This window comes from Thalassophryne amazonica, chromosome 7, assembly GCF_902500255.1.
Source record: "Thalassophryne amazonica chromosome 7, fThaAma1.1, whole genome shotgun sequence".
In the NCBI taxonomy this organism is placed as follows: Eukaryota; Metazoa; Chordata; class Actinopteri; order Batrachoidiformes; family Batrachoididae; genus Thalassophryne; species Thalassophryne amazonica.
This window is the reverse complement of record NC_047109.1, coordinates 38,252,986-38,325,074: the sequence shown is the minus strand read 5'-3', so window position 1 is coordinate 38,325,074 and position 72,089 is coordinate 38,252,986. Positions and strand designations below refer to the sequence as shown.

General features: G+C 41.0%; 2 long non-coding RNA genes across 2 annotated transcripts; one reads left to right on the top strand and one right to left on the bottom strand.

Annotated features, from left to right (window-relative positions):
• The first annotated feature begins 40,564 nt into the window (after window positions 1–40,564).
• On the top strand, window positions 40,565–61,711 carry LOC117513804. The gene is made up of 4 exons (XR_004561721.1): window positions 40,565–40,575; window positions 46,270–46,274; window positions 61,222–61,232; window positions 61,570–61,711. It is a non-coding gene; the product is annotated as an uncharacterized LOC117513804 (long non-coding RNA).
• A 5,668-nt stretch (window positions 61,712–67,379) lies between these two features.
• On the bottom strand, window positions 67,380–70,016 carry LOC117513803. The gene is made up of 4 exons (XR_004561720.1): window positions 70,007–70,016; window positions 69,577–69,585; window positions 68,344–68,346; window positions 67,380–67,442 (listed from the first exon to the last, which is right to left on the bottom strand). It is a non-coding gene; the product is annotated as an uncharacterized LOC117513803 (long non-coding RNA).
• Window positions 70,017–72,089: the final 2,073 nt, after the last annotated feature.

Here is a 72,089-nt window from a genome sequence, read left to right as displayed (position 1 = left end):
TCCCTGATCTGAATTGGGAGCTGGTTCCACAGGAGAGGAGCCTGAAAGCTGAAGGCTCTGCCTCCCATTCTACTCTTACAAACCCTAGGAACTACAAGTAAGCCTGCAGTCCGAGAGCGAAGCGCTCTATTGGGGTGATATGGTACTATGAGGTCCCTAAGATAAGATGGGACCTGATTATTCAAAACCTTATAAGTAAGAAGAAGAATTTTAAATTCTATTCTAGAATTAACAGGAAGCCAATGAAGAGAGGCCAATATGGGTGAGATATGCTCTCTCCTTCTAGTCCCCGTCAGTACTCTAGCTGCAGCATTTTGAATTAACTGAAGGCTTTTTAGGGAACTTTTAGGACAACCTGATAATAATGAATTACAATAGTCCAGCCTAGAGGAAATAAATGCATGAATTAGTTTTTCAGCATCACTCTGAGACAAGACCTTTCTGATTTTAGAGATATTGCGTAAATGCAAAAAAGCAGTCCTACATATTTGTTTAATATGCGCTTTGAATGACATATCCTGATCAAAAATGACTCCAAGATTTCTCACAGTATTACTAGAGCTCAGGGTAATGCCATCCAGAGTAAGGATGTGGTTAGACACCATGTTTCTAAGATTTGTGGGGCCAAGTACAATAACCTCAGTTTTATCTGAGTTTAAAAGCAGGAAATTAGAGGTCATCCATGTCTTTATGTCTGTAAGACAATCCTGCAGTTTAGCTAATTGGTGTGTGTCCTCTGGCTTCATGGATAGATAAAGCTGGGTATCATCTGCGTAACAATGAAAATTTAAGCAATACCGTCTAATAATACTGCCTAAGGGAAGCATGTATAAAGTGAATAAAATTGGTCCTAGCACAGAACCTTGTGGAACGCCATAATTAACTTTAGCCTGTGAAGAAGATTCCCCATTTACATGAACAAATTGTAATCTATTAGACAAATATGATTCAAACCACCGCAGCGCAGTGCCTTTAATACCTATGGCATGCTCTAATCTCTGTAATAAAATTTTATGGTCAACAGTATCAAAAGCAGCACTGAGGTCTAACAGAACAAGCACAGAGATGAGTCCACTGTCCGAGGCCATAAGAAGATCATTTGTAACCTTCACTAATGCTGTTTCTGTACTATGATGAATTCTAAAACCTGACTGAAACTCTTCAAATAGACCATTCCTCTGCAGATGATCAGTTAGCTGTTTTACAACTACCCTTTCAAGAATTTTTGAGAGAAAAGGAAGGTTGGAGATTGGCCTATAATTAGCTAAGATAGCTGGGTCAAGTGATGGCTTTTTAAGTAATGGTTTAATTACTGCCACCTTAAAAGCCTGTGGTACATAGCCAACTAACAAAGATAGATTGATCATATTTAAGATCGAAGCATTAAATAATGGTAGGGCTTCCTTGAGCAGCCTGGTAGGAATGGGGTCTAATAAACATGTTGATGGTTTGGATAAAGTAACTAATGAAAATAACTCAGACAGAACAATCGGAGAGAAAGAGTCTAACCAAATACCGGCATCACTGAAAGCAGCCAAAGAGAACGATACGTCTTTGGGATGGTTATGAGTAATTTTTTCTCTAATAGTTAAAATTTTGTTAGCAAAGAAAGTCATGAAGTCATTACTAGTTAAAGTTAATGGAATACTCAGCTCAATAGAGCTCTGACTCTTTGTCAGCCTGGCTACAGTGCTGAAAAGAAACCTGGGGTTGTTCTTATTTTCTTCAATTAGTGATGAGTAGAAAGATGTCCTAGCTTTACGGAGGGCTTTTTTATAGAGCAACAGACTCTTGTGAGTTATACCACGGAGTCAGGCACTTCTGATTTAAAGCTCTCTTTTTCAGAGGAGCTACAGCATCCAAAGTTGTCTTCAATGAGGATGTAAAACTATTGACGAGATACTCTATCTCACTTACAGAGTTTAGGTAGCTACTCTGCACTGTGTTGGTATATGGCATTAGAGAACATAAAGAAGGAATCATATCCTTAAACCTAGTTACAGCGCTTTCTGAAAGACTTCTAGTGTAATGAAACTTATTCCCCACTGCTGGGTAGTCCATCAGAGTAAATGTAAATGTTATTAAGAAATGATCAGACAGAAGGGAGTTTTCAGGGAATACTGTTAAGTCTTCTATTTCCATACCATAAGTCAGAACAAGATCTAAGATATGATTAAAGTGGTGGGTGGACTCATTTACTTTTTGAGCAAAGCCAATAGAGTCTAATAATAGATTAAATGCAGTGTTGAGGCTGTCATTCTCAGCATCTGTGTGGATGTTAAAATCGCCCACTATAATTATCTTATCTGAGCTAAGCACTAAGTCAGACAAAAGGTCTGAAAATTCACAGAGAAACTCACAGTAATGACCAGGTGGACGATAGATAATAACAAATAAAACTGGTTTTTGGGACTTCCAATTTGGATGGACAAGACTAAGAGTCAAGCTTTCAAATGAATTAAAGCTCTGTCTGGGTTTTTGATTAATTAATAAGCTGGAATGGAAGATTGCTGCTAATCCTCCGCCCCGGCCCGTGCTACGAGCATTCTGACAGTTAGTGTGACTCGGGGGTGTTGACTCATTTAAACTAACATATTCATCCTGCTGTAACCAGGTTTCTGTAAGGCAGAATAAATCAATATGTTGATCAATTATTATATCATTTACCAACAGGGACTTAGAAGACAAGGATTTTAAAAAAGTATAGTTTGGACTATCTGTGACTGAATGTTATGGAGTTATGGGGTAAAAACAGCATGAATGGTGACAAAGGTCAGTTTCATTTTGTACAGGGGTCAAAAGTTAAAGTTACTCTAATTTTGGTAAAAAGTGATGCAACCTATTGGTTGAGTTAATAGGGTTTTAAAAAGGAATAGTTTGCACCATTGGCCATGCTTAGTTATCACGTTACGAGTTAAGATATGTCACATGTCATAGAATCCAATGGTGGTCGACATTGTTTGACCTTTACTTTGCAGACCAAACATGCAGCACAGTCAAAACTATTCCATTTATTAATCCTTTTTGCTCAACCAATAATTTGCACCATGTTTTACCACAATTGGAGAAACTTTATCTTTTGACTCCTGTACAAGCTGAAATTGACCTTTGTTACCATTTTTGCTGTTTTTAACCTCACAACTACGAGGTCTGTGAGAAAAGTAATGTAACTTTTTATTTTTTTCAAAAACTATATGGATTTGAATCACATGCAATTACATGAGCCAACCTTGAACCCTCGTGCGCATGCGTGAGTTTTTTCACGCCTGTCGGTTACGTCATTCGCCTGTTGGCAGGGTTTGAGTGAGGAGTGGTCCACCCCTCCTGTCGGAATTCCTTTGTCTGACTTCTTCCTGAGAGACTGGCGCTTTGCTTGATCAAAATTTTTTCAGAACCTGTGAGGCACATCGAAGTGGACACCATTCGAGAAATTCAGCTGGTTTTCGGTGAAAATTTTAACGGCTGATGAGAGATTATGGAGTGTTACTGTCGCTTTAAGGACTTCCCACAGAACGGGACGTTGCGCTGCGCTCGGAGGATTGGCGCGTCAGCAGGCAGCCGGCTGATGAGCTTTCAGTTGAGTGAGTATCTGAGAAACTGTTTAACAGCTGGACATGTTCCAACTTGTCCTTAAGGCTTCCAACGGAGGTGTTTCTCCTCTGGCGGCGCGCCGCGCCGGCTGCCTGCCGACGCGCCAATCCGTCCGCACGTCTTTCATTACAAAATCTCCTTTAACAGTGGAATGTCCGGATAATCTGCTGATCCCGACCTCTTCTGAAAGTTCTCTGTTCTCTCACGACGTCCTGGGTCAACAGAGGCTTAAATTTGGAGGTTTTCAGCTTGAAACGGGCTGACGACGGCGCCTCCGAGTGCAGCGCGACGTCCCGCTCCGTGGGAAGTCCTTAAAGCGACAGTAACACTCCATAATCTCTCATCAGCCATTAAAATTTTCACCGAAAACCAGCTGAATTTCTCGAATGGTGTCCACTTCGATGTGCCTCACAGGTTCTGAAAAAATTTTGATAAAGCAAAGCGCCAGTCTCTCAGCAAGTTGTCAGACAAAGGGATTCTGACGGGAGGGGTGGACCACTCCTCACTCAAAGCCTGCCCACAGGCGAATGACGTAACCGACAGGCGTGAGAAAACTCTCGCATGCCCACGAGGGTTCAAGCTTGTCTGATGTAATCGCACGTGTTTCAAATCCATATAGTTTTTGAAAAAAATAAAAAGGTCTGTTACTTTTCTCACAGACCTTGTACATAACATTCAGCCACAGATAGTCCAAAGTATATCTTTTTGGAATCTCTATGCTTAGACAAATAATGTGGTGCAGCTTTCAATATGATTGGAGCATCTTTTAATTTTGACACCTGTGTAATTCTTCAATTGACCCCTACCTGGCTGTCTATTGAAAATTCAAATGGCCAATCTGTTTTTTCAAAAGAGTAATGTCTAAGGAGTATTTGTCCCAAATTTGTTGCTTCTGTCAGCATTTGCAGGATTGTTTCAGTTATCTGCTGCACTAGTTGTGGTGTATGTATATACGAGGTCTGTTAGAAAAGTATCGGACCTTTTTATTTTTTGCATAAACCTGATGGATTTGAATCACGTGTGGTTGCATGAGCAAACTTTGAACCTTCGTGCGCATGCGTGAACTTTTTCATGCCTGTCGATTGCATCATTTTCTGGTAAGCAGCCTTTGTGTGAGGACATGTGCAGCGCGCTCAGCGGATTTTCATTTCAAGGAAAAAGACGGAATGACTGGAGCAGTGCCATGTCAAATTTTGCCAGAAACTATGCGACAGCCAGGTGGAAACCATTCTGATGATTCAGACGGCTTTCGGTGAATTTTCAGTCGTGTGACTATCCGAGAAATTGTGGAAGAGGTGGGCATGTCACAGCATGTCCTGTGAGACTTCAACACGGAGGCGCTTTTGCTCCTCCGTTAGCAGCAGCATGAATTTCACAGCCACTCTTTTCATGGCCAAATCTTCTGTCTTCTACAGTGGAAATCTTCTACAGTGGAATGTACTGAAAAAGTGCTGATGTCCACCTCTTCCGCAATTTGTCGGACAGTCACACAACGGTCCCGCATCACCACAGCGTTCACTTTGGAAATGATCTGGTCATTTCAGCATGTTGATGGCCGACCGGAGCGTGGCTCGCTCTCCACCGTTGTGCGGACGTCTGTACCGCTCCTTAATCTGTGTGATGCCCACAGGATCATCACCGAAAGCCGTCTGAATCATCCAAATGGTTTCCACCTGGCTGTCGCCCAGTTTCTGGCAGAATTTGATGCAGTCACGCTGCTCCAGTCGTTCCGTCTTTTTCCTTTAAATGAAAATCCACCGAGCGCACTGCACACATCCCACACGAAGGCTGCTTACCAGGAAATGATGCAATCGACAGGTGTGAAAAAGTTCACGCATGCGCACAAAGGTTCAAGGTTTGCTCATGCAAGCACATGTGATTCAAATCCATCAGGTTTTTGAAAAAAATTAAAAAGGTCCAATACTTTTCTAACAGACCTCGTATGGGGATGTATTTGAAGTGTAAGTGGTGGAAAAATTAATATGGTACTTTAAAACATGAAAAGGTAAAAAAATGCTTACAAAATATATGAAAATGGGTGTAGAAAGTGTGTGCTTATTCGTAGCTTTGGAGGCCAGGCTGGGCGAATTGGAGACTCGGCTCTACACCTTGGAAAATCTTACAGCTAGCCAGGCCCCTGTAGTCGGTGCGGACCAAGGTAGCTTAGCCGCCGTTAGTTCCCCTCCAGCAGATCCCGAGCAGCCAGGAAAGCAGGCCGACTGGGTGACTGTGAGGAGGAAGCGTAGTCCTAAACAGAAACCCTGTGTACACCGCCAACCCGTTCACATCTCTAACCGATTTTCCCCACTCGGTGACACACCTGCCGAGGAACAAACTCTGGTTATTGGCGACTCTGTTTTGAGAAATGTGAAGTTAGCGACACCAGCAACCATAGTCAATTGTCTTCCAGGGGCCAGAGCAGGCGACATTGAAGGAAATTTGAAACTGCTGGCTAAGGCTAAGCGTAAATTTGGTAAGATTGTAATTCACGTCGGCAGTAATGACACCCGGTTACGCCAATCGGAGGTCACTAAAATTAACATTGAATCGGTGTGTAACTTTGCAAAAACAATGTCGGACTCTGTAGTTTTCTCTGGGCCCCTCCCCAATGGGACCGGGAGTGACATGTTTAGCCGCATGTTCTCCTTGAATTGCTGGCTGTCTGAGTGGTGTCCAAAAAATGAGGTGGGCTTCATAGATAATTGGCAAAGCTTCTGGGGAAAACCTGGTCTTGTTAGGAGAGACGGCATCCATCCCACTTTGGATGGAGCAGCTCTCATCTCTAGAAATCTGGCTAATTTTCTTAAATCCTCCAAACCGTGACTACCCAGGGTTGGGACCAGGAAGCAGAGTTGTAGTCTTACACACCTCTCTGCAGCTTCTCTTCCCCTGCCATCCCCTCATTACCCCATCCCCGTAGAGACGGTGCCTGCTCCCAGACCACCAATAACCAGCAAAAATCTATTTAAGCATAAAAATTCAAAAAGAAAAAATAATATAGCACCTTCAACTGCACAACAGACTAAAACAGTTAAATGTGGTCTATTAAACATTAGATCGCTCTCTTCTAAGTCCCTGTTAGTAAATGATATAATAATTGATCAACATATTGATTTATTCTGCCTTACAGAAACCTGGTTATAGCAGGATGAATATGTTAGTTTAAATGAGTCAACACCCCCAAGTCACACTAACTGCCAGAACGCTCGTAGCACGGGCCGAGGCGGAGGATTAGCAGCAATCTTCCACTCCAGCTTATTAATTAATCAAAAACCCAGACAGAGCTTTAATTCATTTGAAGGCTTGACTCTTAGTCTTGTCCTTTCAAATTGGAAGTCCCAAAAACCAGTTTTATTTGTTGTTATCTATCATCCACCTGGTCGTTACTGTGAGTTTCTCTGTGAATTTCCGGACCTTTTATCTGACTTAGTGCTTAGCTCAGATAAGATAATTATAGTGGGCGATTTTAACATCCACACAGATGCTGAAAATGACAGCCTCAACACTGCATTTAATCTATTGTTAGACTCGATTGGCTTTGCTCAAAATGTAAATGAGTCCACCCACCACTTTAATCATACCTTAGATCTTGTTCTGACTTATGGTATGGAAATTGAAGACTTAACAGTATTCCCTGAAAACCCCCTTCTGTCTGATCTTTTTTTAAAATAACATTTACATTTACTCTGATGGACTACCCAGCAGTGGGGAATAAGTTTCATTACACTAGAAGTCTTTCAGAAAGCGCTGTAACTAGGTTTAAGGATATGATTCCTTCTTTATGTTCTCCAATGCCATATACCAACACAGGGCAGAGTAGCTACCTAAACTCTGTGAGTGAGATAGATTATCTCGTCAATAGTTTTATATCCTCATTGAGGACAACTTTGGATGCTGTAGCTCCTCTGAAAAAGAGAGCCTTAAATCACAAGTGCCTGACTCTGTGTTATAACTCACAAACTCGCAGCTTAAAGCAGACAACCCGTAAGTTGGAGAGGAAATGGTGTCTCACTAATTTAGAAGATCATTTAGCCTGGAAAAAGAGTCTGTTGCTCTATAAAAAAGCCCTCCGTAAAGCTAGGACATCTTACTACTTATCACTAACTGAAGAAAATAAGAACAACCCCAGGTTTCTTTTCAGCACTGTAGCCAGGCTGACAAAGAGTCAGAGCTCTATTGAGCTGAGTATTCCTTTAACTTTAGCTAGTAATGACTTCATGACGTTCTTTGCTAATAAAATTTTAACTATTAGAGAAAAAATTACTCATAACCATCCCAAAGACATATCGTTCTCTTTGGCTGCTTTCAGTGATGCCAGTATTTGGTTAGACTCTTTCTCTCCGATTGTTCTGTCTGAGTTATTTTCATTAGTTACTTCCTCCAAACCATCAACATGTCTATTAGACCCCATTCCTACCAGGCTGCTCAAGGAAGCCCTACCATTAATAAATGCTTCGATCTTAAATATGATCAATCTATCTTTATTAGTTGGCTATGTACCACAGGCTTTTAAGGTGGCAGTAATTAAACCATTACTTAAAAAGCCATCACTTGACCCAGCTATCTTAGCTAATTATAGGCCAATCTCCAACCTTCCTTTTCTCTCAAAAATTCTTGAAAGGGTAGTTGTAAAACAGCTAACTGATCACCTGCAGAGGAATGGTCTATTTGAAGAGTTTCAGTCAGGGTTTAGAATTCATCATAGTACAGAAACAGCATTAGTGAAGGTTACAAATGATCTTCTTATGGCCTCAGACAGTGGACTCATCTCTGTACTTGTTCTGTTAGACCTCAGTGTTGCTTTTGATACTGTTGACCATAAAATTTTATTACAGAGATTAGAGCATGCCATAGGTATTAAAGGCACTGCGCTGCGGTGGTTTGAATCATATTTATCTAATAGATTACAATTTGTTCATGTAAATGGGGAATATTCTTCACAGACTAAGGTTAATTATGGAGTTCCACAAGGTTCTGTGCTAGGACGGCATTGCTTAAATTTTCATTGTTACGCAGATGAGACCCAGCTTTATCTATCCATGACGCCAGAGGACACACACCAATTAGCTAAACTGCAGGATTGTCTTACAGACATAAAGACATGGATGACCTCTAATTTCCTGCTTTTAAACTCAGATAAAACTGAAGTTATTGTACTTGGCCCCACAAATCTTAGAAACATGGTGTCTAACCAGATCCTTACTCTGGATGGCATTACCCTGACCTCTAGTAATACTGTGAGAAATCTTGGAGTCATTTTTGATCAGGATATGTCATTCAATGCGCATATTAAACAAATATGTAGGACTGCTTTTTTGCATTTGCGCAATATCTCTAAAATTATAAAGGTCTTGTCTCAGAGTGATGCTGAAAAACTAATTCATGCATTTATTTCCTCTAGGCTGGACTATTGTAATTCATTATTATCAGGTTGTCCTAAAAGTTCCCTGAAAAGCCTTCAGTTAATTCAAAATGCTCCAGCTAGAGTACTGACAGGGACTAGAAGGAGAGAGCATATCTCACCCATATTGGCCTCTCTTCATTGGCTTCCTGTTAATTCTAGAATAGAATTTAAAATTCTTCTTCTTACTTATAAGGTTTTGAATAATCAGGTCCCATCTTACCTTAGGGACCTCATAGTACCATATTACCCCAATAGAGCGCTTCGCTCTCAGACTGCAGGCTTACTTGTAGTTCCTAGGGTTTGTAAGAGTAGAATGGGAGGCAGAGCCTTCAGCTTTCAGGCTCCTCTCCTGTGGAACCAGCTCCCAATTCAGATCAGGGAGACAGACACCCTCTCTACTTTTAAGATTAGGCTTAAAACTTTCCTTTTTGCTAAATCTTATAGTTAGGGCTGGATCAGGTGACCCTGAACCATCCCTTAGTTATGCTGCTATAGACTTAGACTGCTGGGGGGTTCCCATGATGCACTGAGTGTTTCTTTCTCTTTTTCCTCTGTATGCACCACTCTGCATTTAATCATTGGTGATTGATCTCTGCTCCCCTCCACAGCATGTCTTTTTCCTGGTTCTCTCCCTCAGCCCCAACCAGTCCCAGCAGAAGACTGCCCCTCCCTGAGCCTGGTTCTGCTGGAGGTTTCTTCCTGTTAAAAGGGAGTTTTTCCTTCCCACTGTCGCCAAGTGCTTGCTCACAGAGGGTCGTTTTGACCGTTGGGTTTTTCCGTAATTATTGTATGGCTTTGCCTTACAATATAAAGCGCCTTGGGGCAACTGTTTGTTGTGATTTGGCGCAATATAAATAAAATTGATTTGATTTGATTTGATTTTGGTGAAGGATAGGTGTAAAAATTCATATTAAGAGATGAGATAACCTGATGGTGTATATTTTTGTCCAGCTGGGGGCTGACTGTAAAATATTTCTAATTATGCATACATGGGTTGTGTGGACCTAAAACATGTGACTGCTGTATGCTGTGGAGTGTTTAAAAAGTTACAATTGGTTAATTATTTTTTTTAAATGTGAAAGCATTGATGAATGGCTTTAAAATAGTTAAAGTAAAAAAAAAAACTATTGCATTGTAGTCCAGTATTTCACAGGTACTGTATGACTGGTTGTCATTGTTATTGAAAGCATTCTTCTGCACATCCTGTGTATAGACAGGACTAAATTACTGAACAAACTGAATGAATTGTGCTTGAAAGTCCTTTTCTTTGTGATGTCATTCTGTTATGTTACTATCATTATGTCATAATGATGCTATGCCATAATTTTGTCAGTATGGGGCATTGTTCACTTTGAGAACACAACCGATGATGTCTGTGGCCACTGTTCACTCTGTAGAAGTTATGTGACTGCATCGGCCATTATTTGGACCATTACTAATAATGTGTTTAGACCATGTGGGACAAAAATCACTGATATCTCGGCAAATACTGGTAGAATTCACTTGCTTTTTTGACATGGTTTGTCCATGTATCCAGATAATTAAGCATGCCAAAGGTCAAAAGACAGCTCTCCCTGGTTTTCACGTGATTTCATTAAGGTATTGTACTATATATAGTTTGTAGTACTTGAAATAATTGAGATAACTGCTGGAATTTAAGAAGTCATCATCATTTTACCATATTTTTAAGCAAAATCTTCTGAGAATTGTTAACTTTCTCAGGTTATCAAATAAAGCATTTAGTAAAGAGCTCCAGAGTTTTGTGATTCTCTTTCCTTGGCGTCTCCTTGTCTGTGATCACAGCTCTGGATGCCATAGTTACTGACATTTGTGGTCACTAAAATGTGTCTTTTACCCCCTGCACACTCACTATTGCACATCATAGACTTAATGAAAGACCCCCTGCTGTGATTGCTTTGGCTTCAGCATGGAGTCTGTTATATCTCACAGCAAGAATTCGAAGCACCGTGTTCACTTTATCCTTCTTTACCATCAACTCAAGATATACAGTAAATATTCTCTTATCACAGCATACGCGTTCAACTTATCATTAAAATGACAGTTTATTCAACGGTAATGGAGTCAGACATGAACGCCCACGTTTAGGGGATTATGATTCATCAAGTCTGGGAGTATGCTTTGGTTACACACTTTGCTACATCCACAACACCATGGAACCATATTGGGTCCTGGATACAGTCACCCAGGCAGACAACTGGTCCATTCCACCTCCTGAAATTAACCATTTATTTGCTGCAGTCACATGAAACATGGGCATCCCCTTGGCCTCCTCCAGCTACTGTGGTCCTTAATACTCAGACACCTATGTGTTGGATCATGCACAGAAAAAATGTGCCACATGGCCAAAATGTCAGTGGAGGAGTTTAAGTATCTCGGGGTCTTGTTCACGAGAGAGGGACGGATGGAGCAGCATCTGTAGTGATGCGGTCGCTGGTTCAGACCATCGTGGTGAAGACAGCTGAGCAGGTGGGGCAAAGCTCTCAATTTTGCCGATTGATCTATGTTCTGATCCTCACCTATGGTCATGAGATTTGGCTCATGACCGAAAGAACAAGATCGCGAGTACAAATGGCCGAGATGAGTTTCCTCCGCAGGGTGGCTGGGCGCTCCCTTAGAGATAGGGTGAGGAGCTCAGTCACTCGGGAGGAGCTCGGAGGCGAGCCGCTGCTCCTCCATGTCGAAAGGAGTCAGCTAAGGTGGCTCGGGCATCTTTTATGGATGCCCTCTGGACGCCTTGCTGGAGAGGTAATCCAGGCATGTCCCATCGGGATGAGGCCCCAGGGAAGACCCAGGACACGCTGGAGGGACTACGTCTCACAGCTGGCTTGGGAATGCCTCGGGGTTCCCCCAGAGGAGCTGGGGGAGGTGTTTATGGATCGTGAGGTCTGGACGGCTTTGCTTGAGCTGCTGCCCCGCGACCTGACCTCGGATGAAGCAGAAGAAAATGGATGGATGGTCTTAGTACTAGTATTTATTATTTTTTGCTGACCAATAACATTAACAGACACAATGCTAAGGGCCCCTTCACACATAGCTTGACTGAAGCTGACTAGTGCACAAAGGAGGAATTACATACCATTCATGAAAAATCTGAGCCACCTCTAATGCCTCATACACCTGTCGTCACAACCATTCGTGCACAGAAGTGACTGAAAGCCCTGTGAGTGCCCGTTTGATCCCTCTCTCGGCAGGTGACGGCCAAATTTCAGGTGTCACACACAAACACCCAGTACCACTTGTGGAGCACTTAGGAAATGTGTGGCTATTCACACTGTCAGGATGAAAACAGAGTGCAGGCAACCACTTTGAGCTGGCTGTGAAATTTGTCTAAGTGCCCCCATGACTGTGGCATTGCCAAGCAACACATGTGGCGTGCGTGTGTATCCTGTGTGTGTTACACTTCCCCGCCCTCCCCTGCAGTCCATGTGGGGGGCGGGGAGCACACTAGCATAAAATGCTGATATGTATGTACAGATGAGGACCAGCCAGCCAGAGCGCACACAGCATGGCAAACCGCCTCCCAGTTGATTGCCGGCCAAAGATTCACTGACAGCTGGAAATGTACACGACGTGTCACATTAAAAACACAGAGACCACCGCCAGGACAAGTATAGAAATAAGTGCTACAATAATTACATACACAATTACATACCAAAATAAGTAAAAAAAAAAAGATCACATAATACAGAAACAGAGAGTGACACCTTGGTGTTTGCGCTGAACAGACAGGGGGCGTGTCTGCCGACAGCAGCAGCTGTTGAGCTCTCTGGACCTGAACGTCACAGCTGTAAAACACGTACGTGTTTTGAAGGACAGGACCTTACAATTGTCCACCATGACGTGTGTGCTTGCTGTCGTCATGTGGAAATACATAAAAACATATATTGCTTTCATAACTGGTTGGAGCGTGTGCACAGCCTGCACATTGACAGGTTGTCCCAGGTGAAACAAACCGTCAGATCATGTGGACATGCAGTAGGCGATCTGAATATCAGTCAGAGGCTGAACAATTGTGCCTCACTCCATCACCAAATTGCATGTACACTAACACATTTTTTTTCCCCTGCCTTTGCCTTTAGAAAATGAGGCAAAGTAGAATAGCCCCTGCTCTCCCTTAAATGCTTGAGGCGATGGAAGATTTATTTGTAAGACACAGTGCCAAAATCCCTCGAGCTTTCATCATATTAAAATCCTATAAAATCTTTTGTTTTATTCGTGCGCACACCCGCTGTTTTTGTGTTTCCGGCCCAGTTCAGTCTGTTATTCTGAAAATGCAAACCCAATGTCTGCTTTTTTGTTACTGCCCGCTTTTTCTTCTCTCTAGCTTTTCCCCTTCCGCCCCCCCTCTCTCCTCTCTTTTTTTGGCGCCATTCCTCGGGAGTCGTATCTAAATAGTCCGGCGGGGATTCTGCTTTTTCATTAAAGTCATTACGCACTCGCTCCCTGCGTCCTCCTCTCCTCCCCCTTTTCCTCCTTCCTCTCTGCCATCTCTCTTGCTCGCCACTGCCTTCACATGCTGTTGGGAAAAATACGACAGATCTGGTTTTGCGCCTGTCTTTCTCACACTTCTCGTTGGCTTTGTCTTTCCATCACTTTCATCCGTGTCACCCGCCTCTCTCCCTTCCCCTTTTTCTGTTTCGCATTGTGTTTCCATGGTGCTTCAGTCTTTCTTCTGTTTCCCTCCATTTCAGATCCTCATCCCTCCATCTTTCAGTATCTACCTTTCCCTTCCTGGCGCGCGGCTCATCTTCATAACATGGGATGTACATATCACTCTATTATTCAGCCTAGATTAAGCCACAGTGCAGAAACTCTACCCGTCTTTTCTCTGCTCCTTTGATCTCACTATGAATTACCTCTCTTCTCTCTCTCTCTCTGGCTGGCTTTCTTCCCATTTTCACCCCATCGTATGTGCTCTTTTGTTTTTTTGTGGTGAGGCGTTTGTGTTTCCATGTCTCTCATCTGTGCTTCCTCTTCTTTTCCTCTCCAAAAAAGGTAAAAGAATAAAAGAAAACTTTGCATCTCACCTGCTTTTAATCCTTCTCGCCTCTTAATTCTCCTCTCCTCCTCTTTTCATCTGTCATATTCTTTCAGCTTCAGACTTTCTCTCCACTTTGCCTTCATCTTCCTGCAAACGTAAAATCTATAAAAAGCTCTCTGAGTGTTTTAGGACTCTGCAGTCCCCCCCAAAGAAATCTTTCACTATGTCTTTCTCTCCAACCTCATCCCTTCATTATCATGTTGTCAAGAACCAAAGGTACAGTAATAATTATTTGGCCAGGAACACAGTTTTCTGTCATTTTGTCTCTGTGCATCACCACCATGGAGCTGGAACAAAATCATCAAGATGAGCCTGTAGTGTCGACTTTGAGCCTTAATTCAAGAGGTTTAACAGAAATATCACAATACCCCTTTAGGAATGACAGACATTTTTATACATAGTCACTCCATTTTTACAGGGCATGAGTAATTGGACAATCTATATGCATACAAAGACTAGTAAGATTGGATTTGTTTTTTAATGCAAATCACTGCTCTTCCAGCCAGTTTTCTTTCAAAAAATTTCAATTCACTGAATGTGCCTTGGAATTCATTTACATTGATTATGAAGGAAAACAAAAAGTCTGCTACCGTCTGGTAAATCTACCTGGAGTAGGCAGTTAACAAAAATTGAATGCAAGAAGAAGATGAGTGAGGGAAGCCACCAAGACAACCAGACAACTCCGATGGATTTATAGGCTTCTGAGTTTGTGAATTGAAAAATGGTACATTGTGCGTCATTTGTGAATCATTTCATAAATTATACAGCTTCATGCTGGCATGGCACAGAGAAGGGTTTTCTTAAAAAATGAGACACAAGTGTAGATTTGATCCATTTCTTGCATTAGAAAGCTGCTCTGTCACGCTTCATCATGGCGCTGTGATTGATGGAACAACAGACAAACTTCACTTGGGGTATTGGTGGTTTCCCTCATGAGGCAACTTCTTGCACAATCAATCACCGCCTCTTCTAGACAGATTTGCCATAGTGTACCATAGTGTGTGTTTTTCTATTAAAATGAAGTCCAAAACAGATTCAGGAACTTTAAAATGATCATGATCAAACGATCATTATGTTTCTATAATAAAATAACCATATTTATAGCTTAGCCTACTAGCTCTAATTTAATTTTACTACTAGTCTACATACTATACTACAATCTTCTCCTGTATGAATATTTAGGTTTTAGAAGCTAACTCCTATAATATTATGTATTATTTCTTGTATATGTTGTTTACTGCCCTTATTGTATAAATGTCACTTATATACACGCTGTCCATTTTCTTGAGCCACTCGGGTGGGTAGGGAGAGTTCCCATTGGATAAAAAAGCTTTTCAACCTACCATCCCTGGTTCTCAAGACCAGGCAAGTAAGTGGCTCTACTCTACTCTATTCTACTCTTCTATTCTACTCTGTACAATTATAGACTTTTGATTTCGGTGTACCCGTGATTATGCGGACCTGGTCAAACCCCGTCCTGACCAGGTCCGCATAATCACAGGTACACCTAAATCAAAAGTCTATAATTGCTTTATTATACGGTAAACAAGAAAATTGGAAGTTTTTGTTTGTCAAACATACTAAAACTAAAAAAAAATGAATCTCAAGTTTCAGCTGTTTATTATTACTGTTATACTGCACCAACTGACATCCCATCGATCGACTGGAGATGCCTTTTAAGTTCGTGACGAAGAGTCATCAGGCTTGTTTTCTTATAAAGTTTGCCATTCACCTGTCTAGCTTCCATGTTAAATCAACCAAGTACTCCGTCAAGCATCCATCTGTCATAAGTTTCAAAGTTGGGCACATGTCCCTTTTCAGTGACATACTTGCGAAACAGGTTGGCTGCTGACTGTGTATTTCTGTGGGTGTTCTTCGCATCTTTTTCGTGTTAAATTCATTTTAAGTCAGACGCAAACAGATGCAAACCTGTCTTCTGCCATCTTGTCAACAAACTGACAGCTGAAGTAGGCGTTGTATCACGTTATCTGATTGGTTATCGATAGAAGGCGTCGCTCAATTAGCTAGCACTACGCTGCACATGATATGTACTCGTTTTGCACGCGCGGTCTACTGGCTCCACCAGTGGTCAACTCGGCATCTGGTACAGCTCAGAAAGCGACGAATGGACCAATCAGAAGTTGGCAAAATCCCATACCATAGAATTCTTTTTTTTAGATATTCAAATATACCTCAATATACACTAGTAGAGTTCTAGAGTTCTACCTTAGAATTGGAATGTATTATACAAGACATACCTTAAAGAATTTTCATGAATCCATTCTCTGACCTATCTGAGGAAAATAAATTGAAATGATAAAAGCAATAATTTGTAATATAAAGTAATTCTTATGTTTTAATTGGGTGGCAATTTGGCTTAGTGGTTAGCACTGTTGCCTCGCAGCTAGAAGGCCGTGGTTTCGCTTCCCCCTCTTGTTCCTGTGTTCACAAAGGTTTCCTCAAGGTGCTCCGGCTTCCTCCCACTTCCAAAGATTATACGAATTGATGACTCTAAATTGTCCGTAGGTGCGCGTGCATGTGTGAGTGTGTTTGTTTGTCTATATGTGGCCCTGCAATAGACCGCTGTCCTGTCCAGGGTGTACCCCGTCTCATACCCTATGACCTCTGAGATAGGCTCCAGCCCCCCTGTGACCCTTAGTTGAAATAAGCAGGTATAGAAAATGAACAGATGTTTGAATTGTCCGATAACTTAAGGACCCTGAAAATGTAGAGACAAGCTGTAATGGATACAGCTTGTGGATGCCAGGTGGATAAGACTTAGAATTAAAGCTGAACTGTTTACACTGCACACACATTTTTACTGTTTCATTTCAACCTCGCTGTGGTGGTGTACATAGGGGGAGAAACAAAAGGCTGATGTCCAAATACTTATGGACTTGATTGCAAGTCTTCCATACACAGGCTCTGAACCCATCGGGCCAGTGTTTATCTGGCAAATCTCATTCAGATTATATCTCCATCTAAAGCCAGTTTCCACTGGACTAGGACAGGAAAGATGAAGTATCGTGTCCAAGAACAAGACAGGTCTTGTGCCCAGAACTCGAACTCAGGTCTACATATTGGAAGCCCACCTCCTTTTCCCACTGAGCTACCCTGCTCCTCATGCTTCCAAACAGCTTGATGAATTCAGGGGCCCAACAGAAATATATCAAACTCTGCCTTGTTCCTGTTTACTTAATGACAGCGCTAATTCAAACGGCTCCATTGATTAAAAATTCATTATATTTGTTAGATGCTCTCCTTTTATTCCCGCCTGCACAAACAGCCTGAGCTCGTGTCGGCATGGCTGTTTGTGGAGATGTGGCACTTTGTGTTTCCTGCCGCTATCTCCTTTGATCAAGTTACGTGCGTTGCGATGAGTTAGTATGTGTGTCCGTATGTGTTTGCGTGGCCTAATTTTCCCCATTGTTTAGATTTGTCTCTCTTTCCTCCCGAGGCCTTGCTATCACAGCAGAACATCTTCTTTATCACACACACACACACACACACACACACACAGAGGGAACACAGAGAGCATCGCATTCTATTACACCCGCACCTCCTTGATGCCGTTTTTCCTCGCCGCCTCGTTTATTTGAGCGATTGCCGCTTTTCCATCTTCTGTTCCTGGAATACAGGATTGTGAATTCCTTACACCTTGCGTCTTCGGTCAACGGTGGACTGTAGAATCGGCAGCGCATGTGGGTTTATTCGTCTCTTGGACCTTTTCAGGTTTTGCATGCTGGAGCAGTGCATGTGCATGCACATGCGTATGTGTGCGTCTGGATGGATCCCAGATGACAGCTGGTCACAAGCCTTCCGCATTGGCACGTGTATCCCTATAAGTCTTTTTCATCGCTCCCTCTCTGTGCATCCCTCCTCTCTGATCCTCCCCCTGCTGTCATTTCTCTGTCCGCTTCTTCTCCTTCCACATGTTGGGACAAAATCCATCGTTCATTAGGCCTCTAATCTAGTCACAAGGCCCTGGGAAGCGAGGCAAAGGAAAGGATCTTGTGAAAAATGGGAAATGCTGCCTTTATTTCTGGAGTTCATTTCTTCTTCTGCGCTGTATTTTTTTCTTCGTTTTGCCAGGAGGCCGATTTTGTCTCACATATCTGAGGGGGATAACGCAGCGGAGGAATGAGGGGGAACGTTTGAGAACAGAGGCGGAGGGAGGGAAAGTCAAAAAGTGATTTTTCTGAAGGGTTGTCAGGCCGTGTCTAGTTGGAGAAAAGAAGGGACAAGAGAGGAAGAATGCAGAGGTGTCAAATCTGTTTATCTCCTTAAAGGAAGTGACAGTCATTTACCAGCTAACAATCCAGACTCCGACTCCCCAGTCTCTGCCTCTTATTCTGTCTCTCACTCCTCCTTTGCGCAGACCGTCCTTTCAGAAGGGACCTTGCCAATTTGCTCTAACGCTCTGTCATCTTTTCCGCTGTTCCTTTTTCTTCCTCTCTTACATTTCCTTTCGCAATCAAATATCCACGCGGGTCTCTCGCTCTGTCTGTCTGTCTCTCTCTTTCTTTGTCACTTTCAAACACTCTCACATGTTTTCTTCCACCACATTTCATCTTGACATTTCAAAAATGAAGCAAGAAAAATGTCTCCATTGTGCGCCGTGCTGGCTGTATACTCGCGTCTCTAATTCATGTCTGCGTCGCTCAGCTTATACTCGAGTACGTGCGCAGGCCTTTCCATTTCATGAACTATTTTCTTGCCCCGAGGCGCCGTGCGAAATCACAGCCTTCTTATTTTCTGCACGTGGTTGTCAGAATCTGCGGCACCTTTGTGTGTGCGTACACACGAACCTTGTGAGTGTGTGTGTGTATTTGTGGATGTTTCAGGATAAATAATTGATTATGCTGGAAGTATCGCCGCCGTGGTGGATGCTCCACTGGGTTGGGTTGCGGCCGTGGGGGCGTGAGGGTGCATGTGTGCGTGTTGGCCTCTTAAAGAGTAATTATCACTGGAAGGTTGCTGCCATATTGGCAAATGCCAAATGTTTTGTTCTGCTCTGCTTCAGGTTAATTGGCTGATTGAAGTACAAGGCTCCTGCTAATGCTTTATTGTGCTGTAACATTTGAGTGCACTGCTTTGTGCCTTCTGCTCCACACGCACAATGTAAGAAAAGGCTGCGATTTGGTGGTAAATCCAAGAAAAGCAGTGCTAGCTGCGATGATGAAGCTAAATCCTCTATTACATGTCTGCAGACACACTGAATTTGCTTCAGAACATGATTGAAGATCTCCTGAAAATATTGGCTGACAGCTGCCGAGCTCCACAATGGGCTCTGCACACATCCTGTTACAGAGCGTCCTAGCATCGCAAACACTGTGTGCTAAGTGTGCAGCAGTGCAGTTAGCTGCTGTGATGGCTTGATCTTTAAATGGTAAATGGACTGCCTTTCTGTCATGCTTTTACATCTGTATAAGAAGCTCAAAGCACTTTAGAATAATGTTTGACATTCACCTGGTCGCACACGATGACAGCATGCTGCCATAGAACTGCAAACCACAACTTGGGGATTAAAGACCTGGGCTTAGTGATTTTGCTGTCTGATAGGGATTTGAACCAAGGTTTCTGTGATCTTTAACTTCTAAACTGTTACCTCCCCAATCTGTATCTGCGATATAGTCACCAAACTCACTATGAAAACTGACAGCTAGTTTTACTTGAACAGCAGGGTTGATTCCGGCAGGAGGTGCACAAACGTGATGCTTTCCTTACCCACTAACCCCAGGAGTGGTTGGAAATCCATTGTGTATTGCTGAGATGATGTGTCACACTTTGCACATCAGAGGGAGGTGGATGTTAAAGTATTGGGGTCGAGACCAGACGATGCTTGCTTCAATTACTCATCAGGCAGGGAAATCACTAAGGTCCTTGGTGCAAGGTGCTTAATCTCCAAGTTGCTCACAGTGTGCAGTTGAGTAGCACAATGAAATCAGTGTGTGTGAGGTGGGTTTGTGTGGGTGTGTGTGTGTGTGAGCCTTTGTTGTAATGAGCTTTATTTCAAAAGCAGTAAAGAAATGCCCTCCACTTATCCTATAGTGTGTACGTTTTAATTTCTCATTATGCTGCATTTACACATAACGACATCAAGTCACGAATGCCACGAAGTATACATTCTTGGCCACTGATCACGAATGTGATGATTTGGGGCAGAGGCATCAGGTGTCCTCAGGAACTGCTGCAACCTGTTACCACGCGTTACGATTAATGGCACGGGTTGCTGGAGAATTATCAAGAGCCATTACGCACAGTGAAGAATAATGATCCGCATTGTTGCGCGCTGTTGTGCTCTATCGCACGTAACAGCGCATCGTTAAGTTCTGTCATGTTGTGAATGAGGCAAATTGTCTCCACACACACATACCCACATTCATCCAACCGTCAGTTGCTGAACAATTCAGATTGCTCCAGTTTGCTCCTCAAAATCCACAGCAGAAGAACTTTGTGACTGCATGTTTAGGAGGAGGAGACTGAGAGAGCCAGATGTGTGGCTCCACACGGCTCTTGTCTCACTTGTTTTTCCAAACATCAGGCACAGCAGCAGGTGGAACACCTGCAGGAGTGTGTTGCGGAGCACTGGAACGAGGCTTTTAGCCAACTTGGCGTCACTGTCCTTCTTCAGCATACTGCAGCAATGAAACTGAATGCGGTGCAGCATGGTTTAATTTTACGCTCTGTTAAGGATCACCACTAATCAGCTCAGTTGCAACCTCCACAACATGAGGCGAAATGAGGGTGGTGCATGACATTTGTGGAAGATTTTTTGACAGCCAAAAACATGCTCCATGAAAATCACGAATACCACGCACTATTAAGAAACCTATTCAGATGTGTTGTCACGTTAAGAATGTCAGGAATGTGCCAAGAATGACGCAAATATGGCATTTGCGATGCCATATTTGTCTTGCCTATGTGTAATCACACCATTAACAAGAACTAAAATCTGGGGACATGGAAAGGGTTTGCTTTGCAAAGCTCTAGTTTCGGCTGCTACATTGATTAGCTCCTTACACCGGTTATGAACATGCTCCATGCTCCATATTTTTTCTTTGTTTTTTGTGGAAGTGTTACAGCACTACATAAAAGCCTGTCCCATGTACTACAGCGTGTTGAGGCAGTTTGAGCATTTTTGTGTGGTCAAAGATATTTCTTGAAATGTTACTGTGTTTATGTAACACTTTTTGAAAACAACAAAGAAAAAGATCATAAGAGGAAAAATTCCATTTCTGTGTGGACAAAGCCCATGTTGGTACATATAATTACTCAGTAATTTAGTAGTCCAGCTATGTACCAGGAATAATGGGAAATCGACCATGGCCAATTGCAACTGTGAGGCGAAAAAAAAAAAAAAAAAAAAAAAATGATACAAATGTAAAAATATGTTTTCATGGGGTCAGATTTTCTATATCCACTTGTGGTAGCGCCAAGCGGCAATTTACAGTGCTCAAAAAAGGAAGCCAATGCCAAAGTGCCAAAACATACAGTTCATCGAAATGCCATTTTGTAAACAAGCACACTAACTGCTTAGCCACCATCCTGCCTGTCATCTTAATATTTTTGGTGACTGAAATCTTAGTGGTTGTTGTTTGTTTGTTTTTTTAATAGAAACAACTACCCTTGAAGATATTTTCTTAATATGCATTTTCTGTATAAAAGTCTATGTTCTTTTTTCTCTTTTTTCTGTCAACCTCCATCTTCATATGATCCGCTTACAGGTTTTTTTCTTTATTGATGTCTTTGCCTTGGCCTTGAGGGGTCAAAACCTTGACCTGACCTTCAGGAAGGCCAAAGCTTTAAAGTTTTGGCTGTTGGCCTTGAGAGATCAAAGCCTTGACCGAGGCTTTGAGCATCAAATAATTGGCCTTGGCCTTGACGTTTTGTCCCTTGGCCTTCAGGCTTCAATTACTTGACTTGGGAGTCAAACCCTTGTCCTTGGCCCTGACATTTGGCCTTGACGGATAAAAGCCTTTATCTCACCCTTGATTATCAAATCCAAGGATCAAAGCCTTGGCCCTGATGTTTTGGGCCTTCACGTGAGGCTTCAGAGCCTTGACCGGGGAATTATAAGGGTCAAAACCTTGGCCTCGCCACTGAGGGTTTGAGCCTTGGCCTTGTCTAGTTGTTGAGGATCAAAGCGTTGGCTGTGGTCTTAAGGTTTTGGGCCTTGACTACAACACTGATGGCAGGACTGGCACTCGACTCATGGTCAAGCCAGTTTGAAACCACATGCGGGTCTAGACTGGTTTGGTGGCAACGTGTTGTCCTGTTTGGCATGCGCCATCACACAGCTGGAAGTGCCTCATTCTGATGTGGTCTGTACATCAAAAAATTATATCTAATTAAACCTCTTCAGACCAGTGTGTGGCGATGTGTGTGTAGGACTACTGGAGTGGGGAGTGCAGATAAAGTGTGCCCTTTCAAGGGTATAAATGTGTGCATAAGCCTGTGGATCAGCGCGCTGGTTAAATGAGAGTAATGCTGTAGCTTTGTCAGAGCGACGAGGGGCCTAACTCAGCATTAGTCTGACTGATCTCCATTTGTTCCGCCCGTGTACAGAGACTCAAGAAAGAGGAGGAGTGGGGGTGATGAATTACATACACATTTGAGAGTTGGGATGGGGCAGAAAGGTTGGAAAGGAAAATGCGGAAAGAGGAAAATAGTGAAAGTTTAAAAGAAAGGAATAAATTAGTAGAGAAAAGAACTCTGGCGCTCTGGTGCTTGGGTATCATCTCCCCTCTGTCCCCATTTTTCTCCATCACCCTATCATCACAGTGCTTTGATTTGAGCTCATGCCAAATTTAGAGATGTGGCTTATTCCAAACCTTTCGTCATCTTTCCTCTCTCACTTGTACACAGCCTCACAAAGAGCACAAATCCATGCATTCACATGGCTTCACGTTGGTATAATTTGGGTTCAGCATCAGCGGCGGCAGTCAGAGGATTTCATGAAAGAGCTGCCACCCAGTCCTCAGGGTGACGCCACCTCACACACCCAAAATCCTGCATTTCTGTCCCTAAACATTACACTTCAACCAAAGGAGCGGAATGTTTTTTTCCCCGGTATAATTATCATCAAATGGAAATTGCACTCATATACGTGCTCAAAATGGATTCCTTGAAAAAAAATTACTCATTTATCTTAAAGACTGTCATCTGTTTCCTGGCATCAAAGGATGTTATGTATATTCAGAAATCAACTGTGCGAAAGGTAGTACGTAAGAAATGTCAAATGACTTCTGAAGTTGTACAGCACATGGTGATATCAAAATACCGTGTTGAGTCATTGTAAAGGACAACAAGAAAACTGTCACATGTCAAATACAATGAAGTCTGCTTGATTGTGCAGTTAAAATAGTTTGCTTTGGTGTAAAGTAGAGAACAAACCGAACCTTTTCAGAAAGGAGGTGGCACCATCTGTAATGCTGTTATGAACTATTTCAACCTTGGATGAAGTTGTAGTGTACTCAGTGCATTCTTCTGCACAGCATAGTGCAGCAGAAAAAAAATATAAAAAAAACACTTCAGTTTGTTAAAGAATCATAAAATTTTGTACAGTTGCTCATTATGACCCACTCTTTTGAAAAGTTTGGATAGCAACACAAAATTTTAATATGGCCGCCATTTTTTTCAAAATGGCTGCCGATTGTACCAATTTTAGTCAATTTTCGTGTTTACATGTGAAAAAAATACTCAAGCATTCAAACCCTGTCCTACTCTGCAGAACAGGTAATTGAAAACGCCACAAAGTAATATATTTAGCATTGTGATTAAAGATAGCATACAATATGACCACGGAGAGACTCTTTTGGTGTTTAACAACAAGAAGAAAAACCAAAATGTCTTCGATACGCCTTCATTTCTTCATTTATAAGGCAAGAGAATTTGCTTCTAGAATTTGTATTGATATGCATAGTAAATGATCCTGTGGAGTTAATAAAGAGCATACCAGCAAATCACAATAACCACATATAAAAACAAAGTTTCAAATTTATATTTGAATGCTTTCGCACAGTGTCACCTTATTTTTTAGAACCTATTCTTAATGCAAGAGTTTTGAGATACCTATAGCAGTCTTTGCATGTCATGCAATATTTACAGAATTCATTATTACAAAGATGCACTATGGATATTTAGGAAAAATATGAAGAACAGATTAAAAAATATTCTACTACTGAAAAGTGTGCATTCCTGTTGTGTATTAGCTCAAATTTTCTAATGCTAGCTAGGAGATCTGCATTATGTGAGTAGCAATCTTGCTGGATAATGACATCAGGTAATGAACATTTTAGTATAAAAATAGAGTAGCGAATTTACTTTGAATGTATCGACTTCTAGAAATATTAGGAAATGAAGAAAAAAAAATGAATGCCAGGTCGGAAGAAGTTGTGTCCCTTTCAGAAAGGTTCCTTTCTTTGTTTATATATGCTAAATCAAATCTTTAACAAAAATGCATAATGCTCCTGTCCACTAACATTGCATAGGCTATATAAAACAACAACAACAAAAAACAAACAAACAAACAAACAAAAAATCATGAACACATGACCAAAGCACATAACCTGTGTGATAAAAACGTGATTGGCACCCATCTTGAAAAACGGTGGCCATCTTGCAATTTTGAGTGGCTATCCAGTAAATCTGTAGACTTAGCTTGAGGAGAAGATCTGTAAAAACATTCATGCTTCTTTGTCTAACTGAAGTATTTTCCTGATAAAATGGATTTATCTGCTGCACTAGCAGAGGAATTACATCAGAAATGCTCGGTGAGCACAGCAAAGCCACAGCCACATTCAAATTTCAGGCGTGCAACAACAGCAACTACAACAACAACAAAAAGATTGCATGGGCTGAATTTGGGTTCACAAACGATAACATATTTCTAAAAATTATCCATTTTCCTATATTGGAAATTTAACAAAGATCTGTTACTTTGATTGTGGACTGATCCTCATGAAAATCACATATGCTTTTCCCATTTGCAGGTCAAATGTTCATGCTAACTTAGAGTTGGATGTGGTGTTCTTAAGATATCTTGGCAACATGCATACAGAGATAATTCCACAGAGTGTATCCCTCTAGTAGCTTTGCAAGTAATTGCCAAATGCCATGTGATAGTCATGTTATTAAACACTTTTAGCCTGTAGCACGTGATAGGGTTCCCCTCTCACTGTATGATATGATGAGTTTTGGGCACCAGCCATTGACTTCAGGTGATGACTGGATGTGTTTGGTGACAGGTCTTTTTGGAGAATCCTTGGGTCTTTGTTGGATCCTTGGATCCTCAGTGGCTGGAGAAGGCCAAGGGGTTGCTCACACTTCATCTGGCTGCAGCAGATAGATGGTTATTTTAAGGATTTAATGATGGACCAGTTGTCTGCCTTGGTGGTTGCCATCTAGGACCCAGTGCAGTTCTGTCATGTCATGGATGCAGCGAAGCTCAGGACTACTGCATTCTCCCAGACTATGGACTGGGGATCTCACACGTAAAACATCAACCAAGAAAGACAAAAAGACACAACCAAATAGTAATAGCCTGAATACTGGTGACCCCAACACATGGATGGCAACAGATATAAACTCCAAAAGTTCTTTAATCGGAAACATGAGACAGTCCAAGGTCAAATACAGGGGTAATCTGTCAGCGAGGCAGAGGTGCCTGTTAGGAGTGAGGCAACAGTGGAACAGCAGCAAAAGTTCAAACACATACGAGGTCTGTTAGAAAAGTATCTGACCTTTTTATTTTTTGCAAAAACCATATGGATTTGAATCACGTGTGATTGCATCAGCCAAGCTTGAACCTTCGTGCGCATGCGTGAGTTTTTTCACGCCTGTCGGTTGCATCATTCGCCTATGAGCAGGCTTTGTGTGAGCATCAGGGCGTTGCTTTGCGCCATGCGGCTCCACCGCGACGTGCGGAATTCCTCCGCACGTCTGTCTCAGTGTGCCAAAAAAGTGCAGATGTCCACGTCTTCCGGAATTCTTGTGGAAGTCAGACGACGTCCCGGATCAACACAGCATCCAGTGTGGAAATGAACGGCACATTTCATTGTTACAGGAGTTTTTGTCATGGAAAGAGGAGCGGAGGAATTCCGCTCGTTGCGGTGGAGCCGCATGGCGCAAAGCAACGCCATGATGAAGCCTCACAGGACATGTTCTGGCATGTCCAGCTCATGCACAATTTCTCGGATAGTCACACGACTGAAAAGCCACCGAAAGCCATCTGAAAGCCGTCCTGTGAGACCAACACGGATGTGCTTTTGTCCCGCGCCATGAGCGGCACGGTGGCGCATCCCTCCGCTTCTCTTTCCATGAAAAAACTCCTGGAACAGTGGAATGTGCCGAAAAAGTCTTGATGTCCACGTCTTCTGCCATTTTTGTGGAAGTCAGACGATGTCCCAGATCAACAAAGCCTTCACTTTGGAAATGATCTGGTTGTTTCAGCGGGGTGTCAGCCTGTTGATCGGCGCTCGGAGTGCGCCGCACTCTCAGATGCTGTGGGTGGTCTTTAAACTGGCTGGAGCACTCCTTAATCTGTGTAATCCCCATAAAATCGTCCCTGAAAGCCATCTGAATTTTCCGAATGGTGTCCACCTGGAGGTCTCTCACAGTTTCTGGAAAAATTTGATGCAGCAAAGCTACAAATCATTCAGACATTTATTCGCAATAAAAATCGGACGAGAGGAGTGGACCACTGCTCACACAAAGCCTGCTCACAGGCGAATGACGCAACCGACAGGTGTGAAAAAACTCACGCATGCGCACGAAGGTTCAAGCTTGGCTGATACAATCACACGTGATTCAAATCCATATGGTTTTTGCAAAAAATAAAAAGGTCGGATACTTTTCTAACAGACCTCGTACACAAGTAAGTGGTCAATGTGAACAAACAAAACCAAACAGTCATGCAGAGGAAGACATTGGAACGTGAAGCAGGTCTACAAGGAAGAAACCACAAGGAAACACAGGTATGAGCAGACGTATCAAACGTCATTGTACTGGCAATGAGGAATACACAAGAATTTTTAAACACAAAAGAGTCATCGGCTACAATAAACTGGTGCACGATACACATGAAAGTCAAACAAATGAAACAAGACAAGGGAGGACTTTACCAAAACAAAGAAAAATAAAAACAGGAAGTGAGAAGGAACATCAGACCATAACAAAAAATGTAATTTATCTGCCACCTTTTGCAACATCTTGGACACAGCTGGATGACGCGATTGCATAAACTCCGCCCTCTTCCATCACTTTACATTTGTTTGTTGAGTTTGCTCGTGTATTTCTCTTCTGAAACGTTGTTCCTTGAAATAAGTTCTAGAAATCATGGGGGGAACGAGGGACATTAAATAAAACCAGAAACATTCAATAAATCTGAATTTACAATAAGAAGCATTAAGTTGTTTATACACCCTAAGGCCCATTGGGCTGAGTCTTATTCCTGGATACCGTAGCTTCAAGACGATTACCAGTTTACAGCTGGGTGGAATGAGAAAAAGTAGATGAAGAGTTTTGTCCTTGGACACAGACAGGAAGCCTGAAGCACACACCAGGAATCGAACCCCTGTCTACATACTGATAGTACTATTCCTATTCCACAGGGCAATTGGCTTTGTGCTGCAATACGTGGACTGTGTTTCCATAGCACTTTTCCATCTGAAGCGTGCATACATGCCCCTCAGGGTGCTCCATACAAGTTGCTCAACTGTACACTAGGTGCAACATGGGGATTAGGAACCTTTCGAAAAGGATGTCCCATTTTTTTTTTTTTTTTTTTGTCTGATGGGGGTTTCAGCCAAGAATTATTTGGTCACAAGGTCGCATCACTAACCTCTGGACCATCACTTCCCACACAAAGTAATAAAGCAAATAGTGGCTGTGTCCCAATTCAATGGCTGTACACCTCTAAAGGCCCCGTCCCACTGGGGAGAGGATTAATTGAGCATGAATTGAGTATACAAATTTCGGGCATGCGTTATCGCCCGCGACAAAATTGGCCAAGAATGACAAATTTCTCAGTATGAATTATGAATATATTAATAATGTATAGTGAATATATGACGAACAGTCACGGGTGTATAACACGTATTGAGGAAACGGATTCGACACATTGTGATTATCATGGAAGTATTACAGATGTATTGAGAATGCATTGCGCACGTGTTGCGGAAACAGCGGTTGTATTGTGCAAGCATAAAAGAACCACACTCAGGCCTTTTGGCATCACTATTCACACCAACACCACAGCCTCTTCTGGAGCAATTGGTGGACTTGGACAAGTTGATTGGTATGTTGTTGGATGGCAGCAACTATCACAGTACATCTTTGGGGATCTATAACTACATCTGTACGTCTCCACAGCTGGACTGGCACTGATTGGCAAGTATGTCAATTTCTGCCACATTTATATAGTACTTTGGGTTTACGTGAAGTGTTTGTTATGCATTCGCAAATTGTCTGCAAAGCAGATGTAATACAAACGCTTTATCCGTGGCCACTCTGTGTGCATTTGCCAGAACTTATTTAACTTTGTGATGTGGATGTGATAGGCCCACTATATATCCATTTTACACACTGTTCCAGTCCACTGCCAAGCCGCAATACCCCATCAGTTACTGATATCAGTGGATAACGGCGGATATACAATGCATAGATTATGTATTGAGTATGTAAGGTGGATGTCATCCGCAACCAAAATTTTGTGCAGCTCAAAAATCCTGGCAATGGAAAAATGTACCTCTGCGGATAATTGCAGATGTCGGCCGACTCATACAAGCATGTTTCATAGATATTGCGGATGTTTAGCAAATATAAACCAAGATTGTGCGCAATTCATGCACAAATCTTCCTAAACACCAGTGGGACTGGGCCATAAGGCTGTTATCATCGGCCACTTGTGTGAGGAATTGAAGCATAAGTGGGGCAACTACATTGGAGAAGATTGCTTGTGAAGTAGCAAATGTGTGCAAACCGTTTCCCCCAAAAAAACAAGGATATAATAGTTATATCCTTCATATATCCAAGACAAAACGTTTGGTAAATTTTAAAAAAGTCGAAGGGACACCTTCAGGCTCCATATGTACAGTTGTAAATAACTAGTGCAGTGCCTGTAGGAAGTATGTATTCCTGTAGAAAAGTGGGAGCTTTGTTGATGATCTTTATCGACATGGGTGCAATTTGGTAGGGGATGGGGGGACATGTCCCCCCCCACCTTTTCAACCTGGGAGGACAGAATATGGTGTGTCCCCCCACCTTCTGACATATATGTGTGTACTTGAAACATGCTATGCCAGTCTTATGTGCAAACCATATCAGTCTTATGTGCAAAACCATGTCAGAATAGTATCTTTGTTTCTGCAAGTTTGTATTTTTAGCAGCATTGACTTGTTTACGACACCTGTTTCTTGTTTGTCACATTCGGAATTTTCTGGGACTGCATTTGCCCAGATTTGAAACCAAAAATAGTTGCCTCTAGGGACTAGTGTCTACACATAAGTATCAATGGACCATATGCTAATTTACTAAATTATGAAAGTTAGAAAAGGAAATCAGAAAAGCTATCTGGGACCTCAGAAAGCCCATCTGCAATTATTGCTTGATCTCCAAAATCAGTCTATGCATGCGAAATTATGTTCAGTATGAGTGTTGTCATTAGTGCCACTTCGAAAATTAAATTCATGATAAGTAATTTATCCTAAACTTATGATCTGTTGTTTTTTCAAACTTATGCAAAAACAAATCTTGAGAAAAAAAATACAGTATGCGATAGTTTATAATTATTAAGAGCCTGTTGTTCATATTTATGAATACATTTTACCACATTGCAGTTGTTTTTTAATGAAAACTCAACCTATCATTCTTTTTGAGTTCTACACATGTGGTGATACCTTATTTACACCAGGATGTTAATAAAATCAATGCTGTCTATTCTCAGAATAAAGTACTTATATCCACAGTTTCAAATTGCATAAGTCAAATGGTGTCCACTTTATGGTCTTCTCAAAACATTAAAATTACTGTTCTGGATGCTCAGAATGCATCTGAGCTTATCTAGAAACCGTTGGCTTCTGGGGGCCTAAAGCAACCACCAGAACTCCGGCCTATGGGCTTCGGCCCTGCGGGCCTCGCACTTTGTCCCCCCCAATTTCTAGTAGTAAATTGCGCCCTTGTTTGTCGAAACTGGTGCCTGAGAACGTTCCGCCTTGTGATAATATAGCAAGAAATGTCTGTATGTCAGTCTATGTGTCTTTGGATCGTATATATCTGAGTGTTTGTCTATTATTCTTTAATTAATTATTTCTTTAATTTATTTCTTCCATCTCTCCCCCATGAACGCGTTAGAGATAGGCATCTGTTTAAGGCAGAGAGTGACTCATCCTTGTCGACAATCTTTGTCGAAGCTGGCGTGTGACAACTTCTGCCTTGTGGCAATAATGGTGATGACTTCAAAATAAAGGTTTTGAAAATGAATCCCCAAAATTTTCATAATAAAATAAAAAATATAGATAAATAAATAATTATTTAAAAAATAAATAAATAAAAAATTATATAAAAATAAATAAATAAATAAAAGCCATATCCGAAAGCTGATGCCAATCTGACAAACAGTCAGAGAGATATGCGTGCCACATACACAGACACATCTTGCTTTATAGATAGATATTTATAACTAAAGCACAAATAAAGAGTGAAAAATTATTATTAAACTACAGATTACACCCAGTACGCTAGCTTGGCAGGTGTACCTGTCAAGGTTGTTTGGAACATGTAGTATGGGCAGGAAATGTAACAACGCAATAGAAAATTGCTCTGTAGGGTAGACTGACTCACTTCAGAAGGGTTTGTGAAGGGGTGCAGCCTGAAGAGTTTTATGGGATGCAACCCTTTGAAGGATGCAGACCCTGAACTGGGACACAGCCACTCTGTGCTCTGAACCCACTAATTATCTCCCCCAAACCAATGCCAACTCAACCCGGGGATTTAAACAACCGACCCTCTGTTCCCAAGGCACAATCTGAAGAGTAGCTTCATGTCCCACTGTCAATCTCACAGGCGAGTAGATTTTACTCCTTCACTCATCCTAAAATGACCTTTCAAATCTTTACAGTGGAGCAGACAAAGGAGTGTTTAAGGGACCCAGACTGAACATCAGGCTCCAGAAAAGGGGACGTTTGGCTGGCTCTAAGCGCCCGGCGGTGTGTTTATGTTGTGGCTGTGTAACTATGTTCGCCTGACCTTGCTACTGGCTGACTTCCAGTTTGGCCCACAGTATGAGAGGACAGAATGGGGAGAAATGTGTATGTGAAGCTTGTTTTCAGAATGAGGATGTGGTTGAACACCGTCTGACCCTGAGGGCTTAGTTGTGGCCACAGTATGTGTGTGTGCATGTGTGTGTGTGTGTGTGTGTGTGTGTGTGTGTGTGTGTGTGTGTGTGTGTGTGTGTGTGTGTGTGTGTGTGCAAAGGCTGCATGAGTGATTTTGTGTGTTTTGCACACAGCACATGCCCTCACGTGAATGTATGCCACACAAGCGGTCCGTGCATCTGGAATTCTTGTGCTTGCATGTGCAGGTGATGTATTTGGGTATTCTGAGCGCGACAGAGCACGACACGACGCTGCAGGCACACACCTGTGTGCACACATGTGGCTGTGAGTAATGTTGTGCATGTTTTGTTTTTGTTTGCTGGGACAGGTTAAAGGTCAAGACGTGTGAGGAAGAAAGGGAACGTGAAACAGAAGGTGTGATCGGTGAGAAAGTTGTGTCAGCCAACACATTCGCGCGTCGACACGAAGCAGTTCAGGACGCGCCCAAAAAAACACCTCCGTGTTGGAAACCATTCAGAAGATTCAGACAGCTTTCGATGGCTTTCAGTCGAGTGAGTATCCGAGAAATTGTGTAACAGCTGGACATGTCCCAACATGTCCTGTGAGACTTCCAACACAGAGGTGTTTTTTTGCTGCGCGTCCTGAGTTGCTTCCTGCCGACGCGCGAAATCCTCCGCACGTCTTTCATTACAAAATCTCCTGTAACAGTGGAATGTGCCGCAAAAGTGCTATGTCCAGCTCTCTTGCCATTTCTGTGGTAGTCACACGATGTCCCCGATCAACACAGCGTTCAGTTTAGAAATTATCTGGTCGATCCAGTCTGTCGATGGTCGTTCGGTGCGCCGCGCACTCTCCGCCGCTGTGGGCCGTCTTTAAAAAGGTTTTAACAGTCCTTAATCCGCGTGACGCCGACAGAATCTTCACCGATATCCAACTGAATCTATCGAATGGTTTCCAACTGCCTGTCTCTAACAGTTTCTGAAAAAAATTTCATGGAGCAAAGCGGCAGTCTCTCAGCAAGTTCTCAGACAAAAGAAATCCGACGGGAGGGGTGGACCAGTGCTCACTCAAAGCCTGCCCACAGGCGAATGACGCAACCGACAGGTGTGGAAAAACTTACGCATGTGCACGAAGGTTCAAGCTTGGCTGATGCAATCACACGCGATTCAAATCCATATAGTTTTTGAAAAAAATAAAAAGGTCCGTTACTTTATGGACAGACCTCGTATAGTGAGGAGAGGAAACAAGGGCGCATACTGAGGCTGTTTTAGGGCTGCAGCTATAGAATATTTTTGAAATTGAGGATTCTAGCAATTATTTAATTGATTGATGGAGTAATCGGATGAAAAGTACTTTTGCGTTTTTAAACAACATTGTCCAAGGCTCTCCCTAAGCAACGGCACAATGTCACTGTGCCATCACGCAGACTGTCAAATTTAGTGTATCCCTTTCTGTTTTCCTGGGTAATTATTCATTTTTTCACGTCTTTACAAGTTTTGGATCTTTCCTGGACCGTAAAGCACAGGCAGTCGGTCTAATCCTCAGTCAGTCAGGCTGCATGTAAACGTGAGCACAGCCTGTCAAAAAATGTGCAGCTTTTCCACAAAAGCCACACTGATGAATTCTCTCTGCATCCTGTCACTGAAAACTCTGATCAAATCCGAATAAAAGGCAGTTTCTGAATAAACTCAATTGCCTTAAAGTGCACGTAGAGCGGAGAGCAGCCAGCAGACCAAACCCTGTTTTTTTTTAATACAAAAATACACTGCTTCACTTTAAATGTACAGTCAGTCTATTTCAGATGATCAGTGTGGGCCCTCTTTCTCTTAAAAAGCTTTATTTTACACTGTGTGTCGCATTGGAAAGTTGTAACTTCTGGTGCTAAACTGATTAGCTTTTACACGGCTTATGTTAGAGGTGGGCGGATCAATCCTAATATCGATAATATCGATACCAATGCTGGTATTGATATTGAATGATCCTCGTGTAAAAAGATCGATACTCAAGCTGTTTTTCTCTCTCCCGCACACACTGACTGCTGCGCAGGCAGATTCATCAAAGTCTACTCTCTGTCTGTAAGAGCAGCACTGCGTTGTGTCACACAACACGGAGCAGCACAACCTTGTATTGTGGTTTGTCAGCCTTCTACCTCAGGAGATTTTGTCTGATTTGATTTGATTTGATCATTTATTTAGTCCCCATGGGGGCAATTCAGGTGCAGTCAGCAGTAAAAATTACATTACATTCATAAAACCACATCATACAAATTCATAAAAAACATAAAAACATAAAAAACATAAAAACACAGCAGAATAAATATACAAAACAAGAGCCAAGAAATAAGGTGCGAGTCAGTGTAGACTTAAGTGCAACAGTGAGTCCTTAGGTGTTATTTAGGAGAGCAATGGCTGTGGGAATAAAAGAGTTTTTTAGTCTGTTGGTTCTGCATCTGGGCATTACCAGGCGTCTGCCCGAGGGCAGAAACTTAAATTGTGGGTGCAGAGGGTGGGCAGAATCAGCCATAATTTTCCTGGCTTTTGACACAACCCTTGTTTTAAAAAGGTCCATAATGTCCATGCACTGAGTTCCCATATTTTTACCACATTCCTTGACAATATTACAAAGACGGTTGCAATTCTTAAGGTTCAATAGGTTAAGCCAACACAGGATGGAAAAGGTTAACACAGACTCCACAAAGCAACTGTAGAACATTTTCATGAAGACACCACCTACATTATAATTCCTAAGTTTTCACAGAAAGTGCATTCTCTGATAAGTTGTGTTGAGTGATATTTTTTAAACAAAAATGTTGATTGTGATAATAAAGTATTTTGTTGTCACATACAATGTTTGGTGAAATTCTACCCTAGGTCTTTTGGATCCTTTGCATCTATGAAGCTTAAATATGAAAAAGTATTGGTATTGGTATCGGTATCGATATCGGCGATACTGGGCCTGTATTTACTTGGTATCGGATCAATACCAGAATTCCCGGTATCGCCCACCTCTAGCTTATGTGCATACTCTAGTCTTCTTCTGTTTTTTTTCTGGGGACGTTACAGCGCCAACCACAGGCCTGGCATATGTACTACAATGTTAAATGGAGCTTCGAGGCACAGAATTTGCCTTTAAATTATTTGAGTTACTCGATGAATCATTTCAGCCCTAGGCTGTTTAAATATTGTGGGATTTATTTTGTTTTTTTATTTTGTGTGTGCGTGTGTGTGTGTGTTCTTCATAGCCACAGTGGACATTTTTCCATTAAAGTAAAATCATCATCTCTGAGCTAGGTCAGTATGGGAGGAGGGAAGGGAGGAAAGAAGGGAAGTCACTGAATTAAGTGAGCAAAAAGACATGTTCTGCTGGAGACACAAGCTGGATGCAGCGCTAATAAAAAGTACCCCTGAGGTTAGCCTTTTTGTTTCACAGCATCAAATTAAAGTAATAAGAAAAGGCTCTGACAGGATACAGCAACACCATCTCCTTTCCTGTCTGACACCAGTTCCTGCAAATTAATTTTCTGTGATTCAGGGCCATCATAATATTTGGTTCTGTGTGGCCTTGACATTTGATCAGTTCTGTCCAAAATGGAATGTTTTATCTTTGACTAGCACCCTTCCACTGTGTTTAATCCATGTTAGTGCCAACACATTGCCTTAAACAGTTACGGTCTTGGACCTAAGATCAAAGGTCATGGTTCCAATAGAAATGTGATGTATAACCTCTTATTATATGGCTCCGACAGTACGCGTGCTCCGATTGGCTGATTTCTGGTCTGATATTTTCCCATATCAGAGTGTTACCGTGGCAATCAGTCCAGATCGCGTATCATATTTACAACTTTGTTTAAAATTTTCACAGCATCAAATAAAACAAAACAAAAAGCAAACAACAAAATTATGAGCGACTAAGAGGACCATTCTCCGAGCAAATTTTATTACTCTGAGTTTGAATCGGAGGAATTAACAGCAAACAAGCTTGAAGTGGACATGCAAAATAAAGACCAACAAGATGAGCTCTAAACAACCATATAATAAACAACTTATTGACCTCATTTGCTCAGTTAATAATCCTTTAATATCAGTGTTTCATGGGTGTGTCTTTAACCAGTTACTCAAAATAACTATTGTAAAATAGTTTGATCTTTCAGTGTCACCCAAGGTCAAAGGTCATGTGATCAACAGGCTATACACTCATCGGCCACTTTATTAGGTACACCTTGCAAGTACCAGGTTGGACTGATTTGGCTTCAGAACTCCCTTAATTCTTCGTAGCATAGATTCAACGAGGTGTTGGACACAGTCTTCAGAGATGTTGGTCCGTGCTGACATGATAGTATCACACAGTCACCCATTCAACCAGTCTGCCCATTCTCCTCTGACATCAACAAGGCATTTTGGTCCACACAACCTCACTGGATGTCTTCTTTTTTGGACTGTTCTCTGTAAACCTTAGAGGTGGTTGTGTGTGAAAATTACATCTTCCCCATTCTGGTGCTCCGTTTGAACTTCAGCATCATCTTCAACATGTTTAGATGCCTAAATGCACTGACTAAATGCTGCCATGTGATTGGCTGATTAGCCATTTGTGTGAACAGATATTGAACAGGTGTACCCAATTAAGTGGCCGGTGAGTGTATATGACTTCATATTATTATACAAATAATAAATGTTTATGAGTTCAGTGGTACAAATATTTCTTGATGTGAAAACTTTCCAGCTTTCACCGAATTAAATATTTGTTCCATAGAAAATAGACCTTTGTCATTTGATATTATATTACTTTTTAAACAGCAGAAAAGGGACTTACAGTTTGGTGTTCCACTGGTGTTCCACCGAACAACATGAGTCCAAATTTGTTCTCAATCAACTTGGAAAAACAGTTAGATAGTTCAAAAATAATTCTCGTGATGTAGAAGGATAGAGCATATCTCACCCATATTGGCCTCTCTTCATTGGCTTCCTGTTAATTCTAGAATAGAATTTAAAATTCTTCTTCTTACTTATAAGGTTTTGAATAATCAGGTCCCATCTTATCTTAGGGACCTCATAATACCATATCACCCCAATAGAGCGCTTCGCTCTCAGACTGCAGGCTTACTTGTAGTTCCTAGGGTTTGTAAGAGTAGAATGGGAGGCAGAGCCTTCAGCTTTCAGGCTCCTCTCCTGTGGAACCAGCTCCCAATTCAGATCAGGGAGACAGACACCCTCTCTACTTTTAAGATTAGGCTTAAAACTTTCCTTTTTGCTAAAGCTTATAGTTAGGGCTGGATCAGGTGACCCTGAACCATCCCTTAGTTATGCTGCTATAGACTTAGACTGCTGGGGGGTTCCCATGATGCACTGAGTGTTTCTTTCTCTTTTTGCTCTGTATGCACCACTCTGCATTTAATCATTAGTGATTGATCTCTGCTCCCCTCCACAGCATGTCTTTTTCCTGGTTCTCTCCCTCAGCCCCAACCAGTCCCAGCAGAAGACTGCCCCTCCCTGAGCCTGGTTCTGCTGGAGGTTTCTTCCTGTTAAAAGGGAGTTTTTCCTTCCCACTGTCACCAAGTGCTTGCTCACAGGGGGTCGTTTTGACCATTGGGGTTTTTACGTAATTATTGTATGGCCTTGCCTTACAATATAAAGCGCCTTGGGGCAACTGTTTGTTGTGATTTGGCGCTATATAAATAAAATTGATTGATTGATTGATAGTCCATGATACTTAAAAAAAAAAAAAAAAAAGACTGTGCATACTTCCTCAGACCAGCAACAAAATCATCCTAACAGCTCTTCATGCCTCCAGACAGCTTATGGCGTAGTGGATTTGGTTTGTGTGTGTGTGTGTGTGTGTGTGTATTAGAAGAATTAGCACCGTCAATTAACTTGTTCAGATCGTCGTCCGTCAGTGAAACGAACACTGCCATGTTTAGCTAAACACCACCCCTACTAGTGTGTGTGCATGGACCAGGTTCACAGTGTGCAATGATACAAAACATATGAAACCATATTTGCATGATAAATGTAACCCAACACAAATAGGACAATAATCCATGTCACGTGACAAAGCACCAATCAATTGACAAGGATCCACTCAGCCATTATATTGTATAATGTTTATTAGGAACTGTAGTTTGTATATCACTGAATATCAATTTGCATGAAATTTTCATTTAATCAGTCGCTCAGAAATGTAAAGATGATGTCACAGTGTGGTAAACCTGCCTAGAGCAGGTTTTGCTCAAAAACTGGGAGATTCTACACAGAGACGAGTGAGGGAAACCACCAGGAAAACATGATACACATTTATGGAATCTATTCATTTCATTCTGAATTTTAGTTTATTTGCACCATGTTGTAGTAATTTGTTTTAACCCATGACATTAAAAAGCACAATTATGAAACTTTTTTTATGCAAAGGTGCCAGATTTTGTTTTCCTTGATTTAATGTAATAAAACAGTAAACGCATTTGAAAACTCAAGGGAGTGAGTGCTTTTAAATAGTATTGTAGCTGTAGATGACATAACTAGAGGAACAAACAGACAAGTTGAAGAGAGAAACAGTAGAGTTCAAAAATAGAATGGATTAAATGAAAAAGTAAGTCCCTTCAGCTGCTCCCTGGTCGCTGCAGCAGATCCAAGGTGGACCCGCATATTGATTTGGTGCACCAGATGCCCTTCCTGACACAACTCCAAATTACATGGAAAAATGTGGTAGGGGTGGGGTTTGAACCAGCAGTCTTTTGTACTGAAACCAAGCGCACTAACCACCTGTCCACCACCCCTGCATAGGATGGATAAAATAAATAAAAAAAACTTTCATTATTTATATCAGAAGTGGGAGTGAGTCACACTTGTGTGCTTGAAAGTAAACGGGGAATACAGGACGAGAGCGGCTTCGGTCTGAGAATCAAAAACTCTCCCTCTGCCTGCCATTTACTTTTTTATGACTTTTCTCATTCAACCTGCAGTTATTCAGCCGAGCAGCCCACCTGGGTCAAGCAGTGTTGACCTGCATACCAAGCATTCTGTAGTGCCTCTGGACCATCTCACCAAGTCATTCATTAACAAGCACATTAGCGGGACGGAGAGCACGGGAACGTGCACAGCTACATATTCCTATCATGTACATACCTGCATTTTAGTGAGGAAATAAAAAAGAGTTAAATCAAGACAGAAATTCTCCAAATCAATCAGAATTCTTGCCGTTGTGCACTGGCAATGAAGACATTCTACATAGCTGGAGTGGCGGTCTTAAAGTTTACATACACCTTGACTGTCAAACTCAGTTTATTGACCTCCATTGCCATTGACCTCCATGAAAAACAAAAGAACGCTCCAACACATCACTAGTATTTTGTTGCACCACCTCTGGCTTTTATAACAGCTTGCAGTCTCTGAGGCATGGACTTAATGAGTGACAAACAGTACTCTTCATCAATCTGGCTCCAACTTTCTCTGATTGCTGTTGCCAGATCAGCTTTGCAGGTTGGAGCCTTGTCATGGACCATTTTCTTCAACTTCCACCAAAGATTTTCAATTGGATTAAGATCCGGACTATTTGCAGGCCATGACATTGACCCTATGTGTCTTTTTGCAAGGAATGTTTTCACAGTTTTTGCTCTACGGCAAGATGCATTATCATCTTGAGAAATGATTTCATCATCCCCAAACATCCTTTCAATTGATGGGATAAGAAAAGTGTCCAAAATATCAACGTAAACTTGTGCATTTATTGATGATGTAATGACAGCCATCTCCCCAGTGCCTTTACCTGACATGCAGCCCCATATCATCAATGACTGTGGAAATTTACATGTTCTCTTCAGGCAGTCATCTTTATAAATCTCATTGGAACGGCACCAAACAAAAATTCCAGCATCATCACCTTTCCCAATGTAGATTCGAGATTCATCACTGAATATGACTTTCATCCAGTCATCCACAGTCCACGATTGCTTTTCCTTAGCCCATTGTAACCTTGTTTTTTTCTGTTTAGGTGTTAAGGATGGCTTTCGTTTGGCTTTTCTGTATGTAAATCCCATTTCCTTTAGGCGGTTTCTTACAGTTCGGTCATAGACTCCAGTTTCCTCCCATTCATTCCTCATTTGTTTTGTTGTGCATTTTGGATTTTTGAGACATATTGCTTTAAGTTTTCTGTCTTGACGCTTTGATGTCTTCCTTGGTCTACCAGTATGTTTGCCTTTAACAACCTTCCCATGTTGTTTGTATTTGGTCCAGAGTTTAGACACAGCTGACTGTGAACAACCAACATCTTTTGCAACATTGCGTGATGATTTACCCTCTTTTAAGAGTTTGATAATCCTCTCCTTTGTTTCAATTGACATCTCTCGTGTTGGAGCCATGATTCATGTCAGTCCATTTGGTGCAACAGCTCTCCGAGGTGTGATCACTCCTTTTTAGATGCAGACTAACGAGCAGATCTGATTTGATGTAGGTGTTAGTTTTGGGGATGAAAATTTACAGGGTGATTCCATAATTTATTCCTCAGAATTGAGTGATTCCATATTTTTTTTCCCTCTGCTTGGTCTAAAAAAGTAACCGTTACTGACTGCCACAATTTTTTTTTCTTGATTTCTTATAGTGTTTCTTAAAGCCAGAAAGTTGCCATTTGAAATGACTTTAGTTTTGTGTCATGTCTGTGATCTGCTTTTTTTCTACAAAATTAAACAACTGAATGAACATCCTCCGAGGCTGGTGATTCCATAATTATTGCCAGGGGTTGTATATACCACCTCAAACTGGTTTGCAAGGGGTATAATTAATCCCACATTATTATTTTTTGTTGTTGTTGTTGTTTAATGCTTCAGACATTACAAAACAAATGAGTGCGCTAATACCAGATGGTATTGAAGGAGGTAATTGTAGTAATGATGTGGTGTCTTAGCTGACTGTGTAAGGCAGGGGTGCCCAACCTTTTTTGAACCGAGATATACTTTAAAAGATGACAGTGTATCGAGATCGACCAAGCCACATTGAAAGCCATAGCATAGCCACATTTTATTGTGCACCATTATAATAGCACACATTTCTGGCACAGCGTTTTAACAATAATAATGCATGACTGAAGTAAATGTGTGTGGTGCAAAGAATGAGCACAAGCAGGCGTAGGACTGGCCTGCAACAACACAACAACAAACAACCCAAATTTTACAATGCCTAATATAAGTTGGAAATGTTGTTCTCTCCCTTAGTGGGACTTCTGGAACTGAGAGGAGGAAACTAGTCTCTCAGAGTTCAGACAGTAGGAGCTGAGTGCCAATGGTAAGCAGGCCGCAAGGTGGTCAGTCATGATGGATCTGTATGTTGACGTGATGATATTCATGTGTGAAAAGGCAGACTCACAAATATGCTGATCCAAAAAGTGCAGTCAAATACTGTGCAGTTTGTCTGAGGTTGGGGTACTTCTCTTTCTGTATTAGATTCCAGAACTGGATATTCATGCTAGGTGTTACTCTGGATTTGAGCTCAATGTCACGTTTCAGTGTGAGGATCTCATTCTCAATAGCACAGCTATCTAGATTGAAGAGTGATGCCACTTTGGATGTTATGCAATCCACATATTTTCCCCAAATGGAAAACAGAGAAAATTGACAACAAACTCAATGGATGCAAAGTCAGTATAGCGCATGTCAAGTTCTGACAAGATGCTCTGCACTTGATCATCATAATGTGCACTCTCAAGCACTGCACAGTCTTTGCCCTGATGCTTAAGTTCTGTGTCTACAGTAATGTTCAGAATAATAGTAGTGCTATGTGACTAAAAAGATTAATCCAGGTTTTGAGTATATTTCTTATTGTTACATGGGAAACAAGGTACCAGTAGATTCAAGAGATTCTCACAAATCCAACAAGACCAAGCATTCATGATATGCACACTCTTAAGGCTATGAAATTGGGCTATTAGTAAAAAAAAGTAGAAAAGGGGGTGTTCACAATGACACTAGTGTGGCATTCAGTCAGTGAGTTCGTCAATTTTGTGGAACAAACAGGTGTGAATCAGGTGTCCCCTATTTAAGGATGAAGCCAGCACCTGTTGAACATGCTTTTCTCTTTGAAAGCCTGAGGAAAATGGAACGTTCAAGTCATTGTTCAGAAGAACAGCGTAGTCTGATTAAAAAGTTGATTGGAGAGGGGAAAACCTATACGCAGGTGCAAAAAATTATAGGCTGTTCATCTACAATGATCTCCAATGCTTTAAAATGGACAAAAAAAACCAGAGACGCATGGAAGAAAATGGAAAACAACCATCAAAATGGATAGAAGAATAACCAGAATGGCAAAGGCTCACCCATTGTTCAGCTCCAGGATGATCAAAGGCAGTCTGGAGTTACCTGTAAGTGCTGTGACAGTTAGAAGACGCCTATGTGAAGCTAATTTATTTGCAAGAATCCCCCGCAAAGTCCCTCTGTTAAATAAAAGACATGTGCAGAAGAGGTTACAATTTGCCAAAGAACATATCAACTGGCCTAAAGAGAATTGGAGGAATATTTTGTGGACTGATGAGAGTAAAATTGTTCTTTTTGGGTCCAAGGGCCGCAGACAGTTTATGAGACAACCCCCAAACTAAGAATTCAAGCCACAGTTCACAGTGAAGACAGTGAAGCATGGTGGTGTAAGCATCATGATATGGGCATCTTTCTCCTACTATGGTGTTGGGCCTATATATCGCATACCAGGTATCATGGATCAGTTTGGATATGTCAAAATACTTGAAGAGGTCATGTTGCCTTATGCTGAAGAGGACATGCCCTTGAAATGGGTGTTTCAACAAGACAGTGACCCCAAGCACACTAGTAAATGAGCAAAATCTTGGTTCCAAACCAACAGAATGAATGCCTCGCAGATGTGAAGAAATCATGAAAAACTGTGGTTATACAACTAAATACTAGTTTAGTGATTCACAGGATTGCTAAAAAAGCAGTTTGAACATAATAGTTTTGAGTTTGTAGCATCAACAGCAGATGCTACTATTATTGTGAACACCCCCTTTTCTACTTTTTTTTACTAATAGCCCAATTTCATAGCCTTAAGAGTGTGCATATCATGAATGCTTGGTCTTGTTGGATTTGTGAGAATCTACTGAATCTACTGGTACCTTGTTTCCCATATAACAATAAGAAATATACTCAATACCTGGATTAATCTTTTTAGTCACATAGCACCACTATTATTCTGAACACTACTATATGCGTGGAAGGTTCTGCAGGTCACACTGCAACCTGCTTGATAGTAGGTGTAACTTGCTTTAAAACGTGTTCACAGAGCTGATCATGTTGATGTGTTTATCCTTGCCCACCAACTCTAGATTCAAGTTACTGAGCTTGTCACTCAGATCAGTAAGAAAGGCTAAATCCAGAGCCACTTACTGTGTTCTAGCTGTGCATACTCAGCATGGTTTGAACATGTCAGAAATTCTTTAATTTCGGGCGACAATTTAGAAAACCTTTGCAGAAATTTCCCTCTGTGTGCAGCACCAGATCTGTGTGATCTGCACCTGTTTCCTCCAGCTGCACATGGAATAATAGCCTCTGCAGACTCCTGGCCCAAACAGAACATGCAGTTGTGTTAGGCACATCCATCACGTCTTCCATATTTATACTTGTAGACTGTTGTGCTGCTAGCTGATCTTGCTTCCTGGTCTTTTTGGGAGCGCAGAGTTTAGTTGGGAGGTTTGCATCGTAGCTCTTGTGGCTCATTTTGAAATGTCGCTCCAAGCTGCCTTTCTTCGGTAAAGCCACATTTTCATTGCAGATAAGACAAATGGGTTTTCCAAAAAATAATCCTCCTCCCACACCCACAATGATATGTTTTTGACTTTTTTAAGCTTAGCTATGTTATGTTATTGTAGCATCCCCTCGCTCTTCTTCTTCTATGGCGTTTAACGGCAGCCGGTATCCTTATTGGTCCATTACGGCCACCTTCTACATCACTCCATTATAGCATCACTAAATCCTCTCGATGACTCCAGTGAGATTGTTTTTTTCATGCGATCGACTGGAACTCAGCCCACTACAGACTGGTTGGGCACGCCAGGTCTAAGGACATCATCGTCCCCTGCGACATGCAGAATGACAACAAAATGGCATCAAAGGAGGATAATTTGGTGTTCACTTGTTTCATGCTCATGCATGCAGAATATTTTTAATAACTGGAAAAAGGTGTTATTGTTTTTGCACTTACAGCTTGCCTTAAAACTCACTGTCAGATGGTGAGAACTCATTCTTTTTTTAGTGACACAAGCCCTCAGCCCACCTCCTCTTTCCCTCTGTCCTCCATTAATTACAGTTTCTTCTCTACACCTCCCACCTTTTGTCACTCCATCATGTGAAAGAAGTAAAAATACCACTTCAATATCTCTTCCTCTTGTCCCCCCTCCACTCTTCAGACCTTTATTCTTTCATTTTAATCCATCATGCTTAGATCTTGACTCATTTCCTACTCTCTACCTCTTCTTCTCCTCATCACTATCACATTTCTTCATTCCAAACTATCTTTTTATCTATCAACCCCTCTTGAATAGCAATCACTCAGTTTCCCCCCCTCTCCATTAATCTATTGGTTTACCTCTCTGCTTCCCTCATCTCTCACACTCACTTTATCCAGTCGCCTCCTCTTTTGGGAGCACAGTCTCATTTTTCTGTGTCTATCAGTGGAATAAACGATAAAGATCTTTAATTAATCAATCCACATGCTGCTGCCGACACTGTCTCTGTCTTACATCTCTGACACTGGCTATGAAATAAATGTCCTTTTCTATAATTTATCTTAATTTTAAGGCTATAAGAATTTTTTTTTTCATATAGGTCACTGAACCTGTGCACTTGTAGGATGAAAGTTTACTCAAACTGCCTTGGGTTCTGAACCCAGTTGATCCCCACTTCTCTAGAGTAACCATTTACCTGCTACAACCAGGTGAAATATATGTATATATACATATCCTTGGCTTTCTCCAGCTGTTGGGGTCTTCCTGTCTGCTGGATCACCTTCAGAGAAACACACCACATGGGAAAATGTCATAACTGGTGTTCCCTCACCCGAGTGCCCCTACGCAACTTTTTGTATGATGCAAGGTTATTCCAGCAGCATCCAAGGATCCTCCAAAGATACTGAGTGCCAAAGACATTCAGTTGCTGTTTGAAATCACTGTTTAGCCCCCAAGTCTCATAACCACACAGTAAAACAGGTAGCACCAGAACCCTAAAGACTTGGACCTTCATTTCCCTGCAAAGATACAGTACCATCATCACCAAACACTTCTGACCACAAACCTCATTGCTCCATAACCTCTTCCCATTCCATTCTATCTTGATCTCAAATTCTGACGAACAAAAGAAATGAATGCTGAGATAAGTGAATATCTCCAGAAGTTCAACACTTTCACCACATGCAGATACACATCTGATGACTGAGTCCAGGAAGTCATTGAAAGCCTGGATCTTATTCTTGATCCAGGATAACTGCAAAACTGGACACTGATTTCACTCAACTTCTCAAGTGCTGCAATCAGGGTACCCACAGATTCCACAAGGGTCACAGCATTGTCCATAGCATTGTCACTTTAGGTCACTGGTCTGTTTGCAACCTCATGATGTCATAAGCTCTTCCCTGGTGTTTCTCAGTCTCAAAGGGAAAACACTCAGAGACATTAATGCCACTGTTGAGATAAACAAATGTCTCTCCATGTTTAGCACTTTCACCACATACATATAGCTAAGTCCAGGATGACAATAAAAGCCTAGATCTTAGTATCAGGACAATCACAAACCCAGACACTCTGATTCATCCCTCAGTTGTTGAAGACCTGCATTGACTTCGTAAAGATCACAGCATCTTTCAGGAAGTCAAGGACATTAAACCTTTCCTTGCCAACATATACACCTAAGCCACTGGTTTCCACAACCCTATCCAATACCAAGAATGTTGGCACCATAACTCATCCCTGATGGATGCCAGTATTAATTAAAAAGTACCTGTACCTAAGCTGGTTGCAGTTGTGGGCATAGTTCAGCTAATCCGATAACATAATTATCGAAGCTAATGTTTTTGCTAGCAGATTAGCTTTTCAGATTTTTAGTTTTAGTTAGTTTTAAAACCATCATTGGACCAATTATCTTCCAATAAATTTAGTTCCGATAACTTTCAGTCTGATAACTTTTTTTTTAACGGTCAAAAACATTTGTAAACCCTAAAATCAAACGTTTTATTCCTTCTGTTGTGTGTCATCAAGTGCAAAACGTGATTGGCCCTTAGCTGTGACAACTATGCAGGGATGCAGGGAGCATTGTGGATTCAGGTTCATTTGGGATGTTAAAGTTAGTGCTATTGTCCGCTCAACATAAAAACAAAATGGACTAATTTTATCATTATTTTATTTTATTTTTTTTGTGGCTGCTGATGGTATAATTTAATCACAAAGACTTGGTGGAAGAGAGGAGCCGTCATGGCTCAGCTGTGTACAGGGGGACCTCTTCACCGTTTAGACAGTTTTGAAACAAAAAAAGGATGCTTTATGTGGATTATTTCTTCAGATGATTCCCAATGAAACTAACAGGTAAGAATTTGTATTTACTACGTGTATTTTACTCTGTCACTCATGCATTAATGGATGTATTTTAGTTTTTAAGCAGCAGGGTTAAAAGCGTGTGGAAAAATCAGCAGCTTTTTAGTTTGTAAATATAATGTATATAATATAATACTGAGATAAACTGTGACTTCTAATGCTGTGTTTTACTGGTTTTGAAAAATGATGACAGTGTTTGGGGTTGTTGTAGAGAAGCTTGAATCTTCGACTGGATTGGGTTGCTTGACGCGAGTCGAAGATTCACGCTTCTCTACTATGGAAACCACCTGGACAACTGAGAGCCTACACAGAAAGTGTTTGGGGTTTTACTTTTTACCCATTCATTTTTCGTGCATTCTTATGTGTTTGTGATCCTTGAATTTTCCCAGTAGCGAAAAGTGAAAGTGAAACTGGTTTATCAGAAGCTGACAGTGTAATCTGACGTGGCAGCATCCGAATCAATACTAACCCCCAATCTCAATTCTCTTTTGTACCCCTTCCCCTTCCCCTTGGCCCTACCCCTACCCCTACGCCTACCCCTTTAAAACAAGGGGTAAGGCGAAGGGGTATGCCTCTAGCCCTATGAATTGAGACACCCCACCGCCTTACGGGGAGAAAAAAAAAACTGCCCGTGTCAAACTGCCGTCTCCACTGTTTGTTAACATGGCAACTGAAATGCAACTTGTTGCAGTAGCCTGTTTGCTCTTTTTATTTTCTCGCCTTTCTGTGTAAATGCAAAGAAATAGAAGTCGCAGATTTCTTCAACGCATCGCAATCATGTCATGTTAAATAATGTAATTAATTTGTAATTTATAATAATAATGAATAGCACTAATAATTAATTAATGAATTAGTAATTAATTAATGCTAATAATACTACTAATAATTAATCAATAATAATAATTAATATTGTTTGATTAATCATTAATTGATTTTGCTTTTGCTAATTTGATAATTGCTTAGTAATTAATTAATTAATTCATTCATTCATTCATTAGTAATTAAAATAAATAAACACGAAATATATCAGTCTGTGTGCAATGAATGTATACATTATACAAGTTTCACTTTTTTAATGGAATTATTGAAATAAATAAACTTTTTCATGATTTTCTAATTATATGACCAGCACCTGTATGTATGTTATGGGCTGCATCTAGTTCTGTTAACCTTATACTTTTCTTTTTCAAATTCTCCCATTTTCTGCATCCAGCCCTATTTCCTTTAGAAATTTCCTTGACAAATAATAGCAGTCCGTTAGGACGTCAGGTTATGTGTTACACATATACATGTGTGTGTGTATATATTTTCCAACTTATTCCCTCTGATGAAACCTCTCATTTTCTGCCTGCTCAGGGCTCCCTGTTTGTTTACAAAATACACACGTGTTACAGATTTTGAAATCCAACAGCAGGGATTGAGATTATCCAAAGATTTATGAACATACAAATTAACGTGCTTATCCTTTATCATGATTTTCTCCATTGTGAGATATAAAAGTGTCTTATCGTAGCGTTCGTGTGTATATGCATTATAACACCTCAGCGCACGAGCGAAGTTACAATATTCTTCAGAATAACAATATACACAACATGCATCCAGCAGCATACACGTTGCTGTCATATGCAATTGACTGTAAAGTTTTTTGGCAAGTTATAACTTTCTAAACAGTGTCATTTGTAATGAAAGCCACTTACATTTGTGCAGCTCTTGTGGCACCATGTTTGTTTCTTTGGAGACAGCAGTAAGCTCCTCCTACCCCTCCAATCCACTCCAAACGGAGGGGTTTGTAGCCCTCCGCCTTCCCTTCCGCCTTGCTCCAAAAAGAGAACTGAGACACCCCTCTGTCTCTCGCGCCCGTGCAAAACGGAGGGGAAGGGCCGAGGGGTAGAATTGAGATTAAGCCTAAATGTTATCGGTTATCTGTTATCTGTAATAAAGATACATTTTTTAGCAGTTTATTGGTTTAGTACCATAAAAGATAACTTCTCAGTTATCAGATTAATGGTTATCAAAGCTAACTTTTTGGTTAGCTGTGCCCACCATTGTCTGTTTGTGATGGCTAGTAACATCTTGAGGTTCCCACAATTTTTTAGGATGCCCCAGAATGCATGTCATTTAAGTGACACCACATAAAACATAACATAAAAACAAGCTGCAAAGAAGCACTGCTGATATACGTGCTTGTATTCATTGCCATCACCACTGCCTCTGCTGTAGAGGACATGTACAGTGATATGACCAATACACAAGGCCACCAGAAGGCAAAAATTGACCAGGGTGACTGCACACCAGTTGTGTCACAAAAAGGTGCATCCAATTCCCCCCCCCCCCCCCCCCCACACACACACACACACAAACACACAGGAGCAAGCATGTCCTGTGGACTTGAGACTCCTGTTTCCAGTAACAGACAGACCTCAAAATCTCAAGAGAAAGCAGGCCAATACCCCACCAGGGTGGGGACAATCCATAGAGGCAACACCCGGAAACACCCCTAAGCACCACAGCACTCTCTGGTGTTGAGGTCCCTGCATCAGAGCTGACAGGAGGACCCCCCCCCCCCAGCCACCAGTGCTGGGCACACTTTAGACCATGTGCCATAGATTATCAAGAGAGGGCTCTTGATGTCTACCTCAGATATTATTTATATGTCCTATATACTATGTGCTGACTGTGAATGATTACTATGCCAAACAGATATTCTACAGATGTTTTAATGATGGAAATGTAGGCACTCCAACAACATATCAGTCTCTTTGTGTTCAGTCATCTGTTGTCTTTGGATTGCACTTGTATGTTTTACATTTTGGCAATTTAGAAACAGATGCAATTTCCTCCAAATCACAGCCTAGATCTGATCATTGCAAATATCTCCTTGGCTGCTCTTTGATGTCCAACACCATATTGTTCCTTTCTTTGCCAGCTGGCGTCATGCTTTCTCACCCTTCCCCTTATGGACGTCTAACTTCATGCTTATGTCCCTGTGTAGTGAGAACAGAGCTGTCAGTATGCAGGCACGCACAAAGATGCTCACACATTACACCATCACACGTACTGTGTGAGCCAGGATTGTCTTCAACAGACAATGAGAACCAAGTGTGACCTCTTCCACCATCTTTGTGTCCCTCATGCTCCTCATTTCTAATGTCTCTGTCTTGTTTTTCTCCTTTTCCAACACTTGATTTCTTTGTTTTCACTTTGCTCATATTTTTGCTGTTGCACTCTCTCTCTCTCTCTCTCTCTCTCTCTCTCTCTCTCTCTGTGTGTTCATTGCTTTGTTGTTTGATGATTCTCCTCTTGTCTTTTTGCTGCCCTTGCAAGAGCAGCTCTTTATGAGTACCTCTGCAATGAAATGAAATGAAGGAAAATTAATACTAATTGCTGCTCCCTCACTAGTAACCAGGGACAGTGACTTCATGTTGCCAGGGCATATTTCACTGAAGCAACAAAAAGCCAAGACACTTAAACAATATGTCTAATTGGATGAATCCTAATTAAATACTGTAATTAAAAAACACTGCGTGATGAAGATGGTCACGCACAGTTTAGCCGTGCTCAACAATGCTACAAAAACTCACATTGATAAGTTTAGTTGATGTGCCACCTCTACGGGGCATGTTTTTTTTTCAGTTGAAATGAAATTGAGGCCCACCATTTCTATATAGTAAGAAGAAATTATTTATTGTTTAATAGTATTTGTTGGTGTTGTTGCTGTTGTTGATGCAGACTGAAACGAGGGTCTGTTTTAAACATGACTATGAATGCTAATTTCCCTCATTCAGTGGTTTAATCTAACCAACAAAAGATGCCACTGCAGTCTTGGGAATGGATAGATGTGACTTATACAGTAAAAATATAATGGATTCAGGTAGACCAGCAAATTTTGTTAGAATTGATATCTGCTATATGTATAAAATGGACAAAATCCATTTTTTGTCAGCCCACTTTAGAGTGTTACCTAAAAATCCTAAAACCTGATTTATGATCCAGACTATGGGGACTGCAGAGTGCAGGAGGTGATCCAGATCATCTCCAAAAGTTAATGGAGTCTTTCATGGCCTAATATGTATCTGATGTGAAAATGTCATCAAAATCCGTGCAGTAGTTTTGACATAATCCTGCAAACAGTAATCTTTCAAAGTTGATATAAAGTAAAACTTGATCCAGAATCTGGATCACCTCCAACTTGTAATGAGGTCTTTCATGACCTAATATCTATCTGTGGTGAAAATTTTGTCAAAGTTCCTGCAGTAGTTTTGATGTAATCCTGCTGACAGACAGACACATATATAAATACAAAATAAGTACCAATGATTGTATTACGTCTGCCAAGGATGTAATAAAATCTGAATATTGAGTATCAGCAAAAATCTAATGTGGTGCATCCAAATCGAATTCCAAATTTAATTTTAAAGACTTCTGTCAGCTCAGGGTCAAGTTATTTAAGCCCCTGTCACACATAGCAGGAATATGCAGGAAGCAGGCCAACACAGCAAAAATGGTCATAATCCAGATGCAGTCAGGAAGAAAAGAGGTCAGAATGCAGACAGACTGCCTCGTCCACACCTGTCAGATTGCATCCAAAGTGTATTTAGATGACACAGACTGCTGTCAGATGACCATAAATGGCGCTGAAGACTGCCCAATTTCGAAACGTCTGGATAGCAAACATGGGTTGGAGTAGGAGGCAGTGCTCTGTCACTCCCTTTGCACAGGACCCGTACTGGACATCAAAGAGGAACCAACGTATGGACCGGACTCATATGTGTGTATCAGTGTTGTCACCCACTCCCATTCAATCACTCCTTCGCTCATCCTCTTTTTTCCCAGGCTCACTGACCTCACGTGCATGTGTGTGCATAGAAGTGCTGACATGAGGAAATGATCACTCAGCATGTGTGTGTGAGTGTTTTCATAATAAGACTCTACGTGTGCGCATGTGGGCACGCATGGCGCACGTGCGCGCATGTGCTCAGCTATCACTGGACAGCTTTTGCTGCTGAATTTTACTCGCAGCTAAACTTCACTGTGTGTGCATGCACATGCATGTGCGCGTACTCACAGCAAACCTTTGCTGAGAGTCAAAGGACACCTTTGTTTAAAAGTGTGCAGTGAGCTTTCCCATTATTCGTCAGATACAGCCTTTCCAGCAAACTTTAATTTCCCCCCCCCCCCGCCACAACAAAACTCTACATTGTGATTTCTGGTTGGATTATCACATGGGATTTATTGCTACATACGCTACATATGCTACATACATATCAACAGTCACTGGTTCCTTTGCACTCTGGGGGGGCGGGGGGGGGGGGGGGGGGCAGTGGAGGTGGACATTATAAGTGGAAAAGTGGCATATGCAGATCATGCCACCAGGCTTTGCCATGCTCGATCCATCTCGGGGTTCCCTCATACATGTGTTGAAATTGTTTCAGGTCCTGCTTATGCCACTTCAGAATATGTAAATTGCACTCAGATGGTGCTCAGTCCACCGTCAGATAGGTGTCCCATCCTGATTGCGCCCGGATGGTTTTGAATATGTGCATCACACTCGGGGTCGCCGGCCAATTTTGACTAACTTTGTCGACTCTTGCAGATTGCCGTCAAAACGTTTTGGAACTGAAACCCGACACTTTTCTGATGTGCACCGATTCATCATTCTGATGTCATTCTTCATGATTCTGGCTATGTGTGACGGGGTATTAACACATCAGTATCACTAAATAAAAGCCGACATTCTAAACTGTCTTTTCATATTCATCTTTTGATCTCCAACACGTCTTCAGTGTATAGCAAAAAGAACTGAATTGGCCTTGTCAATACCTTTGGAGGACACTGTATACACAGATATACCACTCTCTCATGTTCACTTTTCAGTTGATTTTCACAACAAATGCTCCTCCAAGAAACCAAGAAGTGGCAACAAACTAAAATACTCTGTAAGGGTTTGATAAGTGTCTATTAGAATCGGTATTTCAAACCTTGGGCTGTCGTCAGTCACTGTACTCCCATCTCAGCTGTAGAATTAGCCTTTCAGATATATCATGTTGAATGTTTCATTTCATCAACACTTCACCAAAATATATCTGCCTCCATTGCATCAAACAGTGAAATGTTGTGTATATTAAAATGTTTAATGCATCGCTCTGAATAATTATTGGTACTACAGTTGTGACAATCACATTTGGCAGTTTTCAACAGAACCACTTCCGTTTCTGCCCATCAAGTTCTTTTCCCGCAACTTTGTCAGCATTATGAAAGCAGCAGCCCAAATGATTTCATCTTTAAAAAATAATACATTTCAGCTCTGTGTTGTGCTTTCTGTGACACCTTTTGTTTAATTGCCTTATGTTGCCATCCACACACAAACACACACACACGTTTTTCTATCCGCGTGCATGTCCACTGTCTTTGGTGAGTGCAAATTTTTGAAAGACTAATCGGCAGAGAAAGAGCGATAGAGAGCAAACTCAACAAAGGCGAGTGTTAACATGCTTGGATTTGGAGTAAGGCGTAAGGCGAGACATTAAGGCAGTTTATGGGGCGGCAGGACCGTGCGAATACTGAGATTAAAGATAAAACATGGATGAGAAGCAAAGTGGGAATGAGCCAGAGATGGGGACAGCAGGGGAAGTAGAGAAAATGGAATTGGGGGCTACTGCTGTGTTACTCTGTCAAGATGGAAAAATAAGGATATTGTTGGATTCAACATTATGTGTGAGAAAAAGGCTTAGCTACTGACTTACGGGCTTTTGTGATGGGATTGTGGGTGTCTGCGTGCATGAGCTGGTGAGAATAACTGATGTCACTCTCATTGTGCTTCTCAGGGGAGGCAGCAGGATCTCACTGTGGACAGTGTTCGCGTGGGAGCATCTAGCGTATGTCTCATTATGTAAACTAAATCAATTCACTCTTATCTCAAGCTTGAGATAGTCACAAATGGAAAAAAAAAGAAAGTGCAGGCATTGTTCATTATTTCCATCCCACAAATGATTTAGAGAACCTGTACTCTGATTCTGTAATCCTAACCTGAGCTCATGTCTCAGTATGACTCCAACACTGGCTACATTTACATGCTGTTAATATTCGGGATAAGGTCAATATTCCAGTTTCTGAATCATTAGGAATAACCTGTTTACATGCTTAAGCAGACAGAGTTAATCCTGTATACATGGTCATTGGTATCATTTGGAATATCCCGATCTAAACAGCGACGCACGTCTTCCACCGGTGCTTGATTTGGTCTGGCGTTCATGCAAATCCTGCTTCGAGTAACTTTTCGGTGACCTTTTTGTAAATGTCGCTATCTCGGTACTTTCTACTGTCAATAAAAGACATTATATTCATGTCTTTCACAATACTAATGAAGTACGCGGTTTCCTCCTCGCTCCAAAAGTGTGGTGCTGTGCTGCCGCGTCTGGATTTCCCCATGCTTGTTTACCTCTGCTTCTGTGTTGTCTGGTGGGTTGCGCGCACCGCATACAAGTAGTTGCCGTACTCAAAAGACCAAGATTCCTTGTGGATAGGACATGCGCAGAACACAAAATAATGTTGATTTCTATGGGAATATCCCGATGCCTGATATTCAGGTTAGAAAAGGAGTAATCCAGGGTCATATTCAGGTTTTAAAAAACAGAATATGAGCAGATTTGATTTTTAGCGGGTGTTTACATGGCCGTGCCCAACCGGGTTATTGCTAATATTCTGGTTATGAAAGGGTTATGAAAGGGTTATTGGCTGCATGTAAATGTAGTCACTGTCTTCTACCTACTGCAAAGGAACACAAATCAATTCAAATCAATTTTATTTATATAGCGCCAAATCACAACAAACAGTTGCCCCAAGGTGCTTTATATTGTAAGGCAAGGCCATACAATAATTACGTAAAAACCCCAATGGTCAAAACTACCCCCTGTGAGCAAGCACTTGGCGACAGTGGGAAGGAAAAACTCCCTTTTAACAGGAAGAAACCTCCAGCAGAACCAGGCTCAGGGAGGGCAGTCTTCTGTTGGGACTGGTTGGGGCTGAGGGAGAGAACCAGGAAAAAGACATGCTGTGGAGGGGAGCAGAGATCAATCACTAATGACTAAATGCAGAGTGGTGCATATAGTGCAAAAAGAGGTGAATAAAAAGAAACACTCAGTGCATCATGGGAACCCCCCAGCAGTCTAATTCTATAGCAGCATAACTAAGGGATGGTTCAGGGTCACCTGATCCAGCCCTAACTATAAGCTTTAGCAAAAAGAAAAGTTTTAAGCTTAATCTTAAAAGTAGACAGGGTGTCTGTCTCCCTAATCCGAATTGGGAGCTGGTTCCACAGGAGAGGAGCCTGAAAGCTGAAGGCTCTGCCTCCCATTCTACTCTTAAAAACACTAGGAACTACAAGTAAGCCTGCAGTCTGAGAGCGAAGTGCTCTATTGGGGTGATATGGTACTATGAGGTCCCTAAGATAAGATGAAACCTGATTATTCAAAACCTTATAAGTAAGAAGAAGAATTTTAAATTCTATTCTGGAATTAACAGGGAGCCAATGAAGAGAAGCCAATATGGGTGAAATATGCTCTCTCCTTCTAGTCCCTGTCAGTACTCTAGCTGCAGTATTTTGAATTAACTGAAGGCTTTTCAGGGAACTTTTAGGACAACCTGATAATAATGAATTACACACTTGCCTCGACTGGTGGTTGGCTCTCACTGCGGTATTGTATCACTTCCTGTTCCGGAGCACAGCGGTGTTTTGCTGTATCTGTTAGCTGTTTAATCTGCGCAGTTAGGTTGATCTAGTTACCTAGATAACGATTTGTTTCACAGTGTAATCTTCACGTGCCTTAACTAAAGCACTCCCTCTGCTGAATCACCTCTAAATTATTTACACATTATTCACTTTGTGTGTTTTTAGGAATCCGCTAGCTTAGCGCAGCTACTAGCTCTTAGCCGGTTTAGCATGGCGGCTTCTCCTGTCTCTCCCGCACATTTCTGCTCTGGGTGTGAAATGTTTAGTTATTCCTCGGCCTCCTTTAGCAGTAATGGTAGTTGTAATAAGTGTAGCTTATTCGTAGCTTTGGAGGCCAGGCTGGGCGAATTGGAGACTCGGCTCCGCACCGTGGAAAATTCTACAGCTAGCTAGGCCCCTGTAGTCGGTGCGGACCAAGGTAGCTTAGCCACCGTTAGTTTCCCTCTGGCAGATCCCGAGCAGCCGGGAAAGCAGGTCGACTGGGTGACTGTGAGGAGGACGCGTAGCCCTAAACAGAAGCCCCGTGTACACCGCCAACCCGTTCACATTTCTAACCGTTTTTCCCCACTCGGCGACACACCCACCGAGGATCAAACTCTGGTTATTGGCGACTCTGTTTTGAGAAATGTGAAGTTAGCGACACCAGCAACCATAGACAATTGTCTTCCGGGGGCCAGAGCAGGCGACATTGAAGGAAATTTGAAACTGCTGGCTAAGGCTAAGCGTAAATTTGGTAAGATTGTAATTCACGTCGGCAGTAATGACACCCGGTTACGCCAATCGGAGGTCACTAAAATTAACATTGAATCGGTGTGTAACTTTGTAAAAACAATGTCGGACTCTGTAGTTTTCTCTGGGCCCCTCCCCAATCATACCGGGAGTGACATGTTTAGCCGCATGTTCTCCTTGAATTGCTGGCTGTCTGAGTGGTGTCCAAAAAATGAGGTGGGCTTCATAGATAATTGGCAAAGCTTCTGGGGAAAACCTGGTCTTGTTAGGAGAGACGGCATCCATCCCACTTTAGATGGAGCAGCTCTCATTTCTAGAAATCTGGCTAATTTTCTTAAATCCTCCAAACCGTGACTATCCAGGGTTGGGACCAGGAAGCAGAGTTGTAGTCTTACACACCTCTCTGCAGCTTCTCTTCCCCTGCCATCCCCTTATTACCCCATCCCCGTAGAGACGGTGCCTGCTCCCAGACTACCAATAACCAGCAAAAATCTATTTAAGCATAAAAATTCAAAAAGAAAAAATAATATAGCACCTTCAACTGCACCACAGACTAAAACAGATAAATGTGGTCTATTAAACATTAGGTCTCTCTCTTCTAAGTCCCTGTTAGTAAATGATATAATAATTGATCAACATATTGATTTATTCTGCCTTACAGAAACCTGGTTACAGCAGGATGAATATGTTAGTTTAATTGAGTCAACACCCCCGAGTCACACTAACTGCCAGAATGCTCGTAGCACAGGCCGAGGCGGAGGATTAGCAGCAATCTTCCATTCCAGCTTATTAATTAATCAAAAACCCAGACAGAGCTTTAATTCATTTGAAAGCTTGACTCTTAGTCTTGTCCATCCAAATTGGAAGTCCCAAAAACCAGTTTTATTTGTTATTGTCTATCGTCCACTTGGTCGTTACTGTGAGTTTCTCTGTGAATTTTCAGACCTTTTGTCTGACTTAGTGCTTAGCTCAGATAAGATAATTATAGTGGGCGATTTTAACATCCACACAGATGCTGAGAATGACAGCCTCAACACTGCATTTAATCTATTATTAGACTCAATTGGCTTTGCTCAAAATGTAAATGAGTCCACCCACCACTTTAATCATATCTTAGATCTTGTTCTGACTTATGGTGTGGAAATTGAAGACTTAACAGTATTCCCTGAAAACTCCCTTCTGTCTGATCATTTCTTAATAACATTTACATTTACTCTGATGGACTACCCAGCAGTGGGGAATAAGTTTCATTACAGTAGAAGTCTTTCAGAAAGCGCTGTAACTAGGTTTAAGGATATGATTCCTTCTTTATGTTCTCTAATGCCATATACCAACACAGTGCAGAGTAGCTACCTAAACTCTGTAAGTGAGATAGAGTATCTCGTCAGTAGTTTTACATCCTCATTGAAGACAACTTTGGATGCTGTAGCTCCTCTGAAAAAGAGAGCTTTAAATCAGAAGTGCCTGACTCCGTGGTATAACTCACAAACTCGCAGCTTAAAGCAGATAACCCGTAAGTTGGAGAGGAAATGGCGTCTCACTAATTTAGAAGATCTTCACTTAGCCTGGAAAAAGAGTCTGTTGCTCTATAAAAAAGCCCTCCGTAAAGCTAGGACATCCTACTACTCATCACTAATTGAAGAAAATAAGAACAACCCCAGGTTTCTTTTCAGCACTGTAGCCAGGCTGACAAAGAGTCAGAGCTCTATTGAGCCGAGTATTCCTTTAACTTTAACTAGTAATGACTTCGTGACTTTCTTTGCTAATAAAATTTTAACTATTAGAGAAAAAATTACTCATAACCATCCCAAAGACATATCGTTATCTTTGGCTGCTTTCAGTGATGCCGGTATTTGGTTAGACTCTTTCTCTCAGATTGTTCTGTCTGAGTTATTTTCATTAGTTACTTCATCCAAATCATCAACATGTCTATTAGACCCCATTCCTACCAGGCTGCTCAAGGAAGCCCTACCATTATTTAATGCTTCGATCTTAAATATGATCAATCTATCTTTATTAGTTGGCTATGTACCACAGGCTTTTAAGGTGGCAGTAATTAAACCATTACTTAAAAAGCCATCACTTGACCCAGCTATCTTAGCTAATTATAGGCCAATCTCCAACCTTCCTTTTGTCTCAAAATTCTTGAAAGGGTAGTTGTAAAACAGCTAAATGATCATCTGCAGAGGAATGGTCTATTTGAAGAGTTTCAGTCAGGTTTTAGAATTCATCATAGTACAGAAACAACATTAGTGAAGGTAACAAATGATCTTCTTATGGCCTCAGACAGTGAACTCATCTCTGTGCTTGTTCTGTTAGACCTCAGTGCTGCTTTTGATACTGTTGACCATAAAATTTCATTACAGAGATTAGAGCATGCCATAGGTATTAAAGGCACTGCGCTGTGGTGGTTTGAATCATATTTATCTAATAGATTACAATTTGTTCATGTAAATGGGGAATCTTCTTCACAGACTGAGGTTAATTATGGAGTTCCACAAGGTTCTGTGCTAGGATCAATTTTATTCACTTTATACATGCTTCCCTTAGGCAGTATTATTAGACGGCATTGCTTAAATTTTCATTGTTACGCAGATGATACCCAGCTTTATCTATCCATGAAGCCAGAGGACACACACCAATTAGCTAAACTGCCGGATTGTCTTACAGACATAAAGACATGGATGACCTCTAATTTCCTGCTTTTAAACTCAGATAAAACTGAAGTTATTGTACTTGGCCCCACAAATCTTAGAAACATGGTGTCTAACCAGATCCTTACTCTGGATGGCATTACCCTGACCTCTAGTAATACTGTGAGAAATCTTGGAGTCATTTTTGATCAGGATATGTCATTCAAAGCGCATATTAAACAAATATGTAGCACTGCTTTTTTGCATTTACGCAATATCTCCAAAATTAGAAAGGTCTTGTCTCAGAGTGATGCTGAAAAACTAATTCATGCATTTATTTCCTCTAGGCTGGACTATTGTAATTCATTATTATCAGGTTGTCCTAAAAGTTCCCTGAAAAGCCTTCAGTTAATTCAAAATGCTGCAGCTAGAGTACTGACGGGGACTAGAAGGAGAGAGCATATCTCACCCATATTGACCTCTCTTCATTGGCTTCCTGTTAATTCTAGAATAGAATTTAAAATTCTTCTTCTTACTTATAAGGTTTTGAATAATCAGGTCCCATCTTATCTTAGGGACCTCATAGTACCATATCGCCCCAATAGAGCTCTCAGACTGCAGGCTTACTTGTAGTTCCTAGGGTTTGTAAGAGTAGAATGGGAGGCAGAGCCTTCAGCTTTCAGGCTCCTCTCCTGTGGAACCAGCTCCCAATTCGGATCAGGGAGACAGACACCCTCTCTACTTTTAAGATTAGGCTTAAAACTTTCCTTTTTGCTAAAGCTTATAGTTAGGGCTGGATCAGGTGACCCTGAACCATCCCTTAGTTATGCTGCTATAGACGTAGACTGCTGGGGGTTTCCCATGATGCACTGAGTGTTTCTTTCTCTTTTTGCTCTGTATGCACCACTCTGCATTTAATCATTAGTGATTGATCTCTGCTCCCCTCCACAGCATGTCTTTTTCCTGGTTCTCTCCCTCAGCCCCAACCAGTCCCAGCAGAAGACTGCCCCTCCCTGAGCCTGGTTCTGCTGGAGGTTTCTTCCTGTTAAAAGGGAGTTTTTCCTTCCCACTGTCGCCAAGTGCTTGCTCACAGGGGGTCGTTTTGACCGTTGGGGTTTTTCCGTAATTATTGTATGGCCTTGCCTTACAATATAAAGCGCCTTGGGGCAACTGTTTGTTGTGATTTGGCGCTATATAAATAAAATTGATTGATTGATTGAATTACAGTAGTCCAGCCTAGAGGAAATAAATGCATGAATTAGCTTTTCAGCATCACTCTGAGACAAGACCTTTCTAATTTTAGAGATATTGCGCAAATGCAAAAAAGCAGTCCTACATATTTGCTTAATATGCGCATTGAAGGACATATCCTGATCAAAAATGACTCCAAGATTTCTCACAGTATTACTAAATGTCAGGGTAATGCCATCCAGAGTAAGGATCTGGTTAGACACCATGTTTCTAAGATTTGTGGGGCCAAGTACAATAGCTTCAGTTTTATCTGAATTTAAAAGCAGGAAATTAGAGGTCATCCATGTCTTTATGTCTGAAAGACATTCCTGCAGTTTAACTAACTGGTGTGTGTCCTCTGGCTTCATGGATAGATAAAGATGGGTATCATCTGCAGAACAATGAAAATTTAAGCAATGCTTTCTAATAATACTGCCTAAGGGAAGCATGTATAAACTGAATAAAATCGGTCCTAGCACAGAACCTTGTGGAACTCCATAATTAACGTTAGTCCATGAAGAAGACTCCCCATTTACATGAACAAATTGTAAGCTATTAGATAAATATGATTCAAACCTGTTATGGATAAGACCCAGATTGAGGAGCGGTCCAGTATCTGACTGAACCCAGCATGAAATAATCAGAAGCAGTTCCAAAAAGAAAACATTTATTTTTCTCCCTTTGTGCTATACATGAAATACTAAATAATTTAAGTTCTGGTGAGGTGAAAAGGCGGCGCGCTCTCTCAGCATCTCAACAGTCGGAGTCCGAACGTTCAGGACTCAGGAGTTCCGCCAACACCCCCCAGGTGACTTTCCCAGACTGTACTCTGCGAAGGAGGAACAGAGCTGAGATTATTCAACACTTATTACTACAAAATATTGTTTAGAGGCAAACTTATCAGCTACACGTTTAGGTCTGGTTTCAAACTTAGTTCAAAGAGGCTGCTGCTCACAGCTAGTGGAGGATCATTAATCCGCACACCACTGCCATGAGGAGCACGCCAAACAATTTTCACCAATAATTACTTATAGCTGCGTATAAACGCCAATTTACATTCACGGATAAACTTTTCAGAATATTCACCTTTGTCGTGTGCTGACAACGTTTGCCTCTCACCCTCGTCCTTCTTCACAGGCGCGATGTCAGACTCTGAAACGGCCCTCAGCGTCCCCACACGGTCATCACAAGGTCGTGTTCTCCCGCAATCTTATCCAACTCACTGCTGGTTTAAATGTAGTTCTTCATCACTACATTGGTACCAGCTGGAAGTCCTCAGATCTGCACGTGAACATCACAGGTGTTGTGGATTGTCCTGATAGAGAGCCGCACGAGAATGCAACAGGTGCAGCCAATCATCGTAACAGAGGAGAGAGACTCTTCTGCAGCACATTTTCCTCAGAGAACAGCCCCAAATCACCTGGGAAGGAAAATAAACACAAAACAACCCAACCTTGTCCAGCCAAACCCCCCCAACACACAACAAAACCACCGCAGCGCAGTGCCTTTAATACCTATGGCATGCTCTAATCTCTGTAATAAAATTTTATGGTCAACAGTATCAAAAGCTGCACTGAGGTCTAACAGGACGAGCACAGAGATGAGTCCACTGTCTGAGGCCATAAGAAGATCATTTGTAACCTTCACTAATGCTGTTTCTGTACTATGATGAATTCTGAAACCTGACTGAAACTCTTCAAATAGACCATTCCTCTGCAGATGACAGAACACACAACGCAATGCAAGTGTTATTGCTTGTGTTGTGGTTTTCACGCTCAGTGTCCACATTGTCTCAATACAGAATAGAACTGCATTTGTTTGAGCACCCATGGGTGCCCTATATACAGGTAAGTCCTATATAGGCCCTGAGGTCTATTGGTACCAGGTCCTATCTCTGGATTTCATAGCATGAAGCAGCTGTCTTGTGTTTCCAGCTCCATCAGTTTCCATAGTTGTGATTTGGGGGTTCTGTTGGGCCTTTGCCAAATAGATTTGTTAAATCGTGCATGTTAATATCCTCAGTTATATTATCTACTTTGTATCTTCCCAAGAAGAAGTAGAGGTAAGTCCTATATAGGCCCTGAGACCGGTGCTTACCCCTTCATCTAAGACTGTCACTGGATGGGATGCTGGTCCACTACATGTTACTTGGCCAGCTGAGGCCAGTACACAGTTAGAGCTGGATGGATTGTGTCAGTGTTAATGGATGGGTTCCCCCTGGGTGCTCTGGCTTCCTCCCACTTCCAGAGAAATGCACATTAGTTGAAATGGTGACTTTAAATTGACACTAGGTCTATGTGTTAGTGTGAATGTGTTTGTTTATCCTTATGTGTCCAGAGTGTGCCCTGCCTCTCACCCTATGACTCCTGGAATAGGCTCCAGCACCCCCATGACCCTTGACTGGAGTAAGTGGGTGTAGAAAATTAATGAATGAATGAACACTCACATGTGCTTTATATACCTGGATTCATGATGCATGAAAATTCAGTAAGGTATATCTTATATATTATATTCCAATTCTAAGGTGGAACTATGCCGGTATACAAAGGTATATCTAAATATCTAAAAAGGAAGAGTAAAATAGGAGAGTAGAAAAGAGTAGAGTAGAGCCACTTAGGTGCCTGATCTTGAGAACCAGGGATGGTAGGTTAAAATGCTTTTTTTATCCCATGGGAACTCTCCCTACCCACCTAAGCAGCTCAAGAAAAAGGTATATACAATATAATAAATAGTAAGAAATAAGAAAGATAAGACATCACAGGAGCAGATTGTAGTATAGGTAATTAGTATGTAGACTAGTAGTGAAATCAAATATAGTTAGTAGGCTAAGCTGTAGAAGCAGAAGGTGTGAGTGTGTGAGTGTACTGGTATCTATCTAAAGTAACTCTGTTAGCATACTATAGGAAAATAAAAAGTATAATCATTATGCTATCAAATGGAAACTTAAGAACCTAGGTTCTATATGTTGATGTCTTTAGAGGAACACAGAATCTACACCATGTAAAATAGAATTGTAAATGGTAAAAATAAGATAGTTATGGTAGAAGAGCTACGAAATCAGAGCTCGTAAATCAGCTGTGAATAAGCAAACCGTACCCAGCAAGCTAACGTGATAAACAAAAAACGGTAATTATTGTATAAAGTATAATAGTGTAGTTAAACCTACAGTATCAGTATTAACAAATACATATAAAATAAATGTGGGCAAAAGTATGAATTAATGTGGGTTATCAAACACATAAGAACCAACTATTTTGTAAGCTACGATGAACTTGATGAACGATGAACACCTTTCTTATGTACACAAGGAAACAGAACTACAAAAAAAAAAAAAAAAAAAAAAAAATCAGACAATAAAAATGAAATGCAAAATACAAAATTTCACCTTACTGGTTCTTGCTTCACCTCAGGGAGCTTTGGAGGCTGCTATCCACTTTGCACAGTTTTGGGTTGGCACTGATCAAATAACTTGCCATAAAACCTCTAACTTGCTGCTTTATTTAAACCAGAGCACTGTGTTTGGTGCACTGTAGTTTAAAGGGAATGACAGGTGTCACTCTATTTCATGTTATGCCACTAACATGCCCATGACTAATAAAGAAGATAAATCTAGTCTAAATTTTGGCTCACATTATGTGCCTTCTGAGTTGCACAAATGAGTTGGGCAATCCCAGAAGATGTGTTTGATGCATTTCAGACCATGCTCCATAATTTTAATAATATTGGTGTTACACAAAATTTATGTTCTTGCAAATCAATTTTGACAATGAAGATGAATGGATGATTGGAAATGTGGAGGTGAACAACCAATAGGTTACAGTCTAATTACATACGGCTGTATGGGTAGACTGTTAAGATGGGGCATTTAGGGTTAATAGGTTTTACAGAGCATTCAAGATTCTGGAAAAAAAAAAATCGATCAAGTAAAATAAAAGCATATTACAGGTAATGGAATGAATGATCACAGTAGCAGTGGTGCTAAGAGTCTAAGCTGTTTTAATTTGCATACTGCTTAATACAGGACACAACTGTAACTGTCAATGTCCTCAAGGATCCTCGTGGCACTGCCTCATCAATTACCTGACTACTCAATAACTACTGGCAGACTCAAGTGCAACAGTAAATGAGATTCTAACATAAGCCAACATAGGCCACTAATGACTTTGGAAGCTCACTGTAGCCAGGTATTGCTGTTGTGCAGTTAAAATGCAATGCTGTGCAAACAGAAATGGCGATTCATTCTGACTGCTCTGCAATAAGAAGGTTTTTTTTAAATATATTTCATATCATGTGTCACAGTTATGATGCACTGACATTTATACATCGTCATTTGATATGTTCAGGCAGCAGCTCTCCAGGACATGATATATTGATCTGTTTTACATCCTCTCACAGGTCATATTTTTAAATCTATTCTTTTTCAATCATGTCGTTTCTGTTTGTGGCTTCCAAAGTGTGCCCAAACGCCCGGTTGCTGGCATTAGCTGCCTGATGGCACAGGATGATTTAACTGTTATTATCCACTCGAGGAGAGAGCCCCATTAAATTTGTTCCATACTCTGATGTTGCATTAATGGGAGTTTATTCATGGATACAGTTCAGCTCAAAAGTTTGCATACCCTGGCAGAATTTTTGTTTTTTGGACATTTTTCAGAGAATATGAATGATAACACAACTTTTTTTTTTTTTAACACTCATGGTTAGTGGTTGGGTGAAGCCATTTAACTGTGTTTACTTCTTTTAAATCCTAATGACAAGAGCATTGTGTAGAGTGCAAATTTTTCATTTTGCATCACCACTCTTAGTGTCATAGTGGAGTAGAGCAGAGAAGGATATTCTTTCACAAAAACAGGTCAACTCTAGGCTTGCATCTCAAATGAACCTTATGGCAATTTGTAGCTAAACTTTCAGTCCGCTAATCCTCTAACCACTAATTATCGAAGCTAATGTTTTCATTATCGGATTAGCTTTTCAGGTAATTTTGAAAACCATCAGCGGACCAATTATCTTCCGATAAATTTTTAGACCGCTAACATATTTTTGCAGGCGTGGTGAACAAAGCTTAACAGTTACAATGTTGTATGAAGTCTCACATCAATGATTTGAGTACCTACCTGTTAAATCTTTTGTAGTAGATGTACAGTTCTATCCTCTGCACACAGAGGAGAGCTGGTTCCAGGAAAAACCGCTCTATCGTCTGCAGACAAAGGAGAACTGGTCACAGAAATGGGGGAAAGGGGAGAGAGAGAGAGAGAGAGAGAGAGAGAGAGAGAGAGAGAGAGAGAGAGAGAGAGAGAGAGAGAGAGAGAGAGAGAGAGAGAGAGAGGAGAGAGAGAGAGAGAGAGAGAGAGAGAGAGAGAGAGAGAGAGAGAGAGAGAGAGAGAGAGAGAGAGAGAGAGAGAGAGAGAGAGAGAGAGAGGATTAGTTGGCAATATCATCCAAGTCATCCAGAGGCATACAGTTTTAACTTATGGTTAAAATTTTAACTAAACTAATTTCAGACAAGTTATTTAAATTAACGTCACTCCTGAAGTTTCAGAAAGTGAAAATATCAGATATATGTTTTAGTTTTAAAGTAATGCACTAATTTAGAAGGTTTTAGTGTGGACATGCTGTGTCCAGTGCTTTATGGATAATCTCAGTACATTCACGACAAGAGAAATGCTTTTGAGATGCTGTGATCAGGTTTCACATGGACAATAACATGAAACCCTTTGCATATTGTGCCTAAAACCCTTGTGAATATATTCTCTGGGTTTATAGAGGTTGTTATTGTGTTTGTTTTATGTAAAAATGCCAGAAGAAGTTCAGGTTGCTTCTCCATTATTTTCAGTTGGAATCATTGTGCGCTGCAATCGCTTCCTGTTTGCTCTTTAACGTTGTGCTTATGTCAAACACTGTTTGCCCTCTTTGTTCCAGAGTAATATATGAAGAGTTCAGATGCAAAACCCAGTATCTCCAAAACCATAAATTTTTAGTTGAGTTCATTTTATTGATGAAAGTCTGTGCATTTCCCAATAGGGTTTCCTTTAAATCTCCATTTTCAACTACATTTTTCTCCATTTAAAGAGAAGAACACTTACTGGGTTTTGCATCTGAACTCTTCATATATAAGATGTCTGAAATTTGGTTTGCATTTATTAAATTCCACACAGATTAAATGTAGCAGACATGGATTATTTATTTTGAATATTTGTTTTAGCAAGTTTCAGTCTTTTGTTCATGGAAATGAGTCATTCACGCCATCAGGAGAGGCGTTAGTCAAATCATTAGGAGGGACAGCTACCCTGTCATTAGGAGTGTGCTAACTAGAGCACAATAGGTGCTAATTAAAGCAATTGTTCAATCACTAGCCAATAGCAGTCTGCCTCTCGGTAAGAGGCATCTGGTTAAGTTTAAAACTCCAGCTTTTGTGGCTTCTGTTTGTTCTTCTCGACAAGGGTCAGACAGAAGTCAGACGACCAGAGCAAGAATTTTAGCTGAGGAAGCTTCTGCGATTTGCAGCGAAACGTCCTCGCATAAAGCAACCCAGTCCAGTCAAAGATTCAAGCTTCTCTACTATAATAATGTGACATGATTACTACAGGTGTTGTGGTATTTATGTTACACCTACTTGCTGTATTGTCAGCAGGATTATGGAAAAAAAACTGAAGGATGTATTTAAACAAAATGTGATCAGAATGTTGAGCCTCAAGGTAGAAAAATAATGGTTTTAAACAGTTTGACTGTATATATTATACACTGAAAAAGAATAGTTGAACCAACTTAAAAACATTACAATTGGTAAAACCTGAATGAATTAAGTTGTTTGAACTTAAGTTTGTAAGTTAACTTAAGTTTGTAAGTTAACTTACAAACCTGGAAAACTTTATTGTTAACTTTATTGTTAACTTTATGGAAACTTTATTGTTAACTTTATGGAAAAACACTTTATTTTTCCATAAAGTTAACAATTTATCTTTGTTGACAGCCAGGGCTGGTAAAGAATGGTTACAGTATTGGTCTCCTCGCACCATTGTATTGGAATTTACTTTAATTTAGATTTCTAGGAAACTGAAGATGATATTTTGTGTATTGGTCAAATTTTCATTGATTACGTTTTTCAGATAGGTAACTTACAATGTAATGGATTGTATTAGTGACAAGAAACATACTGCAATTTAGTACGTTGCTTTTTGTGTATGAGCATTAGATGTGGTTTTGTACTTTATGAGTATACATTGCATTTGGTGGCTGAATTAATTCTCTGCATGGAAAGCTTATAGGCCTCTTTTATAAACTTTTCAAAATGATATATTGCAAAGTTATCCTACAACTCCAAAGCAGAAAAAGTTGGGACAGTATAGGGTGGGAGTGAGGGAGAAGCGGGAGCAATGATTCTTACATTTACTTTGACTTCAGTTGCATCGCAGATGGCATGAACCCAAAATATTTTCTGTTATGTGAGGTCAACTTCAGTTCATTTGTTAATATATGTCCATTTTTACATTTCAGGCCTGCAACACATTCCAAAAAAGCTAGGACAGAACAATTTAGGGCTAGTAATGAGGTTAAAACATATTATTTCAAATAGGTAATGTCAATTTGTGATTGGAAGCATGATTTTATAGAAAAGCAGTATCCACAAAAGGCTGAGTCTTTGAGGAGTAAAAATAAGCAAAGGATCACTAGTTTGTCAACAAATAAATGCGAAAAAATTGAAATATTTTAAAACAATATTGCTGAAAGAAAGACTGGAAGAGATTTGCATATTTCTCCCTCTACAGTGTATAATATCATTAAATGATTCATGCAATCTGGAAGAATTTCAGTGTATAAAGGGTAAAGGCGCAAGTATAAGCTGAACATCGGAGTCCGTGGACATTTTTAAGTCAAGACTGAAAATCTATTTTTATTCTCTTTCTTATGAATAGTTTTTATTTTTTATCTGTTTCATTCTTTCTACTTCTGTTTTTAATTATGTATTTGAAATATTTTTTATTCATTTTAAATTATTTATTTAAATGTTATTTTGAATTGTTTCATGTAAGGCGCCTTGAGATGCCTTTTGCTGTGATTTGGCGCATTATAAGCTAATTAAATCAAAATTGAAAAATTTTATTGAACACCTGTGATCTCTGATCTGTCAGATAGCACTGCATCAAAAACTGTCAGTCATCAATAGCTGCCACAGTACTTCACAATGCCGCTTGTCCAGCATTCCCAGTATAGGGATTTGGGAGATACAGTGCATGTGAATGCAATTATTTTCATGAAATTTGATCATCTTTCCTGGACTAGATTATATTAAAGTGTGAGGTTGATTTGAATAAATGAGGGTTGGGGGCTTCTTACAAATTCATGAATTATCACATAACCTCTTAAGTTTAGCCTGGTCTAGAAAAGATACGAATTAAAGGATTCTTAAAACAACTTCATTTCTTGAACAATTTTACAAACAAGCTTTAAATGTTCTTGTCTGGAATAACAAGTATTATTATTATTATTATTATTTTTTTTTTAATAGCATTGTGCACTTTGGCTGAGGTATCCACTCTCATGAATGCCTTTTTTTTTACTTTTGTTTTATCTAAGAGAATATTGGCTGGAGCAATAAAGGTTATTGATATAAATCCTGTTACTTAAAACAATATGTGCTGTCTGTGAAGATTGAACGGTCGCTGCAGTCAATGATAGTCTTATTTGAGTGCATTTACTAAGATTGACCAAGGGTAAGCTGTACGGCCTACAGCAATACATCTTCTAGGAGAGTAAACATAATGTCAAGGCTTTTACTGTAAGGAAGAAGTGAAATGATGAAGAGAGTAAAGTGATGACTTCACTGCTGCACACAGTGATTACATTAATCATATTAGTGATGTTTGTCAAACATAATGATGGTGAAGTACACACCGATGTGTGCATTTTGGACTGAAGATAGTGGATATGGTAATTCATGTTTATTAGAATATAGAGCACACCGTAATGATGGGGATACGGTCACAGAACCTGTAAGTATTTTCTGTCTCCAATACAAAGTGAAGAACAGAGTGATATTTAAAAAACTCCAATAAACTCTGATAAACATGCTTCAGTTAAAGTGGAGCCATATCCTGGTCTTTGGGGGAGAATAGCATTAAGTTGGACTTGTTTTATGCATGCAGCTCACAGTTTGCAGGATTGCAAAACTCGCATGATGACTAATTCAAAGTCTGAAGGATGAATTTAAAGGGGGAAAAAAAAAGATGGATTGTGCACTATGTTCCACCTGTCTCTCCATCCGTGTGTGCTTCTGTGTGCATTATGTATCTCAGGAATGTCTGGACGTATGGTCTTAATTTTGGGTGTCAGAATGTTTGCAAGATACAAGATTGTGTGTAGGCTGCAATGTAACACTTTTTCAGAATTGAAAGTATTACCATAGCAACAACCAAAAACAACAAGACTGAGATCTCAGCAGCCACTTTGACTAAAGAGCAGAATTTGGTTTTAAATTAACCCAGTTGCCCCAAGTTTCTATTTAATCCAAATGAGTTTTCCTAAAAATGAATTGAAATGCCTATTTATGACCTATGCTGTAAAATAAATGACCCATTCTTGTATTTGATTAACAGTGCCTTTGTGTCCTCGTATTTTTCAACTTCTGAGGCCTACACTGATAATCTGAGGCAAAGTCGAAAGAGCAGTGTGCAAGTGCATTTGGGGCATCTCCAACTCAACTGAGCACTTTATATGATGTGCAATCTGAGCACAAAATAAGGTGCAGGGTGCAAAGGCCATTGAATTAATCATGGCAGTGTTTTGAGCATAGCAACTTTAATCGATTAGTCAGACAGTCATTAACTTGAATAACCAGAGTGTTCTGGTCTTAGCATTTTGCTATTTTAATGGTGGATTCAAGTGGGAATAACAGATCCATGTACAACTCACCAAGGCGACGTGAGGGAACACCAGCCACCAATGCACCCTGTGGTGACGCACTGAATCACTAAATTGAGGAAATATTCTATTCTTCTATTAGTTTTATTTCATTTAATTTCTGTTTTCAATTAAGTTTTGATGTATGTACAGGTAGATTTTATATAGTAAATGGACTACATTTGTATAGTGCTTTTCCATCTGCATCAGAAGCTAAAAGTGCTTACAATTATGCCTTGCATTCACCCATTCACACAGATGCAGTCATACACCAATGCCATGGTGCTTCCAGGCAAGATGGTTACTACACACTGGGAGCAACTAGGGGATTAAGGACTTTGCCCAAGGGCCCTCAGTTATTTTCCAGTCTGGCTGGGATTTGAACCTCTGTGAAGCCCAACATTTAACCACTAGACCATCACCTCCCCAACATTTGTGTGTCATTATATACAGTGAGGGGTATTTGAACATCCTGCAGTTCTGCAAGTTCTCCCACTTAGAAATCATGGAGGGGTCTGAAATTTTCATCTTTTTTTCATTTTAATTTATTTGTATGTTACTGCTGCAAATAAGTATTTGACCCCCTACCAACCAGCAAGAATTCTGGCTCTCACAGACCTGTTAATTTTTCTTTAAGAAGCCCTCTTATTCTGTACTCTTTACCTGTATTAATTGCACCTGTTTGAACTTGTTAACTGTATAAAAGACACCTGTTCACACACTCAATCAATCACACTCCAACCTGTCCACCATAGCCAAGACCAAAGAGCTGTCTAAGGACACCAGGGACAAAACTGTAGACCTGCACAAGGCTGGGATGAACTACAGAACAACAGGCAAGCAGCTTGGTAGAAGACAACAACTGGTTATTTATTAGAAAGTGGAAGAAACACAAGATGACTGTCAATCTCCCTCGGTTTGGGATTCCATGCAAGATCTCACTTTGTGGGGTAAGGATGATTCTGAGAAAGCTCAGAACTACACAGGAGGACCTGGTCAATGACCTGAAGAGAGCTGGGACCACAGTCACAAAGGTTACATTAGTAACACATGATGCTGTCATGGTTTAAAATCCTGCAGGGCAGCAAGGTCCCCTGCTCAAGCCAGCACATGTCCAGGCCCGTTTGAAGTTCGCCAGTGACCATCTGGATGATCCAGAGGAGGCATGGGAGAAGGTCATGTGGTCAGATGAGACCAGAATAGAGCTTTTTGGAATCAACTTCTCTTACCATGTTTACAGAATGAGAACAACCCCAAGAAAACCATCCCAACCGTGAAGCATGGGGGTGGAAAGATCATACTCTGGGGGTGCTCTTCTGCAAAGGGGACAGGACGACTGCACTATATTGAAGGGAGGATGGATGGGGTCATGTATTGCAAGATTTTGGCAAACAACCTCCTTCAGATGGGTCATGGCTGGGTCTTCCAGCATGACAATTACCCCAAACACACAGCCAGGGCAACTAAGGAGGGGCTCCGTAAGAAGCATTTCAAGGTCCTAGAGTGGCCTGGCCAGTCTCCAGACCTGAACTCAATAGAAAATCTTTGGAGGGAGCTGAAATTCCAAACCTGAAAGATCTAGAGAAGATTTGTATGGAGGAGTGGACCAAAATCCCTGCTGCAGTGTGTGCAAACCTCGTGAAAAACTACAGGAAATGTTTGACCTCTGTAATTGCAAACAAAGGCTACTGTACCAAATATTAACATTGATTTTCACAGGTGTTCAAATACTTATTTGCAGCAGTAACATACAAATAAATTATTTAAAAAAAATCATACATTGTGATTTCTGGATTTTTTTTTTTTTTTTTTAGATTATGTCTCTCACAGTGGACATGCACCTAAGATGAAAATTTCAGACCCCTCCATGATTTATAAGTGGGAGAACTTGCAAAACCATGGGGTGTTCAAATACTTATTTTCATCACTGTACATACTATATGTGTCATTAACCTGTTTATGTGAGTTTTGCCCATATACAAGGGCTGTCAATAAAGTAAGGGTCCTTTTTATTTTTTTCAAAAACTATATGGATTTCATTCATATGTTTTTACGTCAGACATGCTTGAACCCTCGTGCGCATGCGTGAGTTTTTCCACGCCTGTCGGTGACGTCATTTGCCTGTGAGCACTCCTTGTGGGAGGAGTCGTCCAGCCCCTCGTCGGAATTCCTTCGTCTGAGAAGTTGCTGAGAGACTGGCGCGTTGTTTGATCAAACTTTTTTCTAAACCTGTGAGACAAATCGAAGTGGACACGGTTCGAAAAATTAAGCTGGTTTTAAAGGAGATTTTTTTAATGAAAGACGTGCGGACGGGTCCGCGCATCGGGACGCAGCCGACGCGGTGCGGCGGCACAGGAAAAACACCTCCGTGTTGATAACCATTTGTAAAATCCAGGCGGCTTTTGATGGCTTTCAGTGGAGTGAGTATATGAGAAATTGTTTAACAGGCAGGACATGTTCCAACTTGTCCTTAAGGCTTTCAACAGAGGTGTTTTTCCTGTGGCGGAGCGTCGCGGCGGCTGCGTCCCGACGCGCGGACCCATCCGCACGTCTTTCATTAAAAAAATCTCCTTTAACAGTGGAATATCCGGATAAAATGCTGAAACCGACTTCTTCTGAAACTTCTCTGTTCTCTCACGACGTCCTGGATCAATAGAACCTGAAATGTGGAGGTTTTCAGCTTGAACAGGCTGACGACGGCGCCTGAGAGCGCTGAGCGACATCTCGCACCGTGGGAAGTCCTTAAAGCGACAGAATCACCTCAAAATCTCTCATCAGCCGTTAAAATTGTCACTGAAAACCAGCTTAATTTTTCGAACCGTGTCCACTTCGATGTGTCTCACAGGTTTAGAAAAAATTTTGATCAAACAACGCGCCAGTCTCTCAGCAACTTCTCAGACAAAGGAATTCCGAC